This window comes from Pseudorasbora parva, chromosome 24 (assembly GCF_024679245.1).
Source record: "Pseudorasbora parva isolate DD20220531a chromosome 24, ASM2467924v1, whole genome shotgun sequence".
NCBI lineage: Eukaryota > Metazoa > Chordata > Actinopteri > Cypriniformes > Gobionidae > Pseudorasbora > Pseudorasbora parva.
Window position 1 is genome coordinate 28,850,167 of NC_090195.1, and position 72,089 is coordinate 28,922,255.

At 39.3% G+C, this 72,089-nt stretch overlaps 3 protein-coding genes across 13 annotated transcripts; all 3 read left to right on the forward strand.

Moving 5' to 3' along the window:
• The first annotated feature begins 314 nt into the window (after nt 1-314).
• anxa13 (annexin A13) lies at nt 315-21,161 on the forward strand. 2 transcript variants are annotated; one of them, XM_067435106.1, is made up of 11 exons: nt 315-465; nt 3,742-3,817; nt 3,979-4,073; nt 5,865-6,032; nt 6,191-6,224; nt 14,188-14,267; nt 14,533-14,601; nt 14,914-15,015; nt 15,801-15,876; nt 17,962-18,074; nt 20,021-21,161. In XM_067435106.1, exons 1-11 carry the CDS (start codon nt 451-453, stop codon nt 20,138-20,140), a joined length of 948 nt encoding a protein of 315 aa, XP_067291207.1. In that variant the 5' UTR covers nt 315-450; the 3' UTR covers nt 20,141-21,161. The 2 variants fall into 2 exon arrangements, with proteins under 2 accessions (XP_067291207.1, XP_067291206.1); XM_067435105.1 differs by having other exon boundaries at nt 316-465; nt 5,862-6,032.
• A 1,145-nt stretch (nt 21,162-22,306) lies between these two features.
• Nucleotides 22,307-44,993, forward strand: zgc:174877 (uncharacterized protein LOC570025 homolog). Of its 8 annotated transcripts, XM_067434865.1 has the most exons (8): nt 23,436-23,526; nt 31,732-31,875; nt 35,626-35,676; nt 36,761-37,148; nt 38,080-38,297; nt 38,411-38,605; nt 43,967-44,143; nt 44,370-44,993. In XM_067434865.1, exons 2-8 carry the CDS (start codon nt 31,767-31,769, stop codon nt 44,390-44,392), a joined length of 1,161 nt encoding a protein of 386 aa, XP_067290966.1. In that variant the 5' UTR covers nt 23,436-23,526; nt 31,732-31,766; the 3' UTR covers nt 44,393-44,993. The 8 variants fall into 8 exon arrangements, 7 of the variants coding, with proteins under 7 accessions (XP_067290961.1, XP_067290964.1, XP_067290962.1 ...); XM_067434864.1 differs by lacking the exons at nt 23,436-23,526; nt 31,732-31,875 and having other exon boundaries at nt 32,951-35,676; XM_067434860.1 differs by lacking the exons at nt 31,732-31,875; nt 35,626-35,676; nt 36,761-37,148 and having other exon boundaries at nt 22,307-23,526.
• A 3,079-nt stretch (nt 44,994-48,072) lies between these two features.
• On the forward strand, nt 48,073-55,228 carry LOC137063620 (uncharacterized). Of its 3 annotated transcripts, none has more exons than XM_067434868.1 (6): nt 48,081-48,391; nt 48,535-48,641; nt 48,750-48,847; nt 49,748-49,894; nt 50,071-50,291; nt 53,876-55,227. In XM_067434868.1, the coding sequence occupies exons 3-6, from the start codon at nt 48,750-48,752 to the stop codon at nt 54,112-54,114; spliced, it is 705 nt and encodes a 234-aa protein (XP_067290969.1). In that variant the 5' UTR covers nt 48,081-48,391; nt 48,535-48,641; the 3' UTR covers nt 54,115-55,227. The 3 variants fall into 3 exon arrangements, with proteins under 3 accessions (XP_067290970.1, XP_067290969.1, XP_067290968.1); XM_067434867.1 differs by having other exon boundaries at nt 48,082-48,391; nt 48,527-48,641; XM_067434869.1 differs by lacking the exon at nt 48,535-48,641 and having other exon boundaries at nt 48,073-48,391; nt 53,876-55,228.
• Nucleotides 55,229-72,089: the final 16,861 nt, after the last annotated feature.

Below are 72,089 nucleotides of genomic sequence, written 5' to 3' on the forward strand. Positions count from 1 at the left end.
TTTAATTTCTATAAACACATATTTATAAATACGTTATTGTATCTCCGTCCTAAGCAATTGTGTGTTTGTCGAATAAGTGTTTTAGGTTAGGTCACGCCGCACGCGTATTGTTGCTATGAGATGTTTTCTCAACTACTTCTTCCCAAAAAAAACGTCAGGATTGAGACATTTAAATGCTTATTTGTTAAATCAGAAATAATAATTATAATGTATGCAGAAAATTGCCAAATGTATAAATATATTATCTTGTTGTTGTTTTTTTTGTTTGTTAGTTTTTTCTTTAAAAATGCAGATGCGAAACCCTGCTGTCTCTCATAAGTAGCCTACGTTTGAAATCCATCCCGTTATTTCCATACGCGGTGACGTCACTTACCGAAACTCTTGCGCGTGTGGCCTGCAGTTCGGACAGCGGTCAGATCCTCTGATCATCCAACACCAGAAACTCTCACCATGGGAAACTGTCAAGTGAGTATTTCATTTATTTTTCCCCCTGCTAATTCACACTTTACATACGAGAGAGAGAGAGAGAGAGAGAGAGAGAGAGAGAGAGAGAGAGAGAGAGAGAGAGAGAGAGAGAGAGAGAGTAACGTTAGCAATTCCTGCGCCGAATTTGGCACGGGACTCGTCGCATAATACAATCTGTTTTAAAAAAGAAGGAAAGAAAAAAGAATACAGATACACAAGAATATAAGAATAAAGAAATCTGGGCTGTGCTACGTCGCTTTTGGTAAACGTCCTTATCGCGTTAAACTGTAATTATAATAACAGGCTAATCCACGAGTGTTTTATTGTTAAAAGTTATGTTCCTCTTTTCTAATATGTATTACGATTGTGTATGATAATATAGTAAAGGGAAGGAATATCAGGAGTATCAGAATCCGTTATGTGAATGAGTCAGAGGAAATGCTTTGGGAGGAGACTCGGGCAAACTCCGCTTCATATTCGCCTGTGCCGGGGCCTCTATCTAGGATTGCAGTGTGTTTGGACAGAGCATTCCTGAGTCGGCCTTTTGTTATATGGTGGAGACTGAGGGGAATAGTAGCACATTAAACCTCTTCAGTCACACACACACACACACACACACACACACACACACACACACACACACACACACACACACACACACACACACACACACACACACACACGCGTTTGTTTTTTGTATAGCCTATTGTGGGGACATTCCATAGGCGTAATGGTTTTTATACCGTACAAACCGTATTTTCTATCATTTTAACATGCCCCTAAACCTAGGCTACACATCACAGGAAACATTCTGCATTTTACTTTCTCAAAAAAAAAAAAACTCACCCTATGATTTATAAGCATTTTGAAAAGTGGGGATATTGGGTAATGTCCTCATAAGTCACCCTCTCCTGTAATACCCATGTCATACCCATGTCATTATACACATTTGTGTCCTGATGTCACAAAAACAAGCATACACACACACACACACACACACACACACACACACACACACACACACACACACACACACACACACACACACACACACACACACGGGTTATCTTTGTGGGTACTCTTTATCTGATTATTAGTTAACAAGATTATTTTTCTTATCCCATTGGCAGATAATTTTGCTTGTTTTAAACCAAAACTAATTTTGATTTCGTTTTCCAGACAACAATGAAAAATTGACTAATTTTGCTTATCTAGTAAATGCATCTTGATCTAAGATTTGTGAGATATTTAGACTGGAAACAAGACTAAATAAGCAGTTTAGTTTTATTAACTTGCTGTTTTGTGACATCTGGAGTTTGTTTTCTACTCAACAATCATCCATCTAATGTTACTGTTATTGTGTATTTGACTGGTTTGGGTGGGGACCACATTATTTATATTGCATAGTCATGTATGAAATACTGTGTTATTTAATTAGATGTTTCTAAGTAAATCATACAATTTAGTAAAATTACAGACAAGAGAGTGAAATGTACTTGAAACAAAGTATTGGAAAATAAACTTTAAATGACTACGTGGACATTACAGTGGGAGAGTTAAATTTACTTAATCTCTGTAACTTTTACATAACTTTATGTGAATTGTACTAAGATCTATAGGTGATATTTACTTAATTTTCCTATTGCACGTTTTTGCAAACAGATTTTTAGTACATTTTACTTTGTTTTTTCAGCACTGATTTATTTTATAGTTCTAATTTCTAAAAATAAATAAATAAACAAAACATGCTACTCTAATTTTTTAATATTATTTTATTTTGCATTTTTTAGACCATTGCAACAGTAATACATGTTTTAGGACTTTTGAATCTTTAAAATATTTAAGAAACGTTTTTTTTTCTTTAAAGTTGACAGTTGTCCCCACAGACCTTTGCTTTACACATTATTCTTAACAGCTGCAAAAATTGCTTCCATAAAGCGAAAACCTTTAGCAATAATAATCAGTTACATTGTATTTTTTTATATAAGAGGAGCAGTTGCAACATTCTCACATCTTGTATCAAATTTAAATGTTTAATCAATATTTAATGGTAACTGATTACTGGTGGACATATACATGTCCTCGACCAATAATAATGACTGTCTGTGTCTTAGCAAGCAAATTCACTGAATGCTGGATTAAAAGTCATGAACTGGCTTTTTTATACTGTTGTCTGAGGTCAACTTGTTTGTGGTTTTCACAATAAAAACATCATAGTGAATAAGTATAGGCTATTTTCTACCCTGGTTTTCTTGAAACAGTCGGTTTTAATACATCACCAAAGACAAACAATTATGATAGCGATGTACAAGTCCGATGTTTAAGTGATTATAGTTTGGTAACGTTAGCTTGTTGTAAGTCACCCACTACAGCTAACAAGGTGATAAGCCTGTGTGTGAATGTAGTTAATGTAGATTTACCGCTGTGTTGGGCTCAATGTTATATGGAGGAACTTTGAAGAAACACGATCATTTAATAACTAAATTACGTGTGGTGAACGTAGACCTATGATAAGCAGTCCAATCCACGCACGTCGCTCTGTTTTATGTCGGATGGGATCGCTAAAATATCTCCAAACCACTGAAGTTGAGCAAACTAACTTGTCAACGATATCTGTGTCCTCTAAGCTGGTCGTGAGCACTGAATTTTCTTCACTATTGCTCATTTTTCTCGCTCCACTTCACTCCGATCCTCCAAGCCTGTCAGCCACTGACTGTAAACAACAGCGCGAGCAGCACCCAGAAGCCCGGTCTGCAATACGCGCAGCATTACACATATTGCGTAAGCATTATATCGAGAATTTATCGAACTGTTGTTATTGTTTTATCGAGGAAAATTATATTGTGATAATTATCGTTATCGTTTTATCGCCTTATCAAACAAACACAATGATTTATCTGTCATGCACCTGCAATTAATTGGAATGTTATTTTTTATTACATGGCTCGAACGATCAGTGAATATAACCACAAACCGCAATTTCATTGCTCTCTGACATCACAGGGAAGCACATTCGCAGATATCTCGTTTGATGAGCCAGCTGTCAATAAAACCTTTTCTTTGACTAACAAGTTTTCAGCTCTGAAACTTAGAGGTCATTGTTTTATTTCAATGACCTTTAATATATCAAAAGCTCTAAAAAAAAAGTTGATTTCTCAATTCATCACCCCTTTAAGTGACCTAATTCATGTGATCTTCTAACACATATTGTAATTAACGGAATAGGATCAAACATGATGAACATTGGAACTGACTATCTTCTGTTTTATTCAAAAGCCAACAATTGTTCCTTATGAAGACTTCGATGTAGTTGCTGATATAAAGGCCATCCGCAAAGCCTGCAAAGGTTTAGGTGAGATGTTTATGCCAGTCTTATATTTTATTCAACATTTAGTATGTCTTTTAAATGCAATTACAATTTCCATGTAGTTATAGTTGATCTGCTATAGTTAGGCAGGCTATTTTCATAGCTGGTGGATAAATTTGAATGACATTTTCTTTTAAATTTTCAAGGAACTGATGAGAAAGCCATCATAAACATCCTAGCCAATCGATCTGCATATCAGAGACTGGAGATCAAAGAAGCATACTTTGAGAAATATGATGATGTGAGTATTCTGAAAATATCCTTTCATGTCTAAAATAAATAGTTCTTTAAAAAGAAAATGGCATTTGGACATTTTTTAAAAGGTTTTACATTCAAAAACATCATAATGGAAATGTAATAGGCTATTTTCTGCCTTGGTTTTGAGGCTCTCTCCTGAAAGCTGGGTTTTGATGGGCGTGCTGCACTGTAGACTTGGACGTCCACGGCTAGGATTGGATAAGATTTGCTTAGTTAATGAGCTTCTGCTCCCCTGTCAGTTCACGTGAGAGATTGCTTTGAAAGCGGCAACAGGAATGATTCTCTCACAGGGCTCACAAAATGTCTTTATCATAAAAAAAGACAATTATTTATCTCTCATCCACCCGCAATTGATTGGAATATAATTTTTTTATTACTTGGCCCGCCCAACTGTAGGATATAAGCCATAGACTGTAAAAAAATATGTACGTAGTATCCGTGACGTCACCCATTGGATTCCGATAAACCGCTCTGAAGCTTAAAGTAGGGGCGAGCTGGGCGTTGCCATCTTGTGAGTGGGAAATGGGCAAAAAGGCGGGATGTGCGCGGAGCTGAGGTGACGCAATGACTATAGATGGCAGATAAATGGCTATTCACTTGTAACCACGCCCTTAATTATGCAGAACTTTAAGGCTTTATATAACGTAAACGAATGAGTTATAAAAAAATTCACCCCCCTCACTGTTGTCATGAAGATCAAAATTAGCCTTATAGGCCAAAACCACAATTTGTACCAGGCTGTAAACATATATTTTTCTGCTGTAAAGTTGAGAATTTTAACATGGGGCTCAATGAGATTCTGCTCCCTTCTGGAGCCTGCCTCTAGTGGCCAGTTAAGGAATTACAGTTTACATTACTTCCTTATTGGCTTCAAGAGAGATCGCGGGAGGTTGCCGCTTGATATAAGCGCGAACCACACACACACGCGTGCGCACGTCCTTCAAATATCAAGTCAAGAGAGTGAACAACGCAAATCAAGAAAGGAATGTTATTTCACTATTTAAGATTCACCGGCCTGCCGATGGGCTTACGTTTTAGTAGTCCGACTGGAAAACACATAGCCCCGGGACATAGGGCTTTGCGAGCTCTGACTCATAACATTACATGTCCGAGTCAAAAAACATGTTTTTCTCACTTAAGTGTGTTGCATCATTCCTGTCGGATCCAATATAGAAGAAATAGCATTGTGTTTTAATCTAAATATGTCTGCAAATCCAGTCTCGACCTGTGTCTTGTTTAGAAAACGATTTTGCGGTACAATGAAGCAAACAAAGTGCAATGTCTTATGCACGAGCTGGATCTTCATTAAAAATGATCTCATTCCTAATATTAGAATCCGAAGGAAGCTTATGCTGGAACTGTGTTCTTTCGCAACCAGGCACAGTGCATATCTTGCTGTCTTCGGCATGTTTATTGCTCGGTAGTGCATATCTTGCTGTCTTGCATGTTTATTGCTCGGTAGTGCAACCCGTTTAGAGTCGGTGGGCGGGGCTACAGAAGCAGGCGTACATATTTATTTGTTGAGGCGGCGTTTTTGCATTTTATGACGTCAATGAGCGACACATTCTGAGATCTGTCGTTTGCTGAGCCTGGATTCAATACAAGCTTTTCTTTGACTAATAAGGACATTTTCAGCCTCAGAACTTACAGGATATTCTTATATCACAATTACCTGTTGTATAGCAAAGGCTCAAGGAAAAGTTGATTTCTCAAGTCATCACCGCTTTAAGAATAAAGATCATGCACTCAAAGGTTTATGTTTTCTATTAAGGAGTTGGTGGAGGTTTTGAAGAGCGAGCTGACTGGTAACTTTGAGAATGCCATCCTTGCCATGTTGGATCCTCCTCACGTGTTTGCTGTTAAAGAGCTCAGGAAGGCCATGAAGGGCGCTGGCACAGACGAGGATGTCCTGGTGGAGATTCTGTGCACTGCTACCAACGCTGTATGTCAAGTTGTTTTTGAATCGAAAGCCTCTGCAATTTCCTGTTTTTGTCACTGTTCTCAAAAACAGGCAAACATGTTTGTCTATTAATAACTGTTTTCAGTTAAATAGATTTAAAAATGAAAATTAGTCATTTACTACTTTTTGTTTTCTAACAGGATATTGCCACTTACAGAGAGACCTACACCCAGGGTAAGAATGACTCAAACAATATGCATTCAACACTGTACAAAAGTAAGTTGTTAAGAACTTAAAGAAGCCCTATTATTCTTTGTTGAATATTATCTTCTGTGCAGTGTGTAATATAACTGCTTGTGAATGTAAAAGGTCTGCAAAGTTAATAGATCAAAGTGCAGGATAAGTACATTTGTTATCTCCTAAATTAAAGAATTGATTCTTATCTGCTGAAACGAGTAATCAGCAATTCCAGTCTCACTTCCTGTTAGATTCCCTGCCCGAGCCCGAACCTGACCCAAACTGACCTGCGGGCCGGGCCGAGATTTCCCAGCACTATCCTCGGGCCGGGTCGGTACGGGCCCTTGATCAAGCGTTTGTGTTTTTTTAATCATTACATTATTAGTCTAATTGGATGGGCAGAAAGCTATGCCATAATCAGAAATAATATATATTTTTAGCAAAGTAAGAACTAATACTACAACTAAGAAACAAATGTGTAGGCTACAAAGTTGCGCAAGTCAGGATTAGAGAAAAAAATATGTGTTAAATTTACAGCACATGCAGTGATGGATTAAAATGAACATACAATTTATACAAAACGAAATAAATGCTTTCTACAAAACAAAACTTAATATTAAACTAAATATAACCATCATTTCTGACCCACTCGCATCTTTGAACTTATAATCGGATATAATGTAAAAATACTATTATAATATTTAAACATACATATATATATATGCTGGTGTTTGATGTGTATATATATATATATATATATATATATATAAACATTGTTAAAGGAGTACTTCAGCGCTGGGAAGATGAATCTGTATTTAAACTGGGTCCTCAATGTAGTAGAAATGTGAAATTATTTTTTAATTTGGTGCCTTCTAGACTGAGAAAAGACAAAAAATGTATTTTTGTCTCATGGGGATGAAAGACTACAATTCCCAGAATGCTTCGCTGCCCTGTGAGGCCATTCCCAAAGCCACCAACTTGATTACAGTGACTTCGTTAGAGAAGACACTACAATTAAAAACTGAACGTGTCTGTTCAATATAATGAGTGAGTCATCGCGCGAGTATCACAGCACTGAGCACTAACTGCAGGAGTGAAAAAAATGAGCTGATGAGGTCTCATGATGAGAGCTGAGGTAATCGCGACTACACTCACAGCATACATTCACAACGCGAGTTCAGTCTGGCACGCATTTCAGTTCATGCCTTTGCAAGCTTAACTTTCATAGAAATTAATTTGAGAAGTTAGAAGACTTACATTGCTCACCATAGCTCCGTTTAAATGAGTGCCTGTAGCTGCAAGCTGAGCTCTCCCTGCGAGCTGAGGCCATCCTTAAAAATATTCTTGTTTGCCGTAACCCGACCGACCATGTCAATTTAGGGCCGACTCAATTTTTTATTTTTTTCCCCTTTTAGTCCGACCGACTTGCCGGTTGTAAATTGGCTTTAAGACCGACCAATTTCTTTTTTTACTTTTCAAACAACTAATACAACAGTAATAAAATAATATGAATTATATTTTAGTAAGTATTATAAATGTATAAATTGCCTGGGCCATACAAACGAAGGCTACGTTCTTTCGTTTATAGAAAAACCCGTGACGTCATCTATGTTTACACTATGGTTAACGGATGTCACACTATGGCCTGCACGTGCGTTCGTTCCGGCTCGGCTCATACTCTCATTCACTGTGATGTTAGACTGTTAAAGCCCTGTCGGAGATTTCGCCGCATTGTGTGACAGGAGTCAGGACCATGGACACGTTACACACACCAGGCAAGTGCACTGCAGAGGGGAGGGCTTTGAGCCACTGCCCTTTTTGAAAATGAATCAAAAGTGCCCCTCTCAACATTCATCATTACTATATTGTGGCGAATAAAACAGATTTTGAATTATAATTAATATAACAACGTGTACAAAACAGTAACAAATGGCGGAAAAGCCGTTTATCTTGTCTCTGTCAGTCTGAAATGTCGTTGTCATAACGCGTTGCTATGGGTAGCGTGTGTTCTGCTCGACCCCAGCGCGTGGTGGGAGCGGCGGGACTGGTTGTAACTTGAAAAATAATGCTTTATGTATGGTTCTGTCGATGGATACACGTGCACTACAACAGCGATAATAAAAGAAAACGTGGGCAAAACAGTCTATCTTTGTAAACTGTGTTCAATGCTTGCGAGTGCTGCCGTATGAGTATGACCAGTCATTTTCCCCATCATCACTCAGTATATTCGCCAGAAGACGCGAATGAGAACCCTCTGCAGTGAGAGAAGATCTGTCTCTGTGCGCAGCGCGCGCACGTCTCACAGCGCGCAAATATTGAGTTCTTTCAAGTCTTGCGTTTGAACGGATAAACTCACACAAAAAGTATGTCAACATGTCGATCTTGATGAGTATCCATCAGACAGTCTGTAAGTTATATGCCTTAAGAGAACTTTATACAGTTGAGAAAGACGATGCATATCTCTGTATTAGGTCTTAAAGGGGCAGTAGCCTTTACTGCTGTCTGTCAAACAAAAGATAAGGACTCACTCACTGCTCTTGATTGAATAGCTGGTTATAGCTACTTAATTAATTGAATTCATAAAAACAACTTTTTGCTTTTTAATATTCAAATGCACTAGTCTATATCACCAGATGCGTTGGTCTGGCAAGAAGTGCAAGCCACTTCAGAGACACAGATAGCTGCGTGTTCTGAGTTAACACAATCGACCGTAAAAATAAGAAACATATCACGGGAAAATACTAAAACGGGAAGACAGCGGGAAAAGAGCTAAAATACATGAGAAACCCGGAAAAAAGGGAGGGTTGACAGCTTTGAGTCAATGACAGCTAGCTGGTGGTTGGACCCTTTTCTTAAAGAATGCACCTGAAATTTATGCAATAAACATGTTTTTGACAAATATTTCAATTTGTTTGTGGTCTATATAGCCTGCAATTAGCCTACACGCCCGAAGGCACGGCTTGAAGACCCAGTCAGTGATGTCACGATATGCCAATTTGTTTGAATTCATACCTACGTAATCACCATCACCAAAAATGTACTTTTTTTTTTGTATTAAAATTTGAAAAAAAAAAATATAGACCTACCTACCGACCCTTTTTTAATTTTTTTTTACTGTTACTGCAAACCAAAATATTTTTAAGGATGGCCTGAGTGTAATCTCCCATCCCCCATGCGCAGATTCAAAACATGCGGAAATGGCTGCCTCTGCTGGCTGTAGTCTTTAGCCTTTGGCCAAACATTCCTCCAATGACGCAAATATCGTCAATTTGCATCATAGGAGGAATTTTTCCAGAAATAAAATGCATAAATCTCTTGTCTCAGGGGGATGTGAGGGGGGAAAGCACAATCATTTGAATATACTCCAGGGTTTCTACTGATACAAAGCCATATGCTAATCGCTGAAGTAACCCTTTAAATGGTTAGAACAAGTATAGTAAGTTACAGAGAAATGTCATTTCTGAGCTGGATATGAGTGAACATTAATTTACCGGTAAGCAGTTCATGAGCGAGCGCCTGCGGATTATTGAGCCAAGTCAAGTCAACTTTTATTTATATAGCGCTTTTATAATGACGATTGTTTCAAAGCAGCTTCACAGTGTTAGGAAAATATAGCAACAAAATTTGATTCGGCTGTACAGTTGCTCTGGAGAAAACGGCGATGTTATCAGCTCATTTCAATTTATCAGTGTTAGTTTTAACACGAGTCACACTGGTCCATTTGTTCCTTACAGGCTTGTTCTTGTCAGAACGGCAACGTATTAAAAAATGGTCAGGTTTAAATCGGGATCGGGCTCATTATTACAGTTAATGTATCGGGCCGGGCCAAGCTCGGACACAACGTGCACAGGCTCAGGTTGGGTCGGGCTTGATTTTTTGAGTCCGATCTAAGCTCTACTTCCTGTTACATCCTATGTAACAATGTAGCAAAGCTACGTAATTTCAGCCTATGGTCTTCATTAACTGCCCACCCTGAGATGAAGTACTGGAAGAGTTTTGTTCATGTTGTTGTCATGTCAAGAATATGCTGTTTTTAGCGTTAAGAATCCAACTTGCATGCACTTCAAAAGACTGAGGAAGCCTCTGGAGCTGAAATTCAGTTATGGTAATAGCTGTTTCGTTCCCAATCACAACAGACAAAAGGCTTGCAGAAAGGAGGGGCTTAGAGAGCTGCGTCTTAAATTGCATACTTTCTGAGTACATACTGCATTTGAATTTTACCACTATCACGCGACCGACCAGCATCAGTTGCATCGCTTCATTATCCGTTTCCATAAATCCTACTGGTTTTCCAGAACTATGTATTCAGATATACTACTATGTTGGCTTAGCCTACTGTTTTTTGCTTACTATATAGTAGGGTAATATTTGATTTTGGATGCAGCATGACTCAGCATGAACAAACTGTTTCAGACTCTTTGAGAAATAAGGTGATGTCCAGTGAGTTATCCGAAAATTAACATGTTTTTTTTTTTTACTTGGATGCATGTAAACCTATTATAGGACACCTTTAAAACAAAATTAAGAACCTTTACATTTTTAGGTTAAAAGGTTTAAATTTAGGTTTAAATTTTAATTTTATTCTCCAATTTGTTCTATTACTAAATGCAAAATGCCAATTCAGCCAAAATATTTAATTCAGATTTTTTGTTCTGCCAATTATCTATTAGGATACTGTATGTGAAGTTAAATATGCAATGTTTGATTCTGAAGGCCATTTCTAACACAACATATGACTAATAAGAATTAAAAAACAAGTCAGCAAACTGCATAATGCAGCCCAAGCTGCATAATGCATGCAATACATGCTGGGAACTGGGAATGTTTTGTTTAGACATCAGTGTTTGACTATTTGGGACAACATTTAGGAGAATTCTGTTCGTCTAACATAAGCTTTTATGTAGTTTCAAGAAATCTTAACGACTCAAAAAGTCCGCTAAACTAGAAAATCATCACAGTTGCTGTACTTGGCCTTGGTGGGTGGTGGGTTTCAAGACGTAACGTCTCCATTCCCTCCTTCAGGGAACGAGGGTTACATATGTAACTGTGACGATCCCTTTCAGTCGGTCACGTTCAACGTCACACCGAGGCATGTCAGATGGGATACAACACCGGTCAGAGATTGGGAACCTTACCGTGGAAAATACACATATGAAACTGCCGTAGGAATCACAACATATGGGACCCAGCCTAGTTAGGCCTGCCATCAGATGATCAGCCACGTCAGACTGCCGAGGGTGACGGAGGAACTCGACAGAGTTCACAAAATGAGGGACTCTACTGGAGCAATAAGTGCACTTATTTGGTCCTTAAAAGGGGAATGGTGCTGCAAGCCAACCTTGGGCACAAATCAGGGCCAGGGCCTCAGAATAACGTGAGAGTTAGCCAAAAAAACCATCTGGACGCTGGTGCTATAGGTTGCCTCGTCTCTGAGAAAGCAGGTCCTTCCTCAGTGGAATGTGCCAGGAGTACTAGTGTTGAGAACCAGGTCTGGTTGGGCCAATAACGCCCGTTTCACACATACTCCGTCTGCAGTGCGTGTGCGGTGCGTGTTGCGTTGCGTGTGCGTTGCAGGAGCCCCACACCCTGTAGTCCTTTCACATATGCTGCGTTTGCAGTCCGCAACTGATCCGCTTTTACATACCACAAACACAGCATTTATTAATGATTTTTTTTATTTAAAATCCAGAAGTTGTTACTGATCTTGGCTCATCAGAATTGCAATTCTCTTTGTTTAATCTTTCTGAGTAGACAGGTTAACGTAGGCTACAAGCCTACATTTAAACAAATTTGTTTCAATTCATTAATTCATATTTATATATTAATATACTTTAGATTTAGCTCACACAAAAGGCAAAACATTTAAACATAGGTTATAGCCTAAAATCATAAACATTTTAAATTAGAAACTTAGAATAGGCTATTCAAAAACAGCCGACTCTCGTCTTTTCTTTCGTTTTTAAACCCTTTGAAAAGAAATCCTGCAGGTCAAAAATAACTTTGCATTTCACCTCCAAGAAAGTACGAGTGCTCTCCATTATGGCACATTTTTTACCTAAATGCCAGGTAAGGTGTCGTTTTGTTGCTTTACTTGAGAAAAAAAGGCATGTGTTGACTTTGAAACAAGAGTATATTTTAAATGATATGCATCCGTGTTGAAATTACTAGATTTTCACATCAGTACATGTTTATTTTAATGCGAACAATGTTCTATCACTTTAATGCAGCAACACAACGCAGCGCAGCGCAGCAAAAAATAGACTCGGTACGAAAACGATCCGTGCACTGCTGCAGACGCAACGCACCTGGAACGGACTGACGGACTGCATCCGCGTGCAGTGTGAAAGATGTCATCCGTTAACATGGGTACGGAAAAAAATACGCAACGCACACGCACTGCAGACGGAGGATGTGTGAAACGGGCGTTAGGTGCAACTTGCAAGACCTGCTTCTTGTCCTCCCTGACTTTGCACAGTGTCTGTGCAAGAAGGCTCACTGCGGGAAATGCATACTTGCATAGGCCCAGGGCCAGCTGTGTGCCAGTGTGTCTGTTCTTAGATCCCCTCGGTCCGACAGTAAAACAACTGGAAATGAAATGTGTCCGGAGTGGACAACAGATCTACCTGTGCGTCCTGAAGTGCCTCTAAATCAGCTGGACCGCCTGGCTATGGAGTCTCCACTCAATTGAAGAAGAAGCACTTGCTGTCGTGAAAGCTTGTCAGCTGCACAATTAAACAGGTCCATTATGTGAGTGGCACGAAGCAACCTCAGATGCTTCTGACTACATAGGAGGAGATGGCAGACAAGTTGTGACATAAGGCGTGTACACCAATGTGCATTGGTTAATTTAGTTTACACTCAAAGGTGATTGGGCTCCCTGACGTAAACCTAATATGTTGTGAGGTCGACGTAACATTGAACGTGACTGACTGAAAGGGAAGTGTAGTTTTATTTTTATTTTTTTACTACAGTTAAAGGAAGTGTATGTAATATTGTGGCCAAAACTGGTACTGCAATCACTTTCAAATTACTGTAGAGCAGTGTACCCCTCTCCCCCTCCCCCCTGACTGGTTGTCAGATAGGCTGCAGGATCAGCAGGAACATTTATAGCTGCAGCTGTGGTTACTAAAGCAGAGCTGGCAACCCGGATGCCGAAACACTACTGACTTTGTGATTGGTAGATAGGTGGAGGGTGGAGCTTCAGGCCCAAACACAACATGACAACATCAACATCAGTTGAGGGCTGCAACAACAACTTTTAAATGACAATATCCTGGCCGGACTACTGTGTCGGTGATATTAGTATTTGAAATTAACATGATTTCTTAAATTCTAGTGACATATGAGGACCATTTGAAGATTAATTGAAAAATATTTCTTACATACAGTTCCTTTAATTCTCTGAAATACTTAAATGCAAAGAATTTTAGTTACATCCTCTTTAAAAGCTAGATTTTAAACTGTTCAAAAATCAAAATAAATTTTATTTTGCCTATAAAAACAGAATATTGCTAGCCTAGAAATCTAGCGGCAGCAAATTTAATTTGCAGCCAGGGTAGTCTAGCAACTGTCCATTGGCCTGCGACCTGCAAAAACCAAACTCTGGTCAGGCCAATCACATCGTGAATAGAGTCGGTGGGCGGGCTTAACATAATGACAGCAGAGTTGCAGCAGTTCCGGGTGCTACTTAAAAACAAAGAAGCTGGCAAACAGCGGTCTTTCGAATCAGTATTCAATGTAAAATTGTGCCATAATAACAGTTTTGTCGTCGACCAGATTTTAGATTCATGATATTTCAAATAATTTAGTAAAGAATCAAGACACGACAGGTGAAAAATTCTAAAAGACTTATCTGTGAATTGAATATTGTTGAGACGGGAAAATATGTTTTTCTTCATTTTGAACAGTTTTTCCATTGTTTTATCAAATTAAACAAACAAGTGTATGTTTTTGTCTACAGTGCATGACAGGGATTTGGAGGCAGACATTGAAGGAGACACCAGTGGGGATGTTAGGCGACTACTAACATTTCTTCTCCAGGTAAATCCTCTTCATTCTCAATCAAAATGGTTGCTTACATCTTACAAAATGACTACACTGCAGTCCTTGGCGACATTAAGCGCTCACTTTCGGCTTGTTTAGTACCCCTCCCTTTTTCTCCTGTCCCTGTAGAGCACTGGAGCTTGGCAGGGGTTCAAAATCAGATCCCCTTTCATTAGATAAGTAGAGGCAGGATTCAATGATGTGACTCAGATTGGATTTCACTCTCTCGGTCAAGGGCGTCAAAATACTTTCTCTCTTGTAGGGTAACCGAGATGAGAGCTACGAGGTGGATGAAGTACTGGCAGAGCAAGATGCCGTCTCACTGTTTGAAGTAGGAGACATTCAACACAATCTCACTTTATAGATATTCACATGTCAAGCTTGGTTCTAGCACATGTCTGCAAACAGTATAATTGTGTGGACAGCATTTAAAATATGTTTTATGGTTTAAAAATCATTTGAGAGTAATAGATTTAAATGGATTTACACTACTGTTCAAAAGTTTGGCATCAGTAAGATATTTTATTGTTTTTAAAGTCTCTTATGCTCACTAAGTCTGCATTTATGTCAACATAATGATATTATTTAGTCCCACGTCCAGTTTTATTCTAGTGTATTAATATATGTTTTAATTATCTGTAAGGCTGGAGAGGGCAGCTTTGGCACAGATGAGTCTACTTTCAGCTTTATTCTGGCCACCAGGAACTACTTACAACTGCAGGCCACATTCAAAGCCTATGAAGCCGTGAGTTTATTCTTTTCTATGAGCTTAAAGGTATAGTTCACCCTAAAATAAAAATTAAGTCATCATTTACCCACTCTGGTGTTGTTCTAATGCTCTTTGCTCTTCTTTCTTTTTCGGACCACAAGAATAAAAACGTCCAGATTGACCATATGCTGACAGTGAATAGCGACTAGCATCAAGCTTTTTTTTTAAAAGATGCGAACGTATAACACAGAATAATCCCATGTGACACGTGCCGTGTATCCCAAGTGTTCTAGGAGTATATGATGTTTTAGTAAAAGCAAAAAGCACATAAATTGTGAGAAATCTGGATTAATAAAAACTTTACGAAATAAAATCTATGTACTTTCTTCTCTGAGGTGAATATATTCGTTATCATGTTCACAACTGTCAACTCATTCTGACTTTCATTGTTCTGAAGTTCAGGTCTGGAGATATTCAATTAAGTGAAGAAAATACAGAGATACTTTTTTTGTGGGATTTCTAGTAAACTCGATATACTACATGTTGCATGGGATCATTTTGTGATACTTTTGCATCTTGATGCTGCTCGCCATTCACTGCCATTATATGGACAAGCTCGAGCAGTACATTTTTTTTCTCCTTTTTTGGTATGAAAAAGAAGGACATACATCATTAGAACAACACCAGGGTGAGTAAATGATGACTTCATTTTCATTTTAGGGTGAACTATCCCTTTAAGGTAGTAAATTACAATAAAAAGTACAAGTTATCTTGTAATATCCCTGGATTACTTTTAAATTGTACTTCATGTTCTCCAAAAGATTTCCGGAACAGAGATTTTGGATGCAATTGATAAGGAAACCTCTGGAACTCTGAAGGACTGCTACATCACACTTGGTTTGTATTGTTAACACTGGCCTTGTTCAAACAGGCAGCAAATTCATATTTTCTTTTGGCATATCCGATTAGTTTTTTTTATAGTATGAGCTTTATTAGATTTATAGAAGAATTTACATGACATCCCATTCTGATTTTGAAACGGAAAATTGTAAAGTAAAATTTTTGACAAAGTTAATGTAACATCACACAATATCCTGTAGTCAGTAGTGTGTCTAAATACACACAATTGGAAGTCAAAATTGACTTAAAGTCACCATGAAATCAAAACTGACAGTTCTTTTTTTATGGAATGTTGCAGTATTTATTGTAAATGATATATCCATGCAAATCAGTATTTTTCATATGCCCTCATAATTTTGAATCAAAAAAAGTTACCCTCCCTCTTGCAACAGCATCTCTTCTTGATGACAGGGTTTTCAGTCACGAGGGTGGGACAACCTGTCACTCACATGAGACCACAACAATAGCAAGAAATATAGCAAGATATACGTCACAATTGGCAAGAAAAGACTATCGCAACTTCTGTTTCATGCCGACTTTGAAGGCCCTGATATGCTTGAAGCAAAATCGAAGAAAGAACTTGAACTTGTGATGTCATTTTGAACAAAATCAGGTCAAAGTGAAGTTCGTTTTTGTTCATTTTTGGGGTTTCGAAACAGCTTTTTTTCCTAGATAAGTTTGCTCCAGCTGGTAAACACCTATGGACTACCATTGGTCCGTGGCGATGATGTTATTAATAGGTGTGGCTCTGAGGCTCTGCCTTCTTTTTGGACTCCGGTTCATTTCTTCTGTTCAGGCCATTGAGGTCAGACGTCTACGAGTAAAAACATGAATACACCAGCGAGTCGCTTTATAGTAAAAAATTAAGTTGTAATTCTAATTAAAAGACAGTTTTTTATGTTTAATACTGTATAGCTGCTTGCTTTTAAACAATTTGTTGTAAAAAAAAAAAGTGCTATATAAATAAATGTGATGTGACTTAACTGGAGTACTGAATTGCAGAGCTAATGCAAACATGTCCACATCGCTATGATCAGATGCTTTCTTAACTCCTGTTTTCTCACCGCTGTGATTTTCATTCTCATCAATGTGGGGGCGTCATTGAGATGTTCGCTAACATTATATCACATACTGCAAAGTAAATACACTTATTTTTACCCCTAAGCGAAGAACGAAAAAGAACTGTGCCGTGAACATATCAGAGCCTTAAAGGGTTAGTTCATCCAAAGAAATTTCATTCTGTCATTAATTAATCATTCTCATATTGTTCCAAACCCAAGACCTTCGATCATCTTCAGAACACAAATTGATTTTTTTTCCCCCATAAAATATGAGAGCTTTCTGAATCATCCATAGGCAGCAACGTCATTGGAACTTTCAAGGCCCAGAAAGTTAGTAAAAACATTGTTAAAATAGTCCATGTGACTCCATGGGTTCAACCTTAATTTTATGAAGCAAAGAGAATACTTTTTGTGCTCAAAAACAAACAAAAATAACGACTTTATTCCACAATCTCTTCTCTTCAACACCATTCTCCTACGCTGCTGACGTAGTAAATACTTTGCAGCACTTCTGAGTTCTAGATCAGAACGCCGGCTTACCATTGGCTGGTAATATTCATGTGAGCACCACGTGCGTGTGATGCTAACGCAGGAGATGGTGAGACGCCGGTCTGACATAGAATTCACAAGCGCTGCACTGTATTTACACTACCTGTCTTACAATAACTGTCTTTACTACCTTTCTGGGCCTTGAAAGGTGCAATGAGGTTTCTGCCTATGAAGGAGTCAGAAAGCTCTCTGATTTCATTAAACATATCTTAATTTGTGTTCCGAAGATAAACAAAGATCTTACGGGTTTGGAACGACATGAGGGTGAGGAATTAATGACAGAATTTTCATTTTTGGGTGAACTAACCCTTTAAGTCAAACACGCGAGATTGGGGAGAGTGTGAACAAAGCCAAACTGCCATGTTAAAATACTACAATACTAGTGTTTCCAGCTTTGATTATTTATATAGTAATAGTACAGTTAGGTAATGCTACATTGCTAACTGGTTATCACTTTCTATCTAACCCATAGTGAGGTGTGCTAAGAACCCTCAGCTGTTCTTTGCCCGGAGGCTGAACGCCGCTATGAAAGGTGCCGGAACTGATGAAGATACTCTCATTCGCATCATTGTGTGTCGCTCAGAGGTATAATTTCATTCCTCATTTTAGTATGGTTATCGCCCGTTCAAAACAAGAAAAATAACTATAACCATATCTATATGTGTTCACACACCAATGCACAATATTTTTCTGTTTATTCTAAGCACATGTTGCAGTTTTGTTGTCTGTCACATTAAATGCTCAAGCTTTTAAAAGGAAGATGAATTCAGATTGCCAGGCATTGGTTTTATCGTTCATCAGCTGGAAAAAAAACAAAACATGTTTCAACTATATCTGTGCTGTTATTATAGTTGTGGTATGGACTTTGCTATTCTTTTATACCGTATTTATAATGATTTTTAGAACTATAACTTTATTGTTATCCTTAAAGTTATTGCCTTGGTGTGAATGGTCCTTTAGGGTATAAAAGCAATAGTACTATCAGTATTACTAGTTATTTTGGTTAGGTTTAGAATGAAAAACCAGAGTGTTGTGTGCTGTACACCTGCACAGAATTTATTAAAGGGGACATATTATCCAAAATTCACTTTTATAATGTTTTTGAACACAGATGTGTGTCCACAGTTTGTGTAATCATCCAGCCTATAATGGTAAAAATCCACTTCTTTTTTTATAATCCCCATTAAATTATAAACAGTCTCTCCAAATGGTTTCTGATTTCCCATACTCTTAAGCCATTACTGGTGAAATGATTAGATTAACATGACAGTACATGCTAGCCTGGCTCCGCCCTCCTACGTAGTTCCGCTCAGTTTCTATTTTTCTTCAGTACTTTGGCTGGGACTGCGGTGTATTCTTAGGTTTTCTCCGAACAAATTTTTACTGGTCCAATCAGCAAACAGAGGGAGCGGCTGAGAACGATGACGTTGATGTCGTGCGCTAGTTTGAGTTGTAGTTCAGTAATGGCGGCGGAGAAAGATGCGAACAAAACCATTCATTCCGTTGTGACACCGCTGCCGAATATCCAGAAGTTAAAGTCGAAGCAAGAACAATCTATGCTGGAGTTTATTGTGGCCATGGTGTTGTGGCTATGGGTGTATTATTGTTGCATTATTCCAAACAAATATATTGTTATCCACAAATAAACGTAGAGTGATTCACAAAAAATAAATAATTTCACAAATCAATAGAATGAGATCCACAAATATATGTAGGAGTATCACAAAAATCAATTAGATTCACAAATAAATACAATGACATTTGTGAATAACAAAAAAATCTGCATTTATTTTTATGTCACAAACACAAAACTCTGCCTTGCAGAAGTTGCATTCATTTGTGAATCGCTTCCTGTGCATTTGTGGATCTCTTGCACATTTGTAAATCGCGTGGATTTTGAAACATTTCTAGCGCCTTGACTCAAACAAATCCACAAATAGGTAGACTCCACCCACCGTCTACTTAAGCCAGTCAGATAATGGCCATATCGTGCTGACCAATCTTAGCACTTTCTTGCTCCAACCAATCACATTTTGGCCAGTGCCTCTGAAAAACAGAGTTAGCATCGAAAATACATTTTGGTCCAAAAATCACAAAAACTACGACTTTATTTAGCATTGTCTTCTCTTTTGTTTTCAATCCTCAAATAAAGATTCAAACGGTTATGAATCAGTGAACTGATTCATGATTCGGATCGCCATTTTCAAGTGATTTCAGCAGTTTGACACGCGATCCGAATAATGAATCAATCCGCTGGTATTTTACTATTGGTTCTATTATCAAACTGGAAATAGAAGGTCAGGCGCATTGCATTGTTGGATTGCATGTACAAATATAGCAGGTATCCCAGATATTTCATGCATGCATTTACATAGTGTGGACAGTATATAGCAAATACTATGATATGTATATAATATGCTAAAAGCTATTCTGATCATAGACATTGATATTGCTTGAAGTACACTGTGTTGTAACAGACTTTAGAACGTCTCACAAAACAACCTGTAATGAACACTCTTTTGTTTGAGCAGATTGATCTGGAGACCATTAAGGACATGTACCTGGAGAAATATGATGTGTCTCTGAAAGACGCCATCAGCTCAGAATGTGGTGGAGATTTCAAGCGCCTCCTGCTGGCCATCCTTCACTGAGCGAAGCACAATCAGACCCCAGTGCTTATCATGGACCAAGGAAGCTTTCATTATAGTCCCAATCAAGGCAAACTAACATGACTTGTTTTCTGTCTTAGTCTACAAACAAATTTTTATAATGCTTAGTTTAAAGGTGGAAAAGTAGGGACAAAACCTTCAAATACAATATATTTAATATTAATGTTTTATTACACTGTGCAAATATATATGCCTGTATAAATTATGAAGATACATAACACCACTTGAGCTGTCCTCATAAACAGAAACATGCATTTCTGTCCATTTTCTGTGACATTTCTTGTTCTTAAAACTAAATTAGCCAGTTGATTTTGTTTAAGTGGAACCCTGTGGTTTCCTCAAGGATTAGATAACGTTGTTAGTCTACATTATTATAATTATTATGAGTTGAGTAAGAACATTAATGATACAAGACCAGCAATCAAATAGCAGTTGTCAGATCATTTTCCTGCCAGTATTTCGCTCTACAAAAACCTCACCGTTTTACTAACGGCTTCAAATTGTGCATGACAATGTGAATTCTGAATATGTGTGTATGTCTTCATGAAGCATGCAGAGAAACAGTACAATTATAATGTGACATTTTTGGTCAGCAAAATTATTTATGGAACTTCTATGCAGCTAATATGTCAACCTGTGGTAAAATATCTGCATTATTGAAGTGACAGTTTTACTCACCTGATCATCCATAATGTTGTAACTAACACAAGACTAAAGTATTTATATTATTTAGATGGAATATTTTAATATAACTTACACTATATTTTAATATATCTTTAACACAAGAATAAAGGCAGAGTTGTGCTTTTTTTCCCCAAAAATATTTTTTATCTGATTAAGAACATTCAATATAAAGGCCCATGTGTCCATTCAAATAAATGCAGGGCTAACTATTTGAGAAAGACTAGTATAGAACTTACACTAGTATCTTCTGTATTAACACAATTGTATTTCATTCTATAAAATAATTAACTGAATAAAATAAAGCTGTTCAAAGCACGTACCCTGGAGTATCTTGCAAATTTACTGGAGGACTAGCAATATTCTATCATTTACTCTTCACTTTCTTCTACTCTTTACTCGTTTGTAGCACTTTTATTAGATGCATGAAAGAACAGTAACAACAATTGTCATAGCATGAAAATAAAATAATACGCCAGTCTTTCAGTCCAGATTAAATGCCAAGTTCTTAAAAGCATAGTTCACCCAAAAATGAAAATTAGCAAATGATTTTCTCACCCTCAAGTCATCCTATGTGTAAATGACTTTCTTCTTTCAGATTCAGACGAATACAATTGGAGTTATATTTAAAAATGTCCTGGCTCTTCCAAGTTTTTATAATGGCAGATTGGCTGTTTCTTTTAATAAAAGCCTTCTAACGCAAAGTGATGCATTTGTGTAATAAAAATATTCACGTTTAAAACTGTAATATAACTTCCGCTAACTATCGTTATTAATAAAATTATAAATAAAATTAGTGAAAGCTAGATTACAGTTTGTAAAGTTGTATGGGTTTTTTCTTGCCTAAACGCATCGGGGTGCTAGAACCAATTTAAGAAAATAACTCATTTTAACCAGTCTGTTAAAAAAAATTACAGAAATGAAAATGACTCGTTAATAAACATCAGTTGCAGCTTGATTTGTTTTTAACTTGGCAAATAACCAAGGTAAAAGCGGGATAATCCACGGCCATGCATTAAAGGATTTTAATGCTTCGCGTCGGGTGGTTCTTCGCCTCTACGTCGTGCATTAAAATCCTTTAATGCATGGCTAGCCATGGATTATCCCTCAGTCTCCCCCTCTCTTTTATTGGCCTGTTTAGCTGAGCCATAGGCTACATGAAATAAACAAGTCCTGAAACTTGTTAAAATAACACATTATACAGACATTTGATATTTCATCTTAGATGATTAGTTAATTGCATTTAATACATTTTACTTTGAATACAAAATTGAAATGTGCTTTTAAAAGGTGTTTTTGTGCATGTTTGGCCTGAGTTGTTGTTGTATTGTACCAGCATGTGACGTTTCGACCGATTCGAAACAGTGAATCGGTTCAATTGATTCGAAGCTTTGAAAAGCTCCGTGTCTCCTAGTAAACACCAGATGGCGGTATGTTTCTGTGACGCTCCATCCGTCAGTATCTCAATGAAGAAGAACAACAAAGAAATCCTGAAAACACTCGCGTATACAGGTCAGCAAGTCGCTGACAATAATGGTTCGGTCGAGCTTTGTACGGACACGGAAAGGTTAGTTTGGATGCCATGTATGGCACTTTGAACATTTATGATATTGGAAGAAACCAATTTAACCAACAGATCTCGTTCTCATGAATACAATGTTTGATCTAAAGTGTGAAAGCTCTTCAGGTGAAGAGGAAGAGACCGAGGGAGGAGAGCCCACTTTAACAGCACAACAAATATCCAGGTGTGCAAATGTATCATCCGCGGATTTAGACGAATTAGAACACAGCCGAAACGAATCTAGTACAGTAAAGCAAACGATATGGGCAGTGAACTGTTTTAAAGCCTGGCTGCGTGAAAAGCAGTTGACAATCGACTTTAAAACCGCTGAAAAGTCGGAGCTCAACCCAGTGCTGCGGGAGTTTTATGGATCTATTCGGACGAGCAAGGGCGAGTTGTACGGGATCAGCAGCTACGTCGGGCTTCGTGCTGGGTTGAACCGGTTCGTCAACGAGCCTCCCATCAACCGTGCGTGGAATCTGATGCAAGACACCGAATTCAGGTCCGCCAACAATGTTTTTAAAGGGGTTGTTAAGCAGATGCGACGCTCCGGTAAGGATATAACCGCACATTACCCGCCGATTTCACCTGAAGACCAGCACATGCTGAAACATTCTCCCGCACTGGACCCTGGTAACCCAAAAGGCTTATTAAATAAGGTGTGGTATGACATTCAGTTACATTTTGGACTCAGGGGTAAAGAGGGCAACCGACACCTGCAGCCAGACGCGTTTGCTCTTAACCGAGACCAAAACGGTTTTAAATACTTCACGATGACTTTAAACGAGGACACGAAAACCCCACAGGAAAGGGACAAGAAAAAACGAAAGGCTATGTTTGAAGAGCCCGGCAATCCGCTGTGTCCCGTTGCTTCAATGGAGAAGTATCTGAGCAAAATCCCAGCCGACGCAAAAGCGCTCTACCTGCAGCCCAAGCGGATGTATGTGATCAGCGATGAGATCTGGTACACTGCAGTTCCTTTGGGGGTCAATTATCTGTCCCAAATGCTGCCCAAAATTTGCAAAGAGGCCGGCACGAAAACGATCTACACCAATCACAGTCTGAGGATCACTTCAATTCAAAGGCTGAACGAATCCAGGGAGATCATGGCGGTATGTTTGACCAGGTATGTTTTAAGAAGAAAAGAAAAAAGATAACGTAAGGTGATTTGTTCAAGAAACTTTTTTGTATTATGTAACAACCGGATAGAATGGAGAAGAGAACACGTGCAGTTTACAAACAATTACTTTATTAATCATTAAAACACAATACTACTTTATAAAACAGCATTGCTAACTAAGCCATCCCCTGCTATTAGCATCCCATTGACTCCCATTCATTTTTGCGATGCTCAACTGCTATTGGCTCATCTGCGTTCGAGGGGAGGGGCTTACCGATAGGTCAATTGCAAATTGTATTTGCAATTGCATTTTCAATTTGTAGACGCATAAAATGTGACAATCCAAACGCAATTGCAATCGCGCATTTCCGTTTACGCGAACGCACAAGGACTGCCATATTTCAAATGGAAAAGCAAAGTCTGTTTGCAATTGCATTTCCAATGTCTTACAAGTTATGACCCTGCCATTTTGGAATAGTAATAGAAAATCACCTATTTGCCATTTCATTTCCTCCGTGTCCTGCAACAACCTGCACAAAATTCAAATGGAATCGCAATTGCGTTTGCATTTCCGATGTCTAACATAGTCATCTGTCAATCAGGCTTGAGGGCGGGGTTTATTGATGTAGTCTGAACATAGGCCACGCCCTCAATTGGTTGCAAATAAAGGACTTTTTCATCATTATTCGTTCCAATGAAGAAAATGGGGAGGAATATATAATAAATGTGTCTATTTTGCAACAACAACAAAAAAAGTCATAGAATAATAATAATAATATACAAACATAATACATCATATACAATCTTTAAAATAGGCCTATCCTTTAAAGGTGCACTATGTAGTATTTTTGCAGTAAAATATCCAAAAACCACTAGGCCAGTGTTATATATTTTGTTCAGTTGAGTACTTACAATATCCCAAATGTTTCCAACTATTTGTAAATTGTGAGAAAATTGCTATTTTAACTAAGGATCGGGACGTGTCAGCATTGCGTTTGAGGGAGTCGCCTGTCATTCGCGTCATTTCTGCGTTACCCTCGGTTTTATTCTGCAAAAGCGCTTTTCTCTTCCCAATGTGAACATGTCACAGCTGCGCTGAGCGAACGCACAGAGTAACGTCATAACATAATTTTAAACACACTTTAATGTATCTAATATGATAAACAGAGGTGCTGGCTTTAGCTTATAACCATGACCGGAAAAAGCGGAAGTGCGCGCCCCCGGCGACTGTGTCCCGTCCCGTCATAATAAAAGTCCCGGTACTCGCGAGCCGTGTGTTTGTATAACAATCACTTCAGCAGCCATGCTCGGCTCCACAACACTCGGTCCTGCTCTGTTTTACACTACAGTAACGTTAATAACTGCATCTATGAACATGATTTCTGCCCGAGTCCTATTTTCCACCGGCTGTGAGGTGAAGACCACATGTCCCAAGATGCTGCGCTCACACTTGGCGTCATCAAACTACACATTTGTTTTGAATAGGCGGCCTCCAGTGGACGGAAAGTTGCATAGTGCACCCTTAAGGCTATTGAAACTGGTGCAAAGAGACATTTCGAAACATTTCAGCCGCTGGTACTTTCGCTTTTGCTGCAGACCCTTGTGATAAATACATGTGTTGTATTTATGATAATCCGCGCAGATTTCAGTTGACGAAAATAAGTAATAAAAGTGCGAACTGAGAGGATGCTGGAGAGGCGGTGTTAACATTAAGTGACATGGCATCTGACGCACAGGAGCCAATGGCTTATGTTGCTATGCTTAGTGACACGCGGTGGCACTTCCGGTTCTTATTGGCATGTGTCAGTGGATAGTGACATGTGTCACTGACACTCGCGAAACACTGACACTGGCAGTGACACCGAGTCGCGGAACATGTCGCTTTTGTCACACTCACTGGCAGATGAGCTGAGAAGCTATGTAATTGTGCCACAAAAGCCAAAATAAATATACTATTTTCGTGATCTTTTTCTCCTAAATAAATGTTAATCTAACTTGTTAAAGTTAGTAATATGTGTCAGTTTGAGTTGAATGTGCCACTGAATGCTTTATGTAATGCCAATGTTGTTGATCACGCAAACTGCACGTCCTAGAAAACACGAACAAACCATTCATCAAAAGTCTCTACAAATATCGCATTAACAGTCGCATCCGTTACTGTAAACCTTTAATTTCGCATCATGCTGCACGCTCTCCTCTAGGTGTCAGTATAAACATAGCCAGCGAAAAGATACACCATAACTTGCTACAGTTGAGGAACATCAACGAGTGGTGTATTTGACATTTGTTTGCAAGTTAGACAGTAGCAAAAACAGTATTTGATAGTATCAGAGTCAGATATATTAAGGGTAATTTGTAAATACTTTATCTGATTTAAAAAAAAAAAAAAAAAAAAAAAAAAAAAAAATATATATATATATATATATATATATATATATATATATATATATATATATATATATATATAAAATGTATATTTTATAAATGATTTGCTGATATTAATATAAATAATTAGTCTCCAATAATTTGTTTTAGTTTTTTGCATACTTAGGCCTACTCAGTTATGGATTTAATATGTCACAACTAATTTTATTGAATTATGTAATTAGAAATAAACACATTTTTACAAATGTGAACGCATTCCTTCTGGAGTTGCCTAAACGTTTCACCATGGCAGACAGCGGCATGTGTAGGCAACTGGACGTGACACAACCCTATGGACACAATACAAAGTGACAGTGTCACTGATACATGCCACTATCCACTATCCACTGACACAAGTTTAAGTGACACATGCCACTATCCACTGACACAAGTTTAAGTGACACATGCCAACTTGTGTCAGTGGATAGTGGCAATTAAACTTGTGTCAGTGGATAGTGGCATGTGTCACTTAAACTTGTGTCAGTGGATAGTGGCATGTGTCACTTAAACTTGTGTCAGTTTATAGTGGCATATGTCAATTAAACTTGTGTCAGTGGATAGTGGCATGTGTCACTTAAACTTGTGTCAGTGGATAGTGGCATGTGTCACTTAAACTTGTGTCAGTGTATAGTGGCATATGTCAATTAAACTTGTGTCAGTGGATAGTGGCATGTGTCACTTAAACTTGTGTCAGTGGATAGTGGCATGTGTCACTTAAACTTGTGTCAGTGTATAGTGGCATATGTCAATTAAACTTGTGTCAGTGGATAGTGGATAGTGGCATGTGTCACTTAAACTTGTGTCAGTGGATAGTGGCATGTGTCAGTGGATAGTGGCATGTGTCACTTAAACTTGTGTCAGTGGATAGTGGCATGTGTCAATTAAACTTGTGTCAGTGGATAGTGGCATGTGTCAATTAAACTTGTGTCAGTGGATAGTGGCAATCAAACTTGTGTCAGTGGATAGTGGCATGTGTCACTTAAACTTGTGTCAGTGGATAGTGGCAATTAAACTTGTGTCAGTGGATAGTGGCATGTGTCACTTAAACTTGTGTCAGTGGATAGTGGCATGTGTCACTTAAACTTGTGTCAGTGTATAGTGGCATGTGTCACTTAAACTTGTGTCAGTGTATAGTGGCATATGTCAATTAAACTTGTGTCAGTGGATAGTAGCATGTGCCACTTAAACTTGTGTCAGTGGATAGTGGCATGTGTCACTTAAACTTGTGTCAGTGGATAGTGGCATGTGTCACTTAAACTTGTGTCAGTGTATAGTGGCATATGTCAATTAAACTTGTGTCAGTGTATAGTGGCATATGTCAATTAAACTTGTGTCAGTGTATAGTGGCATATGTCAATTAAACTTGTGTCAGTGGATAGTGGCATGTGTCACTTAAACTTGTGTCAGTGGATAGTGGCATGTGTCACTTAAACTTGTGTCAGTGTATAGTGGCATATGTCAATTAAACTTGTGTCAGTGGATAGTGGATCGTGGCATGTGTCACTTAAACTTGTGTCAGTGGATAGTGGCATGTGTCACTTAAACTTGTGTCAGTGGATAGTGGCATGTGTCACTTAAACATGTGTCAGTGGATAGTGGATAGTGGCATGTCACTTAAACTTGTGTCAGTGGATAGTGGATAGTGGCATGTCACTTAAACTTGTGTCAGTGGATAGTGGCATGTGTCACTTAAACTTGTGTCAGTGGATAGTGGCATGTGTCAATTAAACTTGTGTCAGTGGATAGTGGCAATCAAACTTGTGTCAGTGGATAGTGGCATGTGTCACTTAAACTTGTGTCAGTGGATAGTGGCAATTAAACTTGTGTCAGTGGATAGTGGCATGTGTCACTTAAACTTGTGTCAGTGGATAGTGGCATGTGTCACTTAAACTTGTGTCAGTGTATAGTGGCATGTGTCACTTAAACTTGTGTCAGTGTATAGTGGCATATGTCAATTAAACTTGTGTCAGTGGATAGTAGCATGTGCCACTTAAACTTGTGTCAGTGGATAGTGGCATGTGTCACTTAAACTTGTGTCAGTGTATAGTGGCATATGTCAATTAAACTTGTGTCAGTGGATAGTGGATCGTGGCATGTGTCACTTAAACTTGTGTCAGTGGATAGTGGCATGTGTCACTTAAACTTGTGTCAGTGGATAGTGGCATGTGTCACTTAAACATGTGTCAGTGGATAGTGGATAGTGGCATGTCACTTAAACTTGTGTCAGTGGATAGTGGATAGTGGCATGTCACTTAAACTTGTGTCAGTGGATAGTGGCATATGTCAATTAAACTTGTGTCAGTGGATAGTGGCATGTGTCACTTAAACTTGTGTCAGTGGATAGTGGCATGTGTCACTTAAACTTGTGTCAGTGTATAGTGGCATATGTCACTTAAACTTGTGTCAGTGGATAGTGGCATGTGTCACTTAAACTTGTGTCAGTGGATAGTGGCATATGTCACTTAAACTTGTGTCAGTGGATAGTGGTATATGTCACTTAAACTTGTGTCAGTGGATAGTGGCATATGTCACTTAAACTTGTGTCAGTGGATAGTGGCATGTGTCACTTAAACTTGTGTCAGTGGATAGTGGATAGTGGCATGTATCAGTGACACTGTCACTTTGTATTGTGTCCATAGGGTTGTGTCACGTTCAGTTGCCTACACATGCCGCTGTCTGCCATGGTGAAACGTTTAGGCAACTCCAGAAGGAATGCGTTCACATTTGTAAAAATGTGTTTATTTCTTATTACATAATTCCATAAAATTAGTTGTAAAATATTAAATCCATAACTGAGTAGGCCTAAGTATGCAAAAAACTAAAACAAATTATTGGAGACTAATTATTTATATTAATATCAGCAAATCATTTATAAAATAAACATTTTATATACATATATATTTTTTAAATCAGATAAAGTATTTACAAATTACCCTTAATATATGACTCCTTTAAGCGAAATTACAGGTTTACAGTAACGGATGCGACTGTTAATGCAATATTTGTAGAGACTTATGATGAATGGTTTGTTCGTGTTTTCTAGGACGTGCAGTTTGCGTGATCAACAACATTGGCATTACATAAAGCATTCAGTGGCACATTCAACTCAGATCCTGATTGTCACAAACTGACACATATTACTAACTTTAACAAGTTAGATTAACATTTATTTAGGAGAAAAAAATCACGAAAATAGTATATTTATTTTGGCTTTTGTGGCACAATTACATAGCTTCTCAGCTCATCTGCCAGTGAGTGTGACAAAAGCGACATGTTCCGCGACTCGGTGTCACTGCCAGTGTCAGTGTTTCGCGAGTGTCAGTGACACATGTCACTATCCACTGACACATGCCAATAAGAACCGGAAGTGCCACCGCGTGTGTCACTAAGCATAGCAACATAAGCCATTGGCTCCTGTGCGTCAGATGCCATGTCACTTAATGTTAATACTGCTACTGGGATGCTGTGCGCGCGCTCCAAGCACAACACGGACAAGCATAGCGTGCCTAAATAAACAGAAATATATCAAAAAAACACTCAGTTTCAGTCAATCTCATGTCAATCTTGAGTACCTATAGAGTAGTATCGCATCCTTCATATCTCTGAAAAGTCTTTAGTTTTATTATATTTATAAAAGAAAGATAGGCTGTACCGAGTCTTTCCGAAAAAAACATAGCGGCTGGAGGCGTATCGTGTGGGTGGAGCTACTGCACGAGAGCGTCAAACATCGAAAGCTGACATCGTCAAGCGTGGAAAATAAAACGTTACCCTAAATAAACCATGGCTATCAATCAGATTCAACTCGGATTCAACTAATGCATATATGATCCAGAATCAGATCCGGAGGCTGAAATAAATTGAACAGGAGAAGCAACAACATCAGGACGTCCGTCTCTGTGGTATGTACTGTATTTAGTGGCCTGTCAACATTTGCGTTTGTTTACTTGTGGATTGTGAGGACATAATTTGGTTTATGGACTATTGTATGCGACTAAACCTTAGCAGTAGCAAGCAAAACGGTTTTGCACGTCAGACTGTTATAGTGTTACATAGAAAAACAATGGAGTAGCGCATTTGAATGTGCATTGTGTGAACGTCCACTAGGTTTATGTTTGGGTGGTTTTACAATAAACAAACTGACACCTATAGTGGTCAGCTAAACAAATGTATTTAAACACATGCCATAAGTTACATCGCATGCTCCATTGATAAATTAACTACACGATCGTGTTGTTTACTCACGCGACGATAGCCAACAGCATAGACATTTGAAGCAGTTTTACTCACCGCCTGCTTCCAAAGCACGATCGTGAACCTTTATCGTCACTGCTCCATCAAAAACACACTTCTTTAGTGACGTTGTTGATTTAGTGAAGTCCTGAGACAGCAGTGAGAGCAGTGTTTATGGGCGTGCATTTGCTCTCGCTCTGGTCGCTCGTGCGCACCCTACCGGGAGAAGAGCCCGTACGGCCCATACAAGGACATTCCGACCCATACTCGAAAAAAACTCTCCGAAACGTGAGAAACCGGAAGGAGTATTTTTGACACAGAAATACTCCATCAAATGTCCAACATTAGTTTTTGAAACTTTGTCTATGTTTAGGATGGGAATCCAAGTCTTTAACAGTGTAAAAAGCTCAGTATGCATAAAACAGCATTCCTGAAAATGTTTTAAATGTCAAAATAAAGATACAAATTTAGTTAAATGAATATGTATACATGTGATGAAAAACATGCTATAATGAAGCAGAACATCAGATCATTCTCCTACAAAACGAACATAAACTGTGATTGAATGTCACTAATGTAATTTTCTTTTCTTTTTTGAGCGCTTGGCTATTGAGCACAGAATCATAAAGACAACACACCACTTACATCATGTTAAGTTTCTATAGATGCGCTGATTTTAACTCCTCATGATAATTTACTGTGTCAGTTGGAATATGATGCGTGTCTGATAGGCGAAAGCCTACAGGATTCAGTCATGTCAGTTTTCTTATTTGCTGTTTTTTCCTGGTTGCCAGGTGAACATACAATCAGTTCTGCATTTTGACTCTGAACTAAAGAGTTTGAACTTTGGTTTTAATTACATAAATCGCCAAATTTCTAGTTTTCCACCACGTGGGGTTGTGGCCTATGTTCAGACTACATCAATAAACCCCGCCCTCAAGCCTGATTGACAGATGACTGTGTTAGACATTGGAAATCCGAACGCAATTGTGATTCCATTTGAATTTAGTATAGGTTGTTGCAGGACACGGAGGAAATGAAATGGCAAATAGGTGATTTTTTTATTACTATTCCAAAATGGCAGGGTCATAACTTGTAAGACATTGGAAATGCAATTGCAAACAGACTGCTTTTTTTATTTTAAATATGGCAGTCCTTCTGCGTTTGCGTAAACGGAAATGTGTCTACAAATTGCAAATGCAATTGCAAATACAATTTACGTAAAGACGTCGTTACAAAGTCAATAATGTTACAATGCGACAAAAATAGTTATTGTGTGCACAAAAATCCAAATAACGACTTTATCCACCAAGTTATTGACATCAACTCAATGCATGCACGAGATTATGACGCAGATCCGCCGTTCAGATACATGACCCGGAAGAGGAGGAGCACCGCTATCGCATGAGTTCACGTCCGAGACCTACACGGAAGACAATAACTTGGCGGATAAAGTCATTATTTAGATTTTTTTTGCGCACAAAAACTATTTTCATCACATTGTAACATTATTGTACAGCCACTGTAGTGAGATGGACTTTGTATCGATGTTTTTAGTGCCTTTATGGGTCTTTTGAGTGGAAATTTACTGAATGCCAATAGAGGCCTATCTGAAGCCTTTCTCAGCCATCAGCTTTCAACAAAAATATCTTCAATTGTGTTCTGAAGATGAACGGAGGTCTTACGGGCAACGACATGAGGGTGAGTAATTAATGAAATAATTTTCATTTTTGGGTGAACTAACCCTTTATTTAGTAATTACCTTTAAGTAATAAGTAATTCGCCTTATTCCCCTGGCGGCCATTTTGAAAACTCTAACGCCGTTGTGGGGTACACAAACCCAGAAGCTGGACTCCGATACAGTACTAATCAGTAGCAGCATTCTGTGTCACTGCACTTCGTCACTCAGGAAAAAATCCTAGAGAGGACAAACCTTACACCGTTTTCCGGAGGATAAGGGATTACATGGAGAGTGGATTAAAAAAATATCAGAAGGGATCCTGGTCGTAATTTCTGCATTTTACTACAGACGAAGTTTGAAAGACTCAAGCACTAGCAAGACTGGGACATGTCAAGTCAGCTTTATTCAGCGCTTTTACAATACCGATTGTTCCAAAGCAGCTTCACGGTGTAAACAGGACAATATTGCAACACAATTTGATTCGGCTGCAGTCATTCTGGAGAAAACGGTGATGTTATCAACTTATTTTAATCTATCATATAGTGTCAACGTGGGCAGATCAGTATTATAGTTGATACAGTTGATTTACATGTGGGAGATATGTGTATGTATAAGCTACTGGATCTTCATATATGTAAAATAAAATGTCAATTTATCTTAATAAAGTACAATTTTATTACACATGGATGATGTCTTTCATAACTTGACAACTGGTCAGAACATCAGAAAGAAATAAGTCATTCAAAAACATTGATAGGCATACTGCTCTAGGTTTGTAAATGGTAACTATGTATATTTATTGGTATGGAGGAATACAAATGGCCTGCTTGTATACTGTAAGTATGGAAAAACGTACCAGAAAAGGGCAGAACATTAGAAATTACATTAGGAGGAAAATTAAAAAACATTAACAAATGAAAACTATATACATAAACATATTATCAGTGATGCATTACATGATTTTGTTACACACAGCAGGCAGAAAGTGAGTGAAACAGAATGCTGCTATTGATTAGTACTGTATCTGAGTCCAACTTCCGGGTTTGTGTACCCCACAGCGGCGTTTTCAAAATGGCTGCCAGGTGAATAAGGCGAATTAACTTTATATTGTCAATTTTGGCAACAATGACCATGACATAAGCATGATAATCCACGGCTAGATGTACATGAAAGGATTTTAATTCACTTTGCGGAGGCAACCGCCTTCCACTTTGCGTCGGGCGGTTCTCTGTCTCCATAGCCCCTTTCACACTGCACGTCGGACCCGCAATATTCCCGGAACATTGCCGGGTCGCCTTCTGTGTGAAAGCACCACGTCCCGGGATTGATTACCAAATTCGACCCGGGTCGGGGACCTAGTAATATTGTGGTATTTGACCCGGGACGAGCGCTGTGTGAACAAAAGCCGAAACTAATGCCACAACGTGTACGTAGTTATCGTGCGACTCCTAGAGCTTGTTTTTTTTCAATAATACAACCCTGCAGTGCCAGAAGAGCTCGTCTGTGTTTTAAACGCAGAGAGTGTTCGTATACAAAAGAAACTAAAATTAAACAAGCAGAAATGTGCGCAAACTGGACACAAGTCGAGACCACGGAGCTCCTTACTATCCGCGCTGAAGCTGAGATCGCTCGCCATTATACGTCACATCAGGATGTCACGTGTCAACTCGACCCGGGACCGTTACGGGTTGTGTGTGAAAAGTGCACATATTACGGTATTTCGCTGGCAGTGTGAATGGAACAAATGCCGGGTCGCATTATCCGTGTATTTGCCGGAATCGCAGTGTGAAAGGGGCTCATGTCATGCATTAAAATCCTTTATACTATGGTCTGTTTTAATACTCGATTCTGATTGGCTGGAAGGTGTGCAGTTTAATGCACAGGTAGTTCCAGTCAGTTTGGTTACAGTTCGAAATGAATCCGCCACTATAAACACTGGTAACCATAGTAACACAGTTACGATTGCAAACAGAGTGACAGTGGCAGCTGGCAGTATCAGCCACAGATATGTATACATATCTTTGGCAACATTAAGTGACATGAGACATGACGTGACACACAGAAGCCAATGGCACATATGTTATTATAATATAATAATAATTATATTATAGAATAATTTCTCTCCTTCCCATCAAATATTGCCCTAAAAATATCAATAAGAGCTTTAACTTGTCAATGCTGGCAAATGATAAGCAGGAAAATCCACGGCTAACTGTGCATTAAGCGATTTGAGTGCACTCTGCTTCACATCGGGTGGTTCTTTGACTCCATTTTGTGCATTAAAACAGATTAATGGACAGATGGCCATGGTTAACTCTGTACTTAACTTATAACTGATCACATACAGCTGTTGGGTAGAAATCATGAAGAAAAACAAAATAAATTAAAGCTAAATTGAAATGTATTATACACACTCACCACCAGCCACTTTATTTATTATAACACTTTAGATTTAACAAGGTGCTGGACACCTTCCTCAGTGAGTTTGGTCCATATTGACATGATGACATCACGCAGTTGCTACAGTTCTGTCGGCTGCAGTCACTGCACAATTATTACGTAAATCTCCCATTCCACCACATTGTAACAATGTTGCAAAGAGTGCTTATTTGAGTTACTGTTGCCTTTCTATCAGCTTGACTCGGTCTGGTCATTCTTCTCTGGCATTCTTCACCTTCCTTCCCCATTCTGATGCTCAGTTTGAACCTCAGCAGACTATCTTGACCATGTCTACACATGCTTTAATGAATTGAGTTGCCACCATGTGATTGGCCTAGAAGATATTTCTGTGAACTAGCATTTGAACAGGTGTACCTAATTAAGTGTCCAATGAGTCATAGGGTGCGGCTCAATCTGCTCCCTAGTTCAGTAGTCAGGGAGTCAGCCCATTGACTTATGTCCTAATCAGTGCCCTGACTAGTGAACTAGGGAGCTGATTGAGACGCAGGGATACATTAGTCAATTCAACGGCGCCACATCTTTAAAAAATTGTTTTCCAGTCCTCATAATCCCCTTTCACACTGCACGTCTGACCCACAATATTCCCGGAACATTGCAGGGTCGCCTTCTTTGTGAAAGCAACCATGTCCCGGAATTGATTAACGAATTGAAGCCGGGTCAGGGACCTAGTAACATTGCGGGGTTCGATCCGATGTCATGACAAATCCTGTCCGCGGGACTAGCGCTGTGTGAACAAAAGCCAAAACTAATGCCGCAACGGATGTGACGTAGCGATGACGTAGTTATCGTGCGACTCCTAGAGCTTGTTTTTTCAATAATACAACCCTGCAGTGCCAGAAGAGCTAGTCGGTGTTTTAAACGCAGAGAGTGTTCGTCTACAAAAGAAACTAAAGTTAAACGAGCAGAAATGTGCGCAAACTGGACACACGTCGAGACCACGGAGCTCCTTACTATCCGCGCTGAAGCTGAGATCGTTCGCCAGCTCAGTGGAACGGTACGTGATGCGGTCGTTTATGAGCAAATAAAAATAAAAATGCAACAGCGTGGTTTCTCGAGAGAGAAAGCGCAAGTCATAAGTAAGCTGAAGGCTTTGAAAAAAAAATTTAAACAAGTGCTGGATCACAACGGAAGGAGCGGCAGTGGAAGACTAGACTGGCCGTACTTCGATTTATGCTACAGCGTATGGGGAACAAGCCACTCGGCTAAACCAGTAGCGGTACTGGGCAGTATGGCGGCGTCTCCGTATAGCAATGACGAACAAGAGATAAAAGCAGAGGTAGCCGCTTCTTCTTGCACCTTTGTGTCCACAGTTGCGTCCAGCTCGGAGACCGTCGAGGCAATTTCCAGGGAAAGTAATTCAGGTAAGTTACATAACTATGCTTTTACAGGGCTTGACATAAAGCATGTTCATTTACTTGTCCGAGTAAAAAAAATGATTTATTTTTTATTTTGTGTGTGTGTGTTGTTACTATAATTTATTTGGAAGCAATATTCTCACCAGTGTTCAATCGGCTTTGACATATTTAAATCTGCATATTTGTGAATTTATATTTTTTTATTGAATCATTTCAAATTTGTTATATTTTTACCTGTTAGGGGGCATTTCCCCCCAAATCTTATTAAATATAGGCTATGCTTCAGGTTTAATTTTATATTGTTAAATTTGATCAATACATTAAATTAAGACACTATAAGGGCTGTTAACAATAAAATTAAATAAATTACAACTGCATTAAATAATGTTTTGAGATTTGTAGTTTTGAATAGTCAAAAAAGAAATGTTGGAAAGTATGTTTAAACATGAAACTAAACCTCCAGCAGGTGGCCGTCTTAATGAGTGAGTCATTAAGTCGTTCATTCAAACACTGAATCGTTCGCGTTGCGGTTCTGCTGTGTGTGAACGATTTTCGCTGCTGAAATCGAACAAAAGCACTCAATATAGCATCTAAAATGTAAGTGACTGTAAGTGAATGTTAATTAATTGTTTATGAAACTGTCATATGAAAGCAATGTCGTTTTCAGTCGTGATGGTATTCAGGAAACAGCTTAAATGCACTAGTGTTGTAACCATAGACTGTAAAAAAAATAGGTTGTAACGTTAATTTCTACTCGAGAGGCTGCACGAGTGTCAACAGCGCGACCTTGTTATCGTCAGTTCATCATATATTATCATCCATTACTATCGATTGCCACTTACACTAAATTAATGCACAATCATTCTTGCATTTTGGTGATTCGCTAGTTATTTTTTTTATTTTAATCAGGCCCTTGTCCGTCGGGCAAGTAAAATTCTTTTTCACCTGTCCCTTCAAAAAACCCACTTGTCCCGGACAAGCGTTAATGTCGAGCCCTGTATTATGTACCTTGCTGGACTGTTTGTTCTTTGTCTGCCATGTATCACATGCTTCCTTCAGGTTACTAAACAACATTGTTTTGTCTTTTTAGGATCACCTCAACCACCCCCTGCGAAAAAAGCCAGAAAGCACCAGTCCAGTACGGATTTGATCATGAAAGAGGTGAAGGACCTCTTTTTTGAAATGGACCGAGACTTTGAGGAGAGGGAACGTGTCCGTTTGGCAGAGCAGAGGGAATATGAAAACCAGTTGAGGAGGGAGGCGAGTCAGGCAAGGGAGGAAGAGCTGGCTAAACAGATGACAATGCTGCGTGAGCTACAAGACACCCAAAATCGTTTTTTGGGTGAAATTCTTAGCCGCATGCCAGCTCCAGCACCCACGCCCTATTATGTGCCCTCTCGTCATGCCCGTTTTCAGCAGAGCACATCAGACAATGCAGACAAGCACTTATTCAACCCGTTGCCATCATTGCAGCTTGAGTAGGACTGCTTTAAAACTTGTTATTGTATAACAATTATTGAATATTTCATAGTACTGGATTAGTAGCATTTATATAAATGAAAAAAAAAAAATATATATATATATATAGCACAAATTATATAATATTTATATTTGTGCATAATTATCTAATGGCACTCTATTACTTGCCAGGTATGGATTTTTTTTTACTGTTTGAACACTTTGTAGTGTTTTATGCATTTTTAATAATGTTACACTTTTTTTCTAATTGCATTGTTTTTTTGTAAATGTCAACACTTTTTATGTCTTATTACACTTTATCCTTTATATACACTTATTTTCTTTATATCTTCATACACTTTTTTCCAAATACACTTAAAAATTTGTTTACATTGTTTCACAAGTCAATATCGAAAAACATGAAGTAATTTGAGCATTTAGCTTAAACAAAACTTCCGTTTTGCCTTTCCTTATTCTTTGGCGCCAATCTTTTTCGACTCGTATCATTTTACGTCACATCCGGATGTCACGTGTCAACTCGATCCGGGACCGTTACGGGTTGTGTGTGAAAGCGCACATATTACGGTATTTCGCTGGCAGTGTGAACGGACCAAATCTAGCTGCCCGGGAACAAATGCCGGGTCGCATTATCTGTCTATTTGCCAGAATCGCAGTGTGAAAGGGGCTTTAATTAATTAATTAATTTTTAAAGCAGAGGGATTTTCCACTTTAATAGTATCTTGCTAACAATGAAGCGAAAGCAAGGACTTGGACATTTGCTGTGTCGAAATCAATAGCGAAATAATGGCATTGAAAAAATGCAATTTTTTTAAAACGGTGAAGTCATGGTTTACAATGTAAATGAACAAGTAATGTTTAAGTAGGATAGCATCAAAACTAGTATGAAATGTGGAATTATGACACCTGTTGTTTGATATTGTTTTCTTGCAGCGTTCCGGTTGAGATTAACGCTCAGTGGCAGCAGGAATCCGCTCCATACTCCCCCAGCAGCGAGCTTGACTCCAGCTCAGCAAAACAGGAGAGTCCTGTGAGCAGCCACAGTTGGGTGAAACAGGAGCCTGAGCCTGAAGTAATCCAGTGGGGAAATATGAACTCCGAGGCGGCCACTGATGCTGAGCAGGACAAATCTCTGAGCAGTGCTGTTGCTTGTATGATTTTTATTAATTTTTTGAGAATCCATGTCAAAGAGGTCATTAGAATTTCCACATTTCAATTATGGGACAAAGATTGAGTGAAAAAAATACATTACTCTTTTTCTCAGCAGCAGATCCTTCGATGGAGGGTTTACCCAGCAGTGTTATGCTGTCCATCACCAAACTTCAATGTCTGCTGGAGAGCAAACAGGAGAGGATTGAAGCACTGGAAAGACAGGTGCAGGACCTACAGGAGGATCGCAAGTTCCTCCGTACACAAATCGAGATCCTCACTGGTGCTCGCTTGGTTCCAGTGCCTGAAGGTGATGATTGGCACAAAATGATTGGCCTTGTTCAAAACACTGCTCAAAAATGAAAAGAACTGCATTTTAGTGGATTTTTATTTTATTTTATTGAATGTTGCTAACCATTTTGCATGTATGATCACACCAGTGTGATCAGTCTTGTCTGGTCCCTGGAGCATACGATCACACTGGTGTGATTAGAATGGTCAGTGCATCACGTGATCAACTGCTAAATTCAAATGTGCTTTCACGTGTTGGCTGGCACTGAGCCAGTGACAGACGGACAACTATTCAGTGTTTTCGAACAAATAATGTTTATTTTAGGTTTCAGACATTTAAATACACATAAGAACCAGTAAAACAATACATTTAGAATTTGTAAAATACACCTTGATGTCTATGTAAAAGGCAGTTATTATGTAATGGCCTTTCCATTATAATTAGACATTGTGCATCTGATATGAATTAAACTTAAGTCATTTTAAAGTTTACTCTATTCTCCTCTCAGTTCACCGGCCACTTACTTTCATGTATTTAGCGAGGAGTGGGTGATTTCACGTTGTAAATCCAATGGATTTGATTCTCTGTAGAGCCCTGCACGGGCCTCAAATCTAGGCCCTAGCCCGGCCCGGGCCCGAGACGCTGAGGCCCTAGCCCGGCCCGTGTCCGACAGCTTATCAAAATTCTCGGCCCGAGTCCGACTGGAGCCCGTTTTTTTTTTTTTTTTTTTTTTTTTTTTTACATTGTTGCAGCCATTAAAATAGTTCTGTTTTGTTTTTAATGTCAAAGTAGTTATTTTTCGTTTCGTTTCTTTAGTAAGTTAATTAAGAAAAATGTTTAGAGCATTTTTTTGTTTGTTAAATTAAAGTTTTAATTTTTTTAAGTGAAGACCAAAAGCGGCCAGCGGCCGACAGTGAGTTAACCGCATATTTAATTAATTTAGTCTCTCAAATCAACTCTTGACTTGTCTTGCCTATAATAAAATCCATAAAACACTTCAAGCATCACAATGTTAGTTAATTTCGCCAACTATTACCACCAGTAGCCTAAAAGGCATTTTTGACGAGCTGAGGCAGGCTGATTCTGCTCGCGGCTCTCGCAAACGGAGCTAAACAATCTAAAAACAAATAAAATAAAAAAAGCACATGCAGGTTGTCTTATAGCCTACCTTACACCTACGCAAATGAATATAAATCCCATCTTCGATTCCCGGGGTATATGCTCATTTAACGGAGTTTACAGCAACGGAAGCAAAAGATTAAGATGCATTTTATTCAGCAGCTTATTTCAGATTCAAATACCACATAAGAGAGCGCGACGCACTGGTAAGATAATGATCTCATTCATCTCATTCATTTTTATTGAAGATGATGGTGTTTTTGACTATCTTAGACTTATTTTAAGTTTCATTTACGGCCATTTGCGTTGGCTTGCATTAGTCATTTGCGGCGATGCGTGTTGCAGCACCATCATATCTATCTGACTACAACATATAGCCCATAAAACATTGTGACACATAATGACATAATGTTTGAAAGTCTGTAGGTTAACATAAATGCAGATAGGCCTAATTGTAATAATAAAAGACAACATAGCCTAATTATCGATTTTGAAATATTAAACCAGTCAATACAGAACGAATTATTCTGTAGCCTTTTGCCGTCAATACCATGGATATGGCATGGGCCGGCTACTGCCGAAGTTGTCTTTGCTGTATCAATAGGCAATGTATTTATATTTAACATGAAGTATAGGGCTTCCCTGTACATTAATAGCACCAGACGCCCCGCGGATGACACGCAACAGAAACGCCATGCTCACACCACGCTTGCAGTGTGTCTCCGTGCTGAAGAAAGGCGCGCTGCTGCTGGCGCGGACTCTGAACCTATGCTCTGAACACTGTGCGAGCCATCTTAACAGTTGCGTTAGCTATTATGGTCTCGTGTTGTTTCCACCAGCGCAGAACTCATTGTTCCTTTTAATTGATAAAATAAATATAAAACGAAGGAGAAGCCTATAAAAAGGCCCGAAGCCCGGCCCGCGTTTTAGGTATGACATGAAAATTGGCCCGAAGCCCGGCCCGAGGGGCGTAAAAAAGTCGGGGCCCATCGGGCTCGGGCATAAATGCAGGGCTTTAATTCTCTGAACTAGGGCACACTCTAAAATGGCGGCGCATATGTAGCTCAACTAACATGATCTTTAAAAAGGTGTTTAAACAACAAAACACATCCACTTGCCCATATTTGACAAACGGAATATCAGATGTTTCACGCTATAGTTAGCAAATATGTTAATATTTTTTATAAAAAAGGAAAAATGTAATAAAAGGTCATCAGTCATTCAGTACTATTTTGTCTGCGGTGCATAACAAGACAAGCAATGACGCATCACCATGCGTTCTAAATAACTGTCGAAAAACTGCCAGAATATTTTAAACTTGGGTGTGAAAATTTTTGTTCACCAAATTAAAATTCTGTCATTAACCACCATAGACTGTAAAAAATGATGGACGTATTGTCTGTGACGTCACCCATAGGATTCCAATGAGCTGTTCTGAAGCGTAAAGTAGAGACAAGCTGGCCATTGCCATCTTGCCAGCACATCATCGTGCGTCGCGCCCGGATAACAGAAAATGGGCAAAGAGGCGGGACATGGGCGGAGCTGAGGTGATGCGATGACTAACATACAGCGGATAAATGGCTATCCACCTGTCCCTCAAAGTGGCCACGCCTTTAGCTATGCAGAACTGAAGGGCTTTATATAATGTAAACGAATGAGTTCTAAAAAAAAAAAAGACCCCCTCACAGTTGTCATTAGGGCGGTGTATTGCCAAGAATAGGGTGAAACGATACGTATCATGATACAGGGGTTACTATACGATATATTGCGATATTGAAAGAAAGAAAATTAATCTTTTTTTTTAGAAAGATTAATTTAAAAGAATAAAGAACACAACCATATGCATAAAACATAAGTAACTGTTTTATTTTATTAATACAGTATCATTTATAATCACTATTTTGTGCAATCTAAGTAAAGCAAAATAGTAACGTGACTGCAGGATTCTTTTTAATTTCTAAACTATTTAGCAACAGAAAGTGCATAGTTAATTCATTCCATGACTGAATGACAGTTTATTTTATATTTAATACTGTAAAGCTGTTTTCTTTAACGCAGTCAATTGTATAAAGTGTCATTTTAAGTCGGCTACTGAACTGCAGAGCTGGTGTATCCATATCCACATCGCTATGATCAGAGGCTTTCGTTCTGCTGCCACCGCTGTCAGTTTTGGAGTGTGTTTATTTTGTTACTGAGAGGAAAATGTGCTATATTCCATCGAAAAGCTTCTCAACAACGCGGATGACGTCGGGATGTTACGCGAGCTCTCAGATTCAATGTTTCCCGAGTACTGGATTTTAACTTAGCCTATTTTGTAAACATTTACATTTAATCATTTAGCAGACGCTTTTATCCAAAGCGACTTACAAAAAAGGGGAGAGTAATAGAAGCAACGAAACAGACAAGGCCAACAACCTGTAAGAGCTGTAAGAAATCTCAATTAATTAGCACAATACACAACAATTTATTTATTATTTTTTAAGACATCTACAACAAAAACTCACGTACGCAAAATGCCGAACACTGGATTTTGATAGCTATGATAAACAAATCATTTATTTTGGTAAACAAAATGTCATTTGTTGATTTCCTTAGTGGCTTCTTTGTAGCTGAAGCCAAAAGCTCTGTTAACTGTGGGAGCGGAATAATTCTATCGTTTTGCGCTAATGTTAATGCACATACGCACACACACACACACACAGCTTTACCTTGCGCTTCTCTGGCTCCTCGTCAGATACGTTCTGAGATAACACTGCCATCTAGCGGTTGGGAGGTATACCGTGTGTGGTTTAATTTGATCACAAAGCCACGAATCTTGGATGCAAATAAATATATAAATATCGATACTGTGTTTTTGAGAATCGATATAGTATTGCCAAACAAAATATCGCGATACTCACGTGTATTGATATTTTCTTACACCCCTAGTTGTCATGAAGGGTAAAATTTGCCATATAGACCAAAACCACAATTTGTACCAGGCTGTAAACATGTTTATTTCTGCTGTAAAGTTGGGCATTTTAACATGGGACTCAATGAGATTCTACTCCCTTCTGGAGCCTGTCGAGAAAATGCAGTTTAAAGGTGTCATGAAGGTGTCACAAAGGTGTCACGGCTAGGATTGGATAAGATTTGCATATTTAATGAGCTTCATGTCCACTGTCATATCAGGGAGAGATTATTTTGAAAGCGGCAACTGCAATTTGTCTTTATCAAACAAACATAATGATTTATTTCTCATCCACCTGCGATTGTATTACATGGCTGCACGATCGGTCGATATAAGCGTGAAGCGCGCTCTTTCACTCTCACTCTCACACGCGCGCACACACACACGTGCATGCCCAGATCAAGAAAGAATTTCTGCCGACGGGCGTATGTTTTGGTCTGGTACAGCCCCGGGACTAGCGAACATGTATGATCTTCCACATGTGAGCTGGAACTTCATCACACATTCCTAATATTATGATCCGAAAGATGCTAATGCAGCGACTGTGTTCTTCCACAATATCTTACTATCTTCTTCCACATTGGTTTTGCTGCCGGCTTGTGATCGACCGATCAACTCCATGATTCAGTGTGCAAGGTTACTGAATTACACGTCCTGTAGAGGCATGTTTCGTAGCGCTATGACGTAAGAATGTAGCTCATGATCGTTTTCTGGGCCTGGTGTCTATAAAAGCTTTTCTTTGACTAATAAGGACATTTTCAGCTCTGAAACGTACAAGATAATCTTGTGGTATCATGACCTTTGATATATCAAAAGCTCAAGGGAAAGTTGATTTCTCAATTCATCACCCCTTTATTTCCGTATTGGCTTCGACAGAAACTGGGGGATGTTGCTTTGTAGTCACTCCTTCTCGTTCCAAAAGACATTCGTTCATCTCCAGAACACAAATTAAGTGTAAAATCAAAATTATCCTTTTTAATGATAATTTAATTCCGTCCCCCCGTAGACAGCTATGCAACGACCACTTTCAAGCCCCAGAAAGATGATAAAGATTCAATGAAAAGTATGAAGTGCTGTGAGTGGTTTGTTTGCACACACACACACACACACACAAAAAAACATAAATGTACCACTCGATTTACAAAATATAAATCTCCAACGCATGTTCATGAGAGCATCACAACACTTGTGTGTTGTTCACACGAGAGCAGATATTACTTGAATGTGCGTTGGAGATACATTTTTTTATAATATTTATAGGTTGCAGTTGATGTTTTATTTCATGTGCTCTTGTTTACTTTTATTCTCAGTTCCTACAGCAAGCACATCAGTGTTCTCAGAGCACAGGTCCCGTAAAAGGCGGCGTAAGAGCTCATCCAGCTCGTGTGCCAATGATGAGAGCATGACTGATGAATCCAGCAGCATTTCATCTGAAGAGTCCAGCAGTGTCAGGAAAAAGAGACGGCATAAGAAGAAAGGGAAGAGAGGTACACAAGTCACACTTTTTCTGTAACTTAGCAAATGTTCTTCCAGTGTCCGTTTTAGGGAGTCTTTTGGTAACTCACGATTTGATTCAAATCGATTCTTGTGGTCCTAATATGAATTAATTGATAGTTATTTCCATAGTAACTACATGTAGCAAGGACACTGAAATAAAGTGTTAACAAAGGGTCAAATTTGATTTTAGCTGTATTTCAACCTCTTCTCAAACAGGGTGTGTTTCCCAGTGTGACTAGGTTTTGATCGGCAGTCATCAAGAAGAAGAATATGAGCTGGGCTTTCCATCCAAGTCTGTCACTAAGGTTCACAGGGCCCGGGAAATTTTTGTCCAGGAGTACAGTAGGCTATACTGTAAAAGGACCTTATTTGGCCTGGGATCCAGCTCTCCTGGTTGTTCCTCCCTGACAGTGTCCCCAACATGGCGCTCATCGCAGAACTGTACCTGGTTGCTACCAAATCTGTTCCTCTGATAAGTCAGACATTGTGAGAAAACCCTCAGCTACGCCCCGCAGTGTGTCGTCTCTGCAGAGCTGTTCAGTTTGTAATTCTACAACCCGTAAAAGACATACGATTTCTGAGCCTTGATCTAGTGGGTTTTGCTTTATGAGTACATATGAGTCTTCATTGCTTTAACCCTTGTGCATCAATTTAAAAAAAGTTACACATAGGTCCATAGAGGACAAAAATGTCCATGTAGAAAAACTGAATAATTTTCTTTTGTATCTTGGAGCCCCAAAAAGTGAACCCAAACCTTTTAAAAAGTGAAACCAAAAAAAAGTTATAGAAGTTTAAGTTAAAAATAATTTAAGAGTAATATTTTATAAAATTTATATATATATATATATATATATATATATATATATCATGCACACCTACACACAATTTTTTTTATTACATACACACCACACTGACAGTCATACCAACACAGGTATAGCTGCATAATGTATCAAATTGGCTTTTTAATATGCATAAACAAAAACACTGGTATAAAGTGATTATTTGCTTTATACTCCAAACCTGAAAAAAATGGCACCATCTACTTAAAAATAGTAAAAATTAACATTTTGAAGCCTTGCCAACAGAATAAAAGCTTATTAAAGGGATAGTTCACTTTAAAATGAAAACTGTTATCCTTTACTCACCCTCAAGTTGTTTCAAACCTGTATGAATTTCTTTCTTCAGCTGAACACAAGGGAATATATTTTGAAGAATGTCAGTAACCAAACAGTTAACTGGAGCCATTGGCTTCCATAGTATTTTTTTTTCTACTATGAAAGTCAATGGCTCCAGTTAACTGTTTGGTTACTAACATTCTTCAAAATATATTCCCTTGTGTTCAGCTGAAGAAAGAAATTCATACAGGTTTGAAACAACTTGAGGGTGAGTAAAGGATAACAGTTTTCATTTTAAAACGAACGATCCCTTTAACAAAGACTGCATCATTTTATAGTTAAATGGCAACGGGGTTAAAAAATAGCAGTTTTAATGGGTTTCAATGTGGACATTTTTGTCCAAAAGGGCCTGAGTGTAAGTATTTTGTGTACCTATTGCAAAATAGTTTTTACAAAGATACACACCTGTGGCAAATTTTATGTAGTAAGCATTACCACAGGCAAAGTTATTAAAAAAACACAACTGAAAAAGACAAAGATGTCCATAAGGATGCTCAAGGGTTAAAAAAGCAAGTTGCTAATAAGGACTACAGTGATTTATCATAGGAAACTCGCATTCTTCTACTGTATACAATGATTTCATTTGAAAACTACTACTTTGAAAACCAATAGGATAACCCTAAGACTATGGGGAACTAGTCTTCTGGGTTGGCCTACAAACCACAATTATACAGCTGCTTTGATGACGATGAAGCCCTCGTGGAGGAAGATGGAGTGGATGAAGGCTTAACTGCAAAACAAACCAGCATTCTCCTTGTTTGGACACTGGAGGGCGCTCTGAGACTATCGCAAAGTAAAAACGAGCTGCGGGCCCTGGAAGGATATAAAAGTAGTGGGTGACATTAAAACGTGTTATGCATATGAGGATGTATCTCTTTAATCAATAGTTTTACAGAGTTACGGTATTATTGTACGAGTATCTTTTAAGTGGTTTGTGTAATAAATGCACCGATCTCTTAGAACTATGTTTTTTTTTTTTTTATCTTAAGTTGCACATATTGCTGCATACTGTAGCTGTCTGAAATGGATCATCCAATCTACTCGAAGCACAGATTGGGTGTGTGTATGTATGAGTTGATATGTAGATTGTTTTTTTTTTTTTTTTTTTTCTTCACATAAACTTTACCAAGGTCCTACAAAATTCCGATGTCCCTTTATGTCGGGGTAGTTTAAATCTGGCCCCCGAGGTCCACTGAGTTTAGCTACACACCTGATCAAGGTCTTCAGGATTACTAGAAAATTCCAGGCTTGTGAGTCGGATCTGGGTTTGAGCTAAACTCAAGGATGGGCTCTCAAGAGCCACAGTTGAAGAACACTGTTTGTGATTTGTTTTGTTTAAAATGTTTTTCATTCTATGGTTTTAAATTGTCTGCAAAGTTGTTTAACAATTAAAGGTGCTACAAGTGATTTTAGCTGTTGTACTGTCTTAAATCAGAGATATTCAAACTATTTTGATGCCATGGAATTTTAAAGATGTTCTCTCTGTGAGGGTCTCTCTCTCTGCCTCTCTCTCTCTGCGCCAAAACTAAGCAGCCCCATATGAGACAAAATGTGATGCACTGTGTATTCTGACACCTTTCTATCAGAACCAACATTAACTTCTTCAGCAGTTTGAGCTACAGTAGCTTGTCTGTTTGATCAGACCACACAGGCCAGCCTTCGCTCCCCACGTTCATCAATGAGCCTGGGCACCCATGACCCTGATGCCAGTTCACCACTGTTCCTTCCTTGGACCACTTTTAACTTACCACTGCAGACCAGGAACAGGAACACCCCACAATAGCTGCAGTTTTGGAGAGGCTCTGACCCAGTTGTCTAGGCAAATTCGCTCAGATCCTTACGCTTGCCCATTTTTCCTGCTTCTAACTTGTCAACTTGAAGGACAAAACGTTTACTTGCTGCCTGGTATGGCCACTAGAAGATGCCGTATCAAGGAGATAAGTGTTGTTCAATTCACCTGTCAGTGGTCATTGTTATTTCTGGTGGGTGTGTGAGAGCGAGAACTATTTAAGAACTGCTTTTTGGAATGTTCCTCTTATTTCCCATCTACTGTAACAGTCCATTATTTCTGGCTATTTGGAGGCATGAAGTGTATCAGATGCTATATCTTTAAAGAAATATTGCATATCTTGTTCCCGTTCATACTGAAAGTTTTTAGCACCACTTAAAACCTTTTAAAACAGTTCCGTTTGACGATAATGAAAGGGATGTCCGACTGATTTCCGCGAATCGGTTCTTATGAACAGTTCGTTTCAAAAAAACAATTCGGATAATCTTTTTACGTCCTTATTTACGCTGTCCCTGACGTACTGAATTACACAATGCATGCTCAAAGCTTTCCTGTTTATTATGGTCTTCGAATGTAAGTCATGATGATAATTTAATTCGTCCCAGTTGGTTTCAGCCACGAAAACAGTAATTTAGGTCATACATACATTTTGGATTAAACAACACAATAAAGTCACATCTCTTGGGTGATTTGTTTCATGTTTTGATAAAATGCAATATACATGTAGTTTCAACAGTATTCTGCAATTCAGTTATTAAATAAACTTAATTTTCCCCTAATCAGGCAGTAAGTTTGATCAGGTCACCCACGGTTCTTATTTCAAATTAGTCAGTTGAGCGGTTGATTTGAGATCCGGTCGGACTGATTCAGTCAGAGTCAAATGGGTCAGTTGAACGGTTGACTCAAGATCCGCGCGGACTGATTCAGTTCAATTCCAATCCGGTGCAACCAATTCTTTGAAAGGATCCAGCAAAAAGAATCGTTCACGAAGAAGTGGTATTTTGTTGTTGGACAAAACATGTCTAGGTGGTGTAACCGTTGTTAAATTATCACTGAGATAAATGCTTGAAAAACAACGCAATAAGAAGCCGTTTTTATAATACGTATTATTTCTATAAAAAAGAGCAGTGAAGCTGTTCTGTGTGGTGTAACCAGAGCCCCTCCCACACCGCTGGTGTAACCGACGACATGAAGCCGTTCTGCTGTCATGTGACCGTGAAACGGGAAATGGTGTGACAGAAAGGAACCCTGCAAATGATCATGGCTGTGTCAAGGTTAGTGTGTCTTACAAAATAGCTCATCATTTGATCTTTCTATGACATGGTATTTTTGTTAAGGTTTAAATGTTAATGGAAATGTCTTTTGAAAAACTGAAGGTTTATAATTCAGTATGCTTTTTTTTTATTCAGAAAACTAGAAACTAAAATGTCAGATGGTGTACCCTGTCATCCCATTTGACTCATGGAAAGATCTAGCACACAAATTATGGTGATTTTAATGATGCTGAAAATGTAACCTAAAAAGGTATATCCCATTTATAATCTTGCTTTTACATTTGCATTCTTACATATACATTTAATGATAATTATTGTGTTGTTGTAACATTGAGTGTTTTGTACCCCCTATTTGTAGATGCCACTATCAAACAATGAGAAATCAGCTCGACACAGAGCAAAGGTTAATGCTGATCCTGTTGCAAGGGCCAGATACCTTGCAAAAAGAAGAGAGAGGTGTTCTTAAATTATTATAATAACAAACAATTCACAGTTACACTTTATTTTAAGGTGTCCTTGTTAAAATGTAATTATACATTTGAGTACTCTGGGTAATATTAATTAACTACATGTACTTACTATAGGGTTATGGTTAGGATTGGGGTTTGGTTTAGGGTTAGTTGCATTTAATTATGCATAATTTACTGCTATTGCTATAATAACTACATGTCACGACACTGTAACATAAAGGGTTACACTTTATTTTAAGGTGTATTTGTTACAGTGTAATTATATTTAAGTACTGAGTAATAATTAAAGAGTTAGTTCACCCAAAAATGAAATGTATATCTTTAATGTCGTTCCACACCCGTAAGACCTCCGTTCATCTTTGTAACACATTTTAAGATTTTATATTTTGTCTGAGAGCATCTGCAAGTGTATGCACACTATACTGTCCATGTCTAGAAAGGTAATAAAAACATCATCAAAGTAGTCCATATGCGAAGTAGTCCCAACGAAGAAAGAGTTGGTTAATTAGAATCTCTTGGGGCATCGAAAATCTTATGGGTGTGGAGGTCTTACGGGTGTGGAACAACATTAGGGTGATTCATTAATGATAAACATTTCATTTTTAGGTGAACTAATCCTTTAACTACATGCACTTATTATAGGGTTAGGGTAGGATTAGAATTTGATTAAGGGTTAGTTGCTTGTAATTATGCATAATTTACTGTTACTATAGTAAGTATGTAGTAACGTAACAATGTAAAATAATTTTTCTCCAGTTCAGTTACTGAAATGCCCTTGATCTTATCCTAAGTACTATTATTTATTATGATAAACAATAGTTATGCTTTATGCAAATATCAAATTACATTTTAGTATGTAACATTAAAACTTTATTTTTGTTCTTAGCTATCAACGAAGAAAGAGAGAGGGAAAGACAAAACATCCTGCAGTTGCTGAACTCCCCAAGGAAAGACAGGTGGAATTGAGGCACAAATGGAGACAGTACCAGAGATGTCACAGAAACAAGATGCGTAGTTTACCTCTGCAGTCCTGGTATGCTTCTTCAATTGTTGCAAAACTGAAGATGGCAGTAACCGTTATTTTGTAGCTTTTCATGTCAAATTAAATTAATTTAATCAAAGGTCACACATTGTACATTTTAAAGTAATATATAAAAGAGCAATTATGCCATAAATGTTTGATTGATGTATGATATTGTCCTCCTGCAGCTCTCAGGATGAGATGAACTCTCAATGGCTGCAGGATTTCGCTCCATACTCCCCCAGCAGTGAGCTCGACTCCAGCTCAGCACAACAGGAGAGTCCCGTGAGCAGCTGCAGCTGGATGAAACAGGAACCAGGGACGGAAATAATCCAGTGGGAAAATGTTAACTCACTGCCAGCTGCTAATTATACAGAGGAGGACAACGCTCCGATCAGTGCCGTCTCCAGTACGTGATTTGTAATTTACTGAGAATTAATGTCAATCTTCAAAGTGCAAAGATGGGCTACAGACAGTGAACATTTAAGTATTGTCTGCAGTGACGTCAGGGCCTACCCAGGGTCTGTTGGTGCCCTAGGTGAGATTTAAGATAGTGCCAAAAATGACTGCAAATGCTTAACTTTCATATAAACTGCAATTTACTATAATATACCATGAATAGTGATAAATGTTAACATGCATAAAAAAAGTACATAAATAGTGATAACTGACAAAACTAACAAATCTGGGGGGAAAAGATTTACACGAATAAAACACATCGACAAAAAAGTGAAGTTCCGGTACTCTAGCTTCTTAGCTGTAATCCCCATTTAGAAATCAACTTAATGTTCACAGTTAGGGGTGCCCAATGCTTTTCCTGATTATCTATCTACTGGAAGAGTTCGGATCTAACGCACCTGTCTGTAATTACGGAGTGCTCCTAAAGAACTTAATTAGCTGTTGCAGGTGTGTTGGATCAGACTGGAGCTATACTTTGCAGGATGGTAGGGGTGTTTCTCAAACGGAAGGCTGCATCTCTCAGCTGCCACACCATCAAAAGTCACTGAAGGCCATCTCAGTTTGAAGGATCCTTGGAAGGCAGTCTTCATTTTGCGTCCTTCATTCGGCCAGTTTTAAAGGACACATCGGATGGATCCTTCACTGCCTTAAATCACCCACAATCCTTTTTTACACATTTAAATTCATGAAAATGAACGATGGAGTCGTTACTGAGCTTCTGAGATTATTAAGTAATGGAAGACAAAAATAATATTTTCGGACAGGAAAGCTTAGATGTTATCCTTTGGTTTGCTGTAAATTATTCACTAACACTAAACTGACAATAATAAAAAGCCACTGGGAGACCGCAGACTGCTGTCATTCACTGTGCTGCATTAATAGAAAGCCAGTTAATATAAAAATCTGCCAAATGTTTCCAAAATTAAGTTAAGTTTTAATAGCATTTTCATGCTGTGACCATGGGGGCGGGAACATGCGACGTAGCCATGCACACTTACTAAAACGTAAGTCTAGTATTTTAATTGCTGAGATGGACACTAGCCTACAAGCCTCAGAAGGACTAGACTAGGAAGGAAATAGATATATCTTGACAGGATGCAGGATTGACAGGAACAAGACTGGGCACCCCTCATTCATGCCCGGTACATATTGGGATTTTGAGCTATCCCAGACAAACGATTACCAGTCATGGCGATTTCTTTAGTTGTGGCTCCTAAATGCGTTCCTACGTCGTACAGTGAGAGAGGTTCAAAGACGGTGCTTGTCACAGTCTTGCACCCAAAGATAAAGCCCTGCCTTTATACCCGAGCCCGACGGACCCCGACTTTTTTACGCCCCTTTGGGCCAATTTTCATGTCATACCGTTCTTTGTTCTTTTCTCAGAGAAAATCTTAACTCCAAGTCTTCCAGAGTCATGGTCAAAGCTGATTCGAAAGGCCACCGTTCACCAGCTTCTGTGTCTACTAGTAGCACGCAAGCGCAACTCTGCCGTCACTACAAGCCCCACCCACCGACTCTATACACGATGTGATTGGCCTGACCAGAGTTTGGTGTTTACAGCTCAGACGTGTATTGAGAGTTGCTAGACAATACTCGCGGCAGATTAGATTTGCTGCCGCTAGTGTGCGTCTAGATTTCTAGGCTAGTCCGCAGCAGCAGCGTGCGTTTCTTTAGCGAAGCTGCTAGTTATGGCCTTTTTACAACCGGTTCCTTCATTCGTTTTCTCTGACCAGGTATCTATCTGATTGCAAAATGACCAGGAGTAGGCCTAAAAGCCTTGCGTTGATTTGCTGGCTGTAAATGCAGTGAATCCATGAGAAATCCCTTGAAATCTCAGTTATAACTAAATCCACTGGGTGGCGCTGTGGAGTAGGTATAAGTTAAGTGTAAGTTAAGTACATTTGATCACAATGTCGTCTGCCTTAGATGAAAATTGAAAATGATGTTACAAAATGGAGTTACTCTTGATGAAATCAATTACTGAAACTGAGTTATCATAACATCACCACCACAAACAAGAATCACTTGAAATCCAAACACCAGTGGAATGAGCGATCACTGCGTTCAGGAGTGCAGGTAAGCCCATCTGTACCCCGAGTAAGAGCGCGATAACTTACGATAGCAAAATGATCTTGAGACAAATGCTTCCTTTAAAGTTCTTTGAGGGTTTGTGAAAAGAAAACTCAGTGCTTCACTCAAACTTCACTGAACTGTTATCTTTGTCTCATCAACGCCTATTAGTGGCGCATTTTCTCACCCGGGAAAATAGCCTACCGATTTGTGTGTGTGCGTTCTGCACGCTAAGTGACGCGCTCTCCTTTATAAGGGTTTCTTTCCGCTCGCGCTCCTTCAGCTTATAATGCTTTTGTTCTTTAGGCATTTTTTACACACTGTTTAATGTTTTAAAAACCTTAAGATATAACGTAAGCGTGTTGTGTACATTGCCTAATCATAAGCTTGTTCAGAAATGTTGAGAAAAAAAAAGAAACATCTCTCTCATTTTCTCAAAATACCTAATTTAAATAAACACATTTTTGAATATTCGATTTTTATGAGCCCAAATATTTGAATACAATATTTTGGAAAAATGCCCATCCCTAGTTAAGTCACTGTCGGCCGCTGGCCGCTTGGTCGTCACTTAAAAAAAAAAAAAAAAACTTTGACTTTTAAAAACAAAACTGAACTATTTTAATGGCTGCAACAATGTAAAAAAAAAAAAAACATGGGCTCCAGTCGGACTCGGGCCGAGATTTTTTATAAGCTGTCGGACACAAGGCCGAGTTAGGGCCTCAGCATCTCGGGCCAGGGCCAGGCTAGGGCCTAGATTTGAGGCCCGTGCAGGGCTCTACTTACTAGCCAATAAAAATGCAACATGAAATGGCCTAGTGATCAACATGACTTGGTAATAAAATTTTAAACCGTTTGCCAAGTTGGCCTCTTTTCTCTAGCCATGACCACACAGCAGTGGCGTAGCACCAAATTTTGGGCCCTGGGTACAAACCATCTTGCTGGGCCCCCGTACCATGTATGTGTATGCATAGAAAACGGACTTCCCTGCCTCGGGCCCTGGTTACTCAGTACCCTTTATCCCCCCAGTCCCACGCCCCTGCCACACAGACATATCCCAAGTTTATTAGATCCATTAGACTATAGCCCTAGTCATGGTTTCTTTTAGAAAGAACACACTTGGCAGTAAAAGCAAGTAGCAATTTAATAGGAATTTGTTTTTACAGAAGCTTACATTTATATCATATTGACAGAAGCCTGTCATTTTGCATCCTAGACAACCGGTTATGTTGCCTATTCCTTGGGCCGGGCCGGAACGATGTGCTTGTTACAGATTTGTTGTTAACCAGATGACTGTTTGTTCGAATCCCAACCAGTCAATTGGGTTGTTAGTATGGGAAGGCTGTGTTTCTAATGTTTTTGTTTTATTCCCCACTGGTTATTGTGTCTTTTTGTCAAAGTGTGTAACTATATGCCTTTTTTCTTCTGTGAACAAATACATAGACATCTTGTTTTTCTCTCTCTCAGCATTAATACCGCGGATAATGGAAGATTTACCCAGCAGTGTTATGCTGACCATCACCAAACTTCACTGTCTGCTGGAGAGCAAACAGGAGAGGATTGAAGCTCTGGAGAGACAGGTGCAGGACCTACAGGAGGATCGCAGGTTTCTCCGCTCTCAGATCGAGAACCTCACCAGCGCTCTCTCTACTCATGTCTGTCGAGGGCTTATAGATAAAACAACAACAGGAAAAACTGGCAACTGAATGGACCCTTTTTTGCTAATGTCATGTGATCATTATTTTTTATTTATCTCAATGAGTTTTGAACAATTACCAGTATGAAGTATTTATTGTTATCATTATTATGAGGAATAGTTTATCAGCAAGTGAACATTTTTGACATTTACTTAGCACATTTGCAATTTTGCTAAAATTTCACTTGTCTACAATTGCCCCTGATGTTGCAGCCATGATGAAGGCTGCGTCCGAAAACCTAGGCAGTGACTCGCTGCCTTGTCAGGCAATGACATGATAGGCAGCGTTTGTTTATAAAGGCACCTCACAAAACTGATTTCGGACAGACTTCTAAGGCATTGTAACAGTTTAATCATCTTAGAACAAGGTCAGTAGTAATTTCTCACTAAAAATGACATCAGAAGTGAAAACTGTAGGTCAAAAAACAGAATGGAACGCACATGATTGCGGGATATAAAAGGCAGCGAAGGATAATTTTATGTTGCCTTCAAAACTCGATCAGATGAAGGTATCAGGAGACAAGACGTGAAGCTATTTGGACATACCTTGATGTCTTCCTACCTTGAAATTTTGAAGTCCTTTGAAGGCAGTATTTTCTAGGTTTCCGACAGTCAAAATCTCACAAGCCACACCTTAGATGAATGTTGCTCAGGCCTCTTCAGATTTTATAAAACTTAAAAATAAAATTAAAAAAGTTTAAATGATCTGTCATCTAAACTTTACAGGGAGTGCAGAATTATTAGGCAAGTTGTATTTTTGAGGATTAATTTTATTATTGAACAACAACCATGTTCTCAATGAACACAAACTCATTAATATCAAAGCTGAATATTTTTGGAAGTTTTAGTTTTTAGTTTTAGCTATTTTAGGGGGATATATGTGTGTGCAGGTGACTATTACTGTGCATAATTATTAGGCAACTTAACAAAAAACAAATTTATACCCATTTCAATTATTTATTTTTACCAGTGAAAACAATATAACATCTCAACATTCACAAATATACATTTCTGACATTCAAAAACCAAACAAAAACAAATCAGTGACCAATATAGCCACCTTTCTTTGCAAGGACACTCAAAAGCCTGCCATCCATGGATTCTGTCAGCGTTTTGATCTGTTCACCATCAACATTGCGTGCAGCAGCAACCACAGCCTCCCAGACACTGTTCAGAGAGGTGTACTGTTTTCCCTCCTTGTAAATCGCACATTTGATGATGGGCCACAGGTTCTCAATGGGGTTCAGATCAGGTGAACAAGGAGGCCATTTCATTAGATTTTCTTCTTTTATACCCTTTCTTGCCAGCCACGCTGTGGAGTACTTGGACGCATGTGATGGAGCATTGTCCTGCATGAAAATCATGTTTTTCTTGAAGGATGCAGACTGCTTCCTGTACCACTGCTTGAAGAAGGTGTCTTCCAGAAACTGGCAGTAGGACTGGGAGTTGAGCTTGACTCCATCCTCAACCCGAAAAGGGTTCACCTCCACCTCCACCTTGCTGGCGTCTGAGTCGGACTGGAGCTCTCTGCCCTTTACCAATCCAGCCACGGGTCCATCCATTTGGCCCATCAAGACTCACTCTCATTTCATCAGTCCATAAAACCTTAGAAAAATCAGTCTTGAGATATTTCTTGGCCCAGTCTTGACGTTTCAGCTTGTGTGTCTTGTTCAGTGGTGGTCGACTTTCTGCCTTTCTTACCTTGGCCATGTCTCTGAGTATTGCACACCTTGTGCTTTTGGGCACTCCAGTGATGTTGCAGCTCTGAAATATGGCCAAACTGGTGGCATCTTGGCAGCTACACGCTTAACTTTTCTCAGTTCATGGGCAGTTATTTTGCGCCTTGGTTTTTCCACACGCTTCTTGCGACCCTGTTGACCATTTTGAATGAAACGCTTGATTGTTCGATGATCACGCTTCAGAAGCTTGGCTATTTTAAGACTGCTGCATCCCTTTGCACATCACCTAATATGCTTAATTGGTAGTAGGCTTTCTAGCCTATACAGCTTGTAGTAAGACAACATGCATAACGAGGATGATGTGGTCAAAATACTCATTTCCCTAATAATTCTGCACTCCCTGTAGACAGCAGAATAAAAATTCAAATAGTAACTTTCATATTACTCTCAAAAACGTATGCTGAGGTGAAATGATCATGCTCTCTTTCTACAGGCAGAGAGAGAATCCTACTGAGCGTGCAGATTAATGCTGCATTCGTGTACTATTGGAATTATCGTAAATACGAGTTTTCAATGTACAAATTGCACATGAACCCCCTCTGATGTTTATCACTGGGAGTTCAGAAATAATTTTAATACCCAAATTCCCAAGTTTAGCGTGCCATAAACTTTAAACATGATTGTGAAAAGCCAAATAAACCATATACCTTTCCCCCACAACAGCTTGACCGTCTCCTTATCATTACTGTAGTACATGGACATATATGAATAATAATTTGAAGTATTGTATGTTTTATGGAAAGTGGAGATGGCGAATTAACATACTTTTTTTTACAGACTTGAATGCAACACGTAATCACGACTTCTGACATGGGAATTATTAGTGGCGGTGTCATGACAAATCCTGTCCGCCTGTTAAATTGTGACCGCTTAGGATTCTATTAGCTGAAAGAACTGTTAATGGGTAATCTGTTCAGAGCATGATTACAATTCTTACAAAATCGCATTTTGATTTTTGTTGTTTAAATTATGTGAAAATAGCCTTTAAAGGGTTAGTTCACCCAAAAATGAAATTGATGTCATTAATGACTCACCCTAATGTCGTTCCACACCTGTAAGACCTTCGTTCATCTTTCGAACACAGTTTAAGATATTTTATATTTAGTCAGAGCATATCCAAGTGAGGGAAGAGAATATATGTATTTTGATGTAAATGATCCCACAAAAAAAATGAAACAAGATTAATGACTCATGAGTTAAACCATAGAAAAGTGTAATCAACATGCGATGATCAACATGCGATTACATTTTATTTTACTCAGATACTCTGCTTTAAATGTTAGATCAGTGGGGGGACATTACTTTCTGAAAGAATCTCACAGAAGGCTACATTAATAAGTTACAGTAATAGCTTGTGCTGCATTATTAAACAACATGTAAAAGACATGAACTTTCTTTTATTCTAAGTGCTCTTAAATTGTTTCACAAATACCGGTACTCTTTAGGTGTTTGATTGTATATGAAATCCAGTTCTGCTTTGTGTGTGTGTGTGTGTGTGTGTGTGTGTGTGTGTGTGTGTGTGTACTCTCAGAAGTTAATGATAATATGTCAGAATTGTGGGATTTTTGGATTTTTTAGTTGTTTTTAAACTAGGTATATAATGGTTGTTTCTGAGTATATGTTATGTTTGACACATTTCAGGGTTTTATACTGCAATATCCTGCCTTGTCAAACCTTAAGTAAACCTAAACATACTGTGAATAAGTTGAAAGTAACTTTTAGTCTACTAGCTAATTCTAGCTCAAAGTAATTCTCTGTTGACAATGTGGGCATCATTTTTTTTTTTTCAGTTCCTTCATGTCTAACAAGTAAAACTCAAGTACAAATTTTACAAAATACCCAAAAGTAGATTTTTAATATATCAAAACAACTCTCCTCAAAGTCCTTCTCATGGTTGTTGGACAAACGGGAGAACACTTTAACGTCTCTCGCGAGATAATCTATCATGTCGCAGGATTTTGAAACATCGCTAGATTTATTACCATCTTTTGTTACTACATCTTGGCAGCACAGTTCAAGTCAGAATTAAATGGTGACAGGATATTATGTCCGTTCAGGGTAGATTAATCTGTGTTTTAATTTGGTAATGTCTTGCTGCGTGTTTAGAGTGCTGTTTTGGTCTAAAATAGTGGATTCCGGTTTTCAGAAAGTAAAGTTGCGTGCATAAAACCTCTTGCCCAGCGTCCATTTTATACACAACATTTGGCGACGAGGATGGCTAAATTTTCTCTTCCTCCTCCACCTCCTTTTCTCACACTTCCCGGTGAGCCTACAATACGGTGGAATCGTTGGCATCAGTCTTTTGAAATGTACCTTCAAGCTACGGGACTAGCCAACGTGTGTGCAGTTCCGAAAACAGCATTGTTGAGGCACTGTTTAGGAGTCGAGGGACAACGTGTACTGGAGACATTAACCAGCAACGGGACAGATACAGACTATGCAGAGACAGTGAAAATTTTAAAAGACCAGTTTGCTGCCCGACAGAGTGCCTTATTGAGACGATTTATGTTTAGGCAACGACATCAACTCCCGGGTGAGTCCGTTCATCAATACGTTTCCAACCTGAAAGGCTTAGCCAGCCAGTGTAAATTTGACGCATTGATGGACGAGATGATACGTGATCAACTGATTGAGCATACTACTACACAGTCTAAAATCAGGGAGACATTGCTACTCTAGTCAGATGATTTGACACTAGCTAGGGCTGTTGCTATTGAATTCCAAATTGAAAGTGCAGTTGAATGTGCAGCCAAAATAACACAGACAGAATCATCATTAAGCCAAGCAGTACGCATAAGTGCACAGTCACATGAGCAACAACAGCAGCTGCCACCTAGCAATGGTTTGTATTCGTCAAAGGCAGCTTTCCTGTGGTAACTATGGATCAAACACACATGCCACCAGAGCTCGAAACTGCCCAGCTAATGACCAAACATGTCGTAACTGTGGAAGAAAAAAAATCACTTTGCAAAAATGTGCCACTCCGCCCCCTCCAGGTCAGATGGACACACTCCCCTTGGTTCACCCAATATAATTCGCCATGTAACATCAGGGCCCATGCAGTTCAAGTCATGTACAGTGAATTTAAACAGTGTGTATTCCACTGCTACTACACACAGGCACAAGTGTCTCCCTCCTAAATGCCAGCAAATACCATAAAGGTCTTCCATTCCCGTCCACTGTCCACACCAACTGCTGTACTACACGGTATGGTGACTCCAAAATTGACGTGTTGGGGTCCATCACAGTTACTGTTAGCTATGGCACTAGGGTCTTGCCCTCATTTGTCTTCAACGTGGCCCGACGAGGGGCAAATTTAATAGGGCTGGATCTGTTCGTGGCATTGGGATTTTCACTCATTGACACGGGGGGGCTGCCATCATGACTCGCTGCCGGACCGTATCAGAAGTGGTCATCGCTGTTTGAAGGGATGGGCTGTCTGTCTGCCTTCGCCCATAAACCCCTCATTGACTCCTCTGTGACTCCAGTCGTCCAGCCACTTCGCCGTATTCCACTGGCCCTTAGGGATGGAGTGTCAGTTAAGCTGCAGCGGCTGTTGGATACTAGTATCATTGAGCCTGTTGATGCTTCACCCTGGATTTCGAATTTGGTGGTGGTCAGAAAGAAAACGGGCACTGCGCGTCTGTGTTTATCTCTGCTCAGTAGACAAAGCAGTCATTCCAGACACATACCCATTACCCACGCCTGAGAAGCTCACGGCACAATTTCATGGCTCCACTGTCTTTTCAAAACTGGATCTCAGAGAGGGCTATCTCCAGGTGCCCCTCCACCCAGAAAGCAGAAACCTGACTGCCTTTATCACACACCTTGGTGTTTGCCGCTACCCGAGGATGCTGTTTGGCCTTAGCTCCGCCCCCCTCCTGCTTTCAAAAGGTCATGACCTCAGTGCTGGCAGGTATACCAGGTGTGGTTATTTACCTTGACGATGTGGTGGTACATGGGGCTACTACTGCTATCCACGACAGTCGTCTGCAAAGTGTGTTCAAAGCCCTCACCAAACACAGTCTAATCCTCAATGGCAGCAAATGTGTTTTTGCTGTTCCGGCCATTGCTTCATATTTAGGCTTCTGACTTTCCACTGAGGGCATATCCCCCTTTCAGTCTAATGTGGAGGCCATCCTCTCTGTTCCCGAACCGACCTCGGCTGCCCAGCTGGCTTCATTTCTGGGCATGACAGGCTACTACATGAAGTTCATTCCTCAGTATTTAGCCATAACAGCCCCACTGCGCCAGCTGCTTCGGAGAGATGAGCCGTGGGTTTGGTCTCTAGAATGCACCAAGGCAGTGCAAACTCTTAATCTCAGCTTACCTCACCTCCAGTGTTGGCACATTTTGACATATTTAGTCACACCCTAGTCACCTGTGATGCCTCGGCCATGGCGATAGGGGCTGTATTATCACAAGTTCAGAACGGCGTGGAGAGGCCTGTCGCATTCGCCTCCCGGGCTCTGAATCAAACTGAGCAAAAATACTCAGTTGGGGAGTGGGAGGCACTCGCTTGCATGTGGGCTTGTGAGAGATGGCACCTCTAGCAGGAGCTCTCTTGTTGGAATGAGACGTGTGGCAGGTGGGATTTGCACTGTGATTCCAGGGGCTCTTCGTGCCCGTGTGCTGGCCATGGCACACGAGGGCCACCTGGGCATATTGAAGCTTAAACAGAGATGCGGTGACCTGGTGTGGTGGCCAGGCATAGACAAAGACATTGAGGCCCTTGTTAAAGAATGTCCAGCATGCCTTGTGAGTGGAAAAACTGTCCGCCAACCCCCACCGCCCCTGCAGCCTCTGGCCTGGCCCTCAAAGCCATGGGAGCACCTGGAATTAGACAAATGTGGCGAGATCCACGGTGCCCCCCACTATCAGCGGTTCTTGGTCGTAATGTATGATTTACACTCCAAATGGCCTGAGCTAACCACTACTGGCTCCGTCACCTCTTAGGTCATTGTGGACTTTTTGGAGTCTGGAGACAATCTTGCAATTCACAAAGCCCGCCTGATGAAGGACTTCTTCCAGGAGAATAACATTGCTCTTTTGGATTATCCTGCGTGTTCCCCTGATTTAAATCCCATTGAGAACATTTGGGGATGGATGGCAAGGGAAGTTTACAAAAATGGACGTCAGTTCCAGACCGTGGATGCCCTTCTTGAAGCCATCTTCACCACATGGAGCAACGTTCCCACCAGCGTCCTGGAAACAGTCGCATCAAGCATGCCGAAACGAGTTTTTGAAGTGATCAACAAGAACGGTGGGGCTACCCACTACTGAGTCCTTTTTTGACACTTTTAGTACTGTTGTGCATTTATTTTTGGACTATGGTCTTAAACTTTTGATCAGCTGATGAACGATCTGTTTGAGTTTAAATGCAGTTTTCAAAAAATTGCCTACTCTCTATTTTTTCTCTTGCTCCTGTTTCTTCTTTTGGCATTTTGAAGCAGCGCTTACAACCCGGTTATGATCCACTAGTGCGAAATGTGTAAAACTTGCAATGCATCCCCTGGTCTTAAGATTTTGTTCAGGAGTGTATTAATTTTTAAGGCCTTGCTGACAGAATGAAAGCGTATTAACAAAGATTATCATTTTATAGTAAAATGGCCCTGAGATTAACATTTTTGGTTTTAATGGGTTTCAGATGGCGTCTTACAGTCTCGAGTGGAACTATACCTAGTACAAACTAAATTTATTAAAAGAAAGTGCAGATTAAATAGTACATTTCCAATAGAAATACACACCTGTGCCAAAATGTATGCAGTTGACATTAACACAGGCAAAATTATCAAAAAACAAAACTGAAAAAGAAAAAAATTCCCTTAAGGTCACACAAGGGTTAAGCTAATTTTCCCTCAAAAATCTGATCAGCGGTTGTGTCCAAAAACCTAGGCAGCTGACTCGCTGCCTTGTCAGGGACTGACATGTAAGGCAGGGTTTGTGCATGAAGGCACCTCACGAAACTGATTTTGGACAGACTTCTAAGGCAGTATTACAGTTTAATGATCTACAGCAAAACAGAGCGAGCTTTGGTGAGAACCAAACAGATATTTAATTACTACACTACACTAGTAATTTCTCGCTAGAAGTGGAAACATCAGAAGTGGAAAATGTGGAACATTAGTGGAACATCAGAAGTGGAAAATGTTGGTAAAAAAAAAAAAAAAAAGTACATTTACACAAACTGACCAGCAGACGCCTCTTTCAGATGCCATCTTCTTTTTCAGCTCAGTTGTCACAGAATGGAATGCACAGGATTGTGGGATAAAAGCAGCGAGGGATACATGTATGCTGCCTTAAAAAAAAAATGAAAATGATCAGATGAAGGTCTCTCAGGAGAAGTAAAGCCAACATTAGATTCGAACATGCCTTGATGCCTTCCTACCTTGAGTCCTCCAATGGCAGCATTTACTAGGTTTCGGATGCGGCCACTATCATACTGCATCTGCCCATTATAGTGTTGCTGTTTTTGTCAGTTCTATTATTAGGTGATTTGTCATAATTGTAATATAGTACTATTGCAGAGGAGCTTAAGTTTTCATATACTTTATATATATTTTCACTAATAAGAACAAAACTATACTAAAATAGATGCAAGAAGTCAGAGTGTTACAATTACCCCTTTGCTGGGATGTTTGGGTGGCAAATGTAACACTGAAAAATAACTCCTATTAACCCACTGTATCTCAAATAAAATCCTTCCTCAAAGTAATGACTTCACTGCAGTATAATTTTTTTTGAATATAGTTGAAATTATTTTGATGTCAGGCATCATATGCGTCCAAAAAGCAAGTCTATTTTTCTTTTTTGCAGATGACAAGGCAACTATTATAGTGACTAGATTTGAATTATTTAAACATTTTACTCAAATCCATTAATAAGCTGAGGAGTCAAGAACAGTCTTTAACCAACAATGAAATGGTACATTATAGACATATTAACAGAATTACTCGACAGCACAGCCATATTGGAGATATTCATTGTATTTATAAAAGCAACACATTGTTTAATGTGCAACAGTAATAATTCACAAGTGTGCCCATCTTAGCGTAAGTGGTAAACAGATCTGGCTTGGGCTCTGAGAGGATATTCTACTCGAGCTCTGATTGTTCTCCTTTAACAGGCCAAATTGTACAAAAAGGGGAGAAGGGATGATGAAAAACTAACAACAGGAAGTGGTAAGAGGCTTTTTTATACTTTGTTAATAATTGAAAGATAAGAGGGGCAGTAAGAATGTAGTTTTACATTTAAATTTAGTGACAGAATTTAAACAGAAAAGTAGGCTATGTAAACACGGACAAACAAGGTTCTTACATTGGTCCATGTGGCTCAGGAGCAATACACAATGTCATATGATGATCTGCAGCATTCTGGAAGTTTGTCACCCTCACAACATTTCACCTGAGTAACATGCAGCAAATCCTTGTTGAAAGAAACTGCTAAATCCAGCCTAAGATGATTTGCTGGTCTTAGCTGGTTAAGCAGGCTGGATTTAGATGGGTTTTGGCCACTGCATTAGCTGGTCAAGCTGGGAGACAGCTGAACACCATCTTAAACCAGCCAATAACCTCAGCATACCTTTTTTTCAGCAGGGGGAGCTGCAACTTCAGTCTTTAAAAAAAAACTATGCAAAGTTATGAATGCTATTATGAATCATGAATGGAAATTTTGAGTATGGCTAATGTAGAACAATAGCACTCACACTTCATTTAGCTATCTAAAGCAGCCTCTGCTTGATAGCTTGTAAAAAAAATCAAGACTAGCAACATAAAAAGGGCCATAGATTAGGCCTTTGCTTTCCTTTTGTGAAGACCCTGTTCATGTTTTTTAATGTAGACATCCATGTTTTAATAGGATATCTGTTACTATCATAAGAAACATTTCATAGATGAATGCTACAAGGACAGTCGTCATCTCTAATATAACTTACATAAAGTGTCTTGAACGAATTAGCGCATTGTTTTGATGTGCTAATTCAACTGAACAGAACACCTCCACGCCTAGACACCAGAGGGCGCTCTGATACCACTGCTGGTTTAGCGTGTTATTCGCTATTTTAATCTATTTTATTTGCTTGTTCTTTCTTTTTACAGATCTGCTGCACAGATGAACTTTATTTGGAGGTAAGTGAAACATACAATGTTAAAGTGATATCAATAATACTGATATCAAAAGGCGGGGTAGGTAAGAATTGGTTAAAAAACTTTTTTTTCCAAATTTGTTTAAACGTTCTTTATATATCAATACATAATTAAAATGTAAGTACTCTAAAAAAGAGTATAAAATTTGAGTGTCTGTAGACCTCTCACGACTGTTTTAAAGACAGCTCATTATTTCCATTCACTCCACCTTCTATTTATCATCTCTACTAATGGCTAAGTGTATAATATTGCAACTTTATGCTAAGTAATGTATGCTATATTAGGCAGCTACATGTGCTAGTGATAGGCCTACATGCTTCATGAAAACATAAACCAAAAAAATGTATAATCAAAATGAAAGATTACCTGTCCAGCAAAAATACAGCCAGTAATGAGTCATTTTTCAGCCCCTTGAGGTCCCTCAGTTCTTGACATCGTTGGAAAGCCACGCCCATATTTACTTGTGTTTGATTTCTTTGTATATCCAAAGACTTCTTGTGCATTGCCTTTACATGTAGGCCTACTGTCTTCCTTTGCCTTCGCTGGCTGCAAAACCCGGCACCGTGCATTTTGAATGCTTTTGCCTTTCCTAGGGGTGCACGGATGTATGGGCAGAACATGTAGTGAAAGCAAGGGGGTAATCTAGCACTCGGAAAGCGTTCCACCCATAGGGGCAGCCATTGCTAAACAAGCCATCACCTGCTGTTAGCATCCCATTGACTCCCATTCATTTTTGAGTCACTTTGACAGTGAATAACTTTACATCTGAGGCGTTTAAAGACTCCATTTGTCCATTTTTTTATTTCTAAAGAAACATGACAATGCATAAAAGGCTCCGTTACCTTGTATCTTACACTATCGCCCCGCAGAAGCTGTTTTTGTAAAAATAGGCTAACGATTGCGTCATAACCAACGCGACTCTGTCGCACAGTTGAGAAATTACCGTATAGACCTGAGAAGACGCTCGCAGGCAATCTTTTACTGTCTATGAGACAGTCGGGGGGACGTGGAGACATAAAGTCTGATAAAGTCAAGGGGGAAGAATGGGGAGAAGCCCATGTGAGCCAAAAGCAACGGGAGAAAATATTTAAACAACGTGATTCAGCTTTCACTTTCCACAACTACTAGAAGACTTACAGCTGTCCGACAGGAGGCTCACGTCACATCTACGTCGTCAAGCTCAGTCTGAGCCTGCGCAGTTCGCTCAGCCATCAGGAATTGAGTGCTCCTATACTGACATCACATTCCGCCGTTGACGTCAATGGGATAGCTCTGTCCATTTCTTTTACTGTCTATGAGTGAAAGCGGTGGTTGCCATGGTAGCGAGAGAGAGTGACAGTCGCCCAAGCCAATCATTTGTTTCATCCCGAACGAAAATAATGAGCAGTGTTTATTGCAGATTAAAAAGTCTAGAGTCACTCGACTTTTATACTCTCTTTTTCAGAGTACTTACTTTTAATTATGGACATATAAAGAAAGTTTAAATTTGGACAAAAGTGTTTTAGATCATTCCTACCTACCCAGTGATCCTTCGTCATTCCAAACCTGTATGACTGACTTTCTTCAGTTTTAAATTCCCTTGACTTACATCATATGGAAAACAAACAAAAACAATACTGATAAAGTTGGTACTCAAAATATCTTCTTTTAAGTTCCATAGAAGAAATAAAGTCACAGAGCCCTGGAACAACAAGAGTGGGGATTTATATAATGACAAATTCCTTTAATGATGGATTGCCATTTGAAGTAGTCCTACATAAGGACTACTATTACTCGTTTTGTTCACTGGTTTTATTTTATTAATCTATTGGCATCTATGGTTAAATGAGGAATCTTTTATTGCACAAAAGTTTTTTTAGAGTGGAAAAAATTTGCTTTTAAGAACTATTCACTTAATGTTTTTTTGGGGGTAGTCAATTTCATTTTGAGTGAATTATACTTCTATGGAATCACTGTGAGTGTGACCCCAACAAACTCTCTTTTAGAACCTTTATTTTTAAGATTGTAGTTCCCTTTTCATAGTTGATGTAACTCGCTAGTAGTATGCTTTCTTAATCATCTTAATAATTTATTGGAAACCTTCACCATGTCATCATCTTTATTTGTGCCATGTATGTCCACACCTTTTATGTGTTCAACACTTCATCGTTTACCTTTGACCCAGACTTTCAATATCAAACCATGAAAATAAACAGAATTATACATTTTAACTATCCGCTAAACAAGGGTGAAATAATGATAAACCATTTCAGTATTTATTACAGCTGTCCTTTAATTACGCTTTGATGTCGTTTCCATCACAATTAACAATTTTGCCCCTATAAAGTTTAATTAAAAGTTAGTGTGCTTATTCATCTTTGAAGAACATGAGATGACATACTGTATGAGACACGTGATGTGTGACGAGAAAATGGAAAAAACACTAAAAATCAATTGTGAACGTAATTGTTAATATATTTATAATTTATAAAAGACATCATTGATTCATTCCGCTGGTGGATGTTTCTTCTTTAGAGGTCTAATATCTTCACCAGTTGAAGGTTCTTGCAAGCATGTCTTTGGGCAGCAGGAAGTGACAGTTCGGAGCGTTTTCACGGTCTTCCTGCTGTTTGCCGTTCAAGTGGAGTGACAAATTAGTAGTTCAAAGCCATTATAGGCTCCTCTGTGGCTGCTTATCTTACTGTGGGACTGTCTTTGTCATTCACACACTTTTTCTTTCGGCTTCCTGTCTATCTCTCCTTCCAGTTTGTCTCTTTCTTTCTTACCAACAAAGCAGCAACCGCTGATTGCCATTGCAGCCATTTTTGATGGGATGACTTCCGATAAATAAGCAGGCTGTGTGTGTGAGAGTGTGTCCACCTGCTGTCTTTCAGAGCAGGCAGCTGTGGTCCTGCAGACGGCTAAGGGAACCGGAGGGTCTTACTGAAACAGGCGCCATGCTTTGAACCTAATGGAGCCTGAAGCATCATAACAGACGTGACTGGAATGAGGACCGACCGCAGCAGCTGCGGCAATGAGGTCCTGCAAGTGACAGATTTCACAGGGTGGTTTCATACGAGCTGTATGTGTGGCAGGTGCAGTGGCATGAGTTCACCATCCTTTCTCCCGAAACTACACTTATGTAAGATCCCAAACACTTGATGAATAGAGCACACCTGCAGGCTTATTTGACCAGATGACCAGTCATGACCGCTATATTCCCTACGTAGAGAATGGTAATCTGTCCGATATGAGAACATGTTTTCTGACAGGAGCAGTGCCTTTCAGTTCTGCCTCCAAATTTTCATTTTACACAGTCATAACAGTAAACATAAAATATGACAAAAACCCATCGAGTAACTTTAAATCGTAGTAGTTGAACAGGAAATCCATTCTTCTGATGTTTCTGCTCCTTCAGTATTAGTCTCCTTCAGTATACAATACAAAAGGCATAACTCTATAACAACATTTTATTATTTATTATTATATATATTATAGATTGATTGATTGATTTATAGCATTATTGAAAGTTTGCAAAAAGCTAGGTAATTAAAAGCTAGCTATTATTTAAAGGTGACTCAATTACACTCTACTACATGTACTTTCTATAATAATAACCTAACAGTAACTATAGTAAGTATAGAGTGCAGTTAAGAAAAAGGCTAGACATTCACAACCACCCTATAATGGTAAAAATCCACCCACTCTATTTTTAATCCCATTTTTTGCAGTGTGACATCACCCATGACTGCTGACGGACTCTTATGGTGCATTCAATATGGTGAATCCATTGATTCCGGTCGGACACGCCCCCGCTTGTACAGATCGGGGCTTAATGAAAATCATGAACTTCCCACTGGTATTTATGACTTTGTGGTGGCGTTCATGTGTGTACAACTAGTAAATACAATCTTTATGACATAACTTGAATGCACCATTAGCATAGACCCCGCCCTGAGTGAGTTGTCAGTGGCATGTTTATCTCCTCACCAGAGGATTTACAGGTCCTTCTCAAAAAATTATCATATATGATAAAAGTTGATTATTTTCCATAATGTAATGATAAAAATTAAACTTTCATATATTTTAGATTCATTGCACACCAACTGAAATATTTCAGGTCTTTTATTGTTTTAATACTGATGATTTTGGCATACAGCTCATGAAAACCCAAAATTCCTGTCTCAAAAAATTAGCACATTTCATCCGACCAATAAAAGAAAAGTGTTTTTAATACAAAAAAAGTCAACCTTCAAATAATTCTGTTCAGTTATGCACTCAATACATGGTCGGGAATCCTTTTGCAGAAAGGACTGCTTCAATGCGTCGTGGCATGGAGGCGATCAGCCTGTGGTACTGCTGAGGTGTTATGGAGGCCCAGGATGCTTCGATAGCGGCCTTAAGCTCATCCAGAGTGTTGGGTCTTGCGTCTCTCAACTTTCTCTTATATCCCACAGATTCTCTATGGGGTTCAGGTCAGGAGAGTTGGCAGGCCAGTTGAGCACAGTAATACCATGGTCAGTAAACCATTTACCAGTGGTTATGGCACTGTGAGCAGGTGCCAGGTCGTGCTGAAAAACCAACTCTTCATCTCCATAAAGCTTTTCAGCAGATGGAAGCATGAAGTGCTCCAAAATCTCCTGATAGCTAGCTGCACTGACCCTGCCCTTGATAAAACACAGTGGACCAACACCAGCAGCTGACATGGCACCCCAGACCATCACTGACTGTGGGTACTTGACACTGGACTTCAGGCATTTTGGCATTTCCTTCTCCCCAGTCTTCCTCCAGACTCTGGCACCTTGATTTCCGAATGACATGCAAAATTTGCTTTCATCCGAAAAAAGAACTTTGGACCACTGAGCAACAGTCCAGTAGCTGCTGCTCTGTAGCCCAAAAGTGGCTTAACCTGGGGAATGCGGCACCTGTAGCCCATTTCCTGCACATGCCTGTGCACGGTGGCTCTGGATGTTTCTACTCCACACTCAGTCCACTGCTTCCGCAGGTCCCCCAAGGTCTGGAATCGGTCCTTTTCCACAATCTTCCTCAGGGTACGGTCACCTCTTCTCGTTGTGCAGCGTATTTTGCCACACTTTTTCCTTCCCACAGACTTCCCACTGAGGTGCCTTGATACACCACTCTGGGAACAGCCTATTTGTTCAGAAATTTCTTTCTGTGTCTTACCTTCTCGCTTGAGGGTGTCAATGATGGCCTTCTGGACAGCAGTCAGGTCGGCAGTCTTACCCATGATTGCGGTTTTGAGTAATGAACCAGGCTGGGAGTTTTTAAAAGCCTCAGGAATCTTTTGCAGGTGTTTTGAGTTAATGAGTTGATTCAGATGATTAGGTTAATAGCTCGTTTAGAGAACCTCTCATGACATCATTTTTTTCCTCATCAGGCACTGTGGCTAGGTTTTTTTTCTTTCTTTCTTCTAGTTTCTAGCCACTCATTATTTTCACTGGCTAAAATTTTGGTTTTGGGAAATTTGTTGTTGACTATATGTAAATGACCACTGTAGAGTCCTGCACCGGTTCAGATACCTGCGGGTACCCGACGGGTCGACCCGCAAATTTTGCTGAAACGGGTGAAAAACATCCAGCTGTGTCGGATACGGGTGCGGGTCAGGTCGGACAAGGGGGAAACACGGCTCTAACACAGGTTTAAAACAGTCACGTGCCAACGTAAAAATATATGGATAATTTTAGGAACACATCTACAAAAATATGTCTTTTCTGTATTTCAAGTTAATAAAATACTTTCAAAACAATATCAGGTTATTTGTGCTTGCGCTGTCGTGCGCCCTTCCAGGATTCTCTCACTTTCAAAAAAATCACACACGGCTTCAAGGGGGTCACACACCGGAAGCCGGACGTGCACATTATATATGCCACACGTGAGCTCAGTTTAGTGCTCTATGTCGGAAAACGGGTTGGATGCGGTCCTACATACATAGCATGTATATCTCTGCTTTGTTTTTTATGAGAGTGCAGATTTCAGTGAGTGATCGTGTGCTCTGAACAAAACTCAGAGTAATCTGAACGCCTCAAAATATTACATATTGCAATCATATGCTCAACATAATCGTGCGAGATTGGTTATAATGCCCCACCCGATTATAACATGCCTTTTGAGAAGACTACCATAGAATTCAACCCACCAAAGTGGCTAGTGGGAGTGACTGTATTACACGCCACAGCTGAACTACACCCGCAAATGGCCGGTGTTATGTCAAGCCCTACAAAGGGCTAATATACACATGTGATTTCTTTACTTGCTGTTTACTTTCACAGACTGTGTTTATGTGAACTTGTGTGTGTTTTTGACAACCTTGTGTGCATTAGACAGTTGATATACAATAAGACGTGAAAGTTAACTGTTTACTACTCACGGGATGCGCTGTCTGACTTTCAGTTTTCTTGGTGCGTGCTTCGGGTGTGTTTGCTCATAAAACCATATAGCAGAAGTTTAAACTGGTTTGAACTGATTTTGGAGGCGTGATGAATTGAAAAATCAACTTTCCCATGAGCCTTTAATATATAAAAGGTCATGGTAAGATGATAATAATATCCTGTAAGCTGAAAACTTCCTTTTAGTAAAAGAAAAGCTTTTATTGACACCAGGCCCAGAAAACGAGGCTCTCAAATCAATGACGTATAAAGGCTGATTTATACTTCTGCGTTGGACCTACGCCGCATCCTCGGAATGTGTTTGTGAAATCATGCAGCTCGTGGCCACTGTTTTTTTTAGGTTGCTCGTGCACTGACTAGCGCTGCAATCAATCACTGTTGTGGAGACTTTTCATTCCGTTGAAATCGCAAAATTAAATGCACCCATTGTGATGTGTCCTCAATGACTGATTAACACCTTTGATTTTAATGAGAAAATAAATAAACTACACAGCGGATCTATGTATTTATTCCCTAACATGAATAATCTCTGCACTACAAAATATTGTGTTATATAGCAGATATAGGATGGAACTATCAACAAACACTGAACACACAATTTATTTATTTATAGACCTGAGGGAGGGGTTCTGGCAAACCAATAACGGCGCTTGCGGTCTGTGTAGAATTGACGCGGTTACATTTTTGGAGAGGTGCGCGTCAGTAACGGTGAATTGTATGGCGTATATAATGCATCTATGCGTATGGTACGCCATACCTTCTGTGTGTACCTGACGCAGAAGTATAATATAGGCTGAAACGCCGCCTCTCTGTGTACACTGCTTCTGTAGCCCTACCCACTGACTCGTAGAGATAAACAGATTGTGTTACCGAGCAATAAACACACTGAAATACCACGATAATCATTTGTAAACAAGACACAGGTCAACACTGGATTTGCAGACATATGAAGACTAAAACACAATGCTGTGCCTTCTGTATTGGTGACAGGAATGGTGCAGCACACTGATATAAGTAAAACATGTTTTTTATATGCTATAGTACTGCATTGAACAACTAGAGGAACAACTGACCTTCATAAACATAACAATTATACATTTTAGAAAATGTCAACTAAACAGGTAGCCTGACAAGCCAGACCCACATCAAGATGTTTGGTCTTGAAACTCACCATTGACAGGGCTCAATCCGATGGGCGGGATAAACGGTTGTCTTTCAAACTCCCTCTGCACGCGATAGGATAGCGCTACAACCAACCAGAGCAACGAAGGTGAAACGGAGCTCGTTGACAGATTAAACTTTTACCGTATCCGGTCAGCAAAACTCCGAACACATCTTCCCTTTTTAAGAATGCCTTCAGTGCCGTTCTTTGTTCTTTTCTCAGAGAAAAGCTTAACTCCAAGTCTTCCAGAGTCGCAATCAAAGCTGATTCAAAAGGCCGCCGTTCGCCAGTTTCTTTGTTTACTAGAAGCACGCAAGCGTAACTCGGCCGTCATTATGTTAAGCCCCGCCCACCGACTCTATACATGATGTGATTGGCCCGACCAGAGTTTGGCGTTTACAGCTCAGAAGGGTATTGAGAGTTGACACTCGCGGCAGATTAGATTTGCTGCTGCTAGGGTGCGTCTAGATTTCCAGGCTACTAAACAGGAGTTAAATAATAATGAACCATTTCCATACGTATTGTGTGAAAATTAATTCACCAATTAAAAAATG

Excerpts from the sequence above, each read along its gene's own strand:
- anxa13 (XM_067435105.1), top strand. Across the intron at positions 3,818-3,978 it reads CAAAGCCTGCAAAGGTTTAG|GAACTGATGAGAAAGCCATC; the intron begins GTGAGATGTTTA and ends TAAATTTTCAAG. Across the intron at positions 15,877-17,961 it reads GGACTGCTACATCACACTTG|TGAGGTGTGCTAAGAACCCT; the intron begins GTTTGTATTGTT and ends TCTAACCCATAG.
- zgc:174877 (XM_067434860.1), top strand. The coding sequence starts at position 22,487 with ATGAATACAATGTTTGATCTAAAGTGTGAAAGCTCTTCAGGTGAAGAG. Across the intron at positions 38,606-43,966 it reads CTTGGTTCCAGTGCCTGAAG|TTCCTACAGCAAGCACATCA; the intron begins GTGATGATTGGC and ends TTTTATTCTCAG. Across the intron at positions 44,144-44,369 it reads TAAGAAGAAAGGGAAGAGAG|GGTGTGTTTCCCAGTGTGAC; the intron begins GTACACAAGTCA and ends CTTCTCAAACAG.
- LOC137063620 (XM_067434869.1), top strand. The coding sequence starts at position 48,750 with ATGCCACTATCAAACAATGAGAAATCAGCTCGACACAGAGCAAAGGTT. Across the intron at positions 48,848-49,747 it reads CTTGCAAAAAGAAGAGAGAG|CTATCAACGAAGAAAGAGAG; the intron begins GTGTTCTTAAAT and ends TTTTGTTCTTAG. Across the intron at positions 49,895-50,070 it reads AGTTTACCTCTGCAGTCCTG|CTCTCAGGATGAGATGAACT; the intron begins GTATGCTTCTTC and ends GTCCTCCTGCAG.